At 47.9% G+C, this 55,970-nt stretch overlaps 1 protein-coding gene across 1 annotated transcript; it reads left to right on the forward strand.

The window, feature by feature from the left end:
* Window positions 1-19,943: 19,943 nt before the first annotated feature.
* CRLF2 (cytokine receptor like factor 2) lies at window positions 19,944-42,556 on the forward strand. The gene is made up of 8 exons (XM_081809250.1): window positions 19,944-20,386; window positions 29,787-29,889; window positions 31,449-31,612; window positions 33,053-33,186; window positions 35,521-35,683; window positions 36,901-37,006; window positions 39,295-39,379; window positions 41,448-42,556. The coding sequence occupies exons 1-8, from the start codon at window positions 20,305-20,307 to the stop codon at window positions 41,721-41,723; spliced, it is 1,113 nt and encodes a 370-aa protein (XP_081665376.1). The 5' UTR covers window positions 19,944-20,304; the 3' UTR covers window positions 41,724-42,556.
* Window positions 42,557-55,970: the final 13,414 nt, after the last annotated feature.

Below are 55,970 nucleotides of genomic sequence, written 5' to 3' on the forward strand. Positions count from 1 at the left end.
CATTTTATATATTACATACATATATATTCACATATGTTTATGTAATAGAAAATACACTTCAATATTCATTGTATATAATATATATTTTATATGTCACATATATTATGTATTACATATTATGTGTATATTATATAAATATATACTTTTAAACAATATGCATTTATATATTTATTTAATCAATCATATATACTTTTATATACTATATTTCATGTATTACATATGTGTATATATTTTATGTAATATGTAGTATATTATATTTTATATTTAAAACCCCAAACTTAAGTATAATTAGAGTCAGATCTTAGTGACTTTGGTCAGTTGAATCCTTTAAGGAATCACTGCACATCAAGTCTCTATTTTAGACCCTCCCAAGTACACAAATGGCAGGGTTTTTTTTTAAGATTTTATTTATTTATTTAACAGAGAGAGCGAGCACAAGCAGGGGGAGTGGCAGAGGAAGAAGCACGCTTCCTGCTGAGCAGGGAGCCTGACGCGGGGCTCGATCCCAGGACCCTGGGATCATGACCTGAGCCGAAGGCAGACGCTTAACCGACTGAGCCCCCCAGGTGCCCCACAAACGGCAGTTTTAGCGACCAGTTAATCATGGAGCCCATGATTAATTGATTGATTGAATCTGCTTGGATAAAATGCTTCCACATGTGTTTGTTTGTTTTTTTAACTTTTTTTTTGCCATGAAATTTGTAACTCTAATAAGGGCAGGGCTCGAACGTTTCACAAGAGTTTATCTTGAGCAGCTGTGCCTCAGTTCCTGCCCTGGATGTGATTTTGACACCCTTGTTACTCAGAAGAAGATACTCTGGCTTCTAAGTCATCATCCGTTGCTAATGGGGCTTCTTCTGATGTCCCCCCATGGGCGGAGGAAGATAAGTCCTCGGGCCGATTGCAGTTTGATTTCTCAGCACCTCTCCTTTGGCTGAGCCGGGTCTCAGACTTAGGCGGTGCACACAGAGGGGTCTTGCAGGAAGGCTCCCAAGGCTCTCAGCAGCCATCCGAAACCCTTCCTTGCTTCTGTGGTTTCTAGCCCATCAGCCTGGGAGAGTCTGCACCGACTTTGATGCTTCCAGCAATTTCACCTCCTGCACCTGTGTCCTCGGGCTCTCTCCACCGAGTACCCCTACCCTCTTCAGTGTCTTTGTCTGTTGATCTGGAAAGGACAGTCCTGCAAAGTGTTTTCTGGACCTGAGGAGAGCCACGTCGCCCCTGGTGCATTTAGCACCCAGAGAACCCCATTCTTCCCTTAGACATCCCTTTTCCCACTAGCCTGGGGATCCTGGCAAGCTGGGTCTCCATTGCCTTTGTATCCACAGAGCCCAGCAAGTGTCCCAAGGTGATGGTCCATGCTTCTGGAGAGCCGAGCAAGTGTCCCAAGGTGATGCTCCGTGCTTCTGGAGAGCCCAGCAAGTGTCCCAAGGTGATGCTCCGTGCTTCTGGAGAGCCAGCAAGTGTCCCAAGGTGATGCTGCATGCTTCTGGAGAGCCCAGGAAATGGCCCAAGGTGATACTCCATGCTTCTAGAGAGGAGACAGGGAGAGAACAGACAGAAAACTGTAAAGGGTGCAGCAGGGTAGGGGCCCTTGGGGTCCTCGGGGTCCACTTCCAGGCCACGCCTTTAGCCCACACAAGTGAATCTTTAATAACAAACCACCTGGCACTCTGACATACAGGTGAGGCCAAGCCAGTGTGGTTTCAATGGGTTGGGAGAGTCTTCAGAATCTGGCGTGTACCAGCAGGCACAAGGAAGAACATACGCTCCGGAGCACCTCGAAACAGAGAATCTGGGAGAAGCCCTCTCTCTGTCTACTGAAAACCACCAGATTGTAACATTACCTGTGTCAACTGGTTTTGACACATATCTTCTGCGTAGCCATGGATGTAGGCACTCAGCTCCTGGGCTGTGTCAGCATCAGCTACTGAGCCAATGGAAGGAAGTCGCTGGGGTGTCCTGGTTAAAGACAAAGCAGGTTCCCTGGAGGAGGTTGAAGAGTATCCCCCCCAATTCATGTCCACCTGGGACCTCAGAATGGGGTCTTATTGGGAAATAGGGTCCTTGCAGATGTGATGAAGTGAAGGCTCTGAGATGAGCTCATCCTGGATCAGGGTGGCCCTAAATCCAAGGACAGGGGTCCTTGTGAGAGACAGAACAGGAGTCACGGACACAGAGGAGAAACCACGTGAAGATGGAGGAAGGGATGGGAGGGACGTGGCCACAAGCCCAGGGACGCCTGGAGCCCCAGAAGCTGGAAGAGGCAGGAGGGACCCTCCCCTGGAGCCTCTGGAGGGAGCAAAGCCCTGCCCTGCCTGGATCTCAGCAGTGTTGTGCATCTTGGGCAGATGTCCCAACCTGGGGAGGAAACCCTCTCTTCCATCCGCATCCAGGGAGAGACAGATGAAGCGGCATCCCGGACAAGAGATGAACAGGTGTGGGAGATGCAGGTGAAGTCCTGAGGCTCTGAGACACCAGGCCTTCCTGCGTAGCCTCCTTTGTCCCTGCTGATCCAGGCTGGGGGGCAAAGTGCCTGAATCGCCTTAGTCACCGTCACCAACGCATCCGGCATCCACAAAGCCAAGTAGATAGTGGAGACCACGCTTATCCCTTCACCGGGCATGTCTCCCCAGGGACACATCCTGCCCCTCAATTTCTTCTCCTGTAGTTTCACCTTCCAGGTGGGATCGAGGTTTTGCGGGGAGAGAAGTGACGTCTCCGGCATGTTTCTAAAGCCAGGTTCATGACGAGCACACAGCAGGGAAATCGGTGGCCCGTTCCTTCTCTACATTCTCGGAACTTCAGTGGATTTAATGACTGTTCTCCCATAATAATGGTAAATAATAAAAAATTAGAAAAACCATTAAGATCGGTGGATGTAAGTAGGATCTGTTCTGGAAAAAGCAAGTCCCTTCCTTCTCCTGCCATATTTTAGAGAAGGAACCGAAAAGTCTAAGCGCAAGCGAGAAGAGTAAGGAAATAAATCCACAGATGGGGAAATCCAGTTAAAATGATGTCGAAAGTAGTTTGGAACGAAGAAAGATGGGTGGCAGAGCACGCATTCCCTGCCCAGTGCAGGGATGAGGACGGGTCAGAAAACTGAAACAGAACCAAATTCTGTCATTCACAGTCCATGGCGACACTTAACGGAGAAGGTGATATCATTCCTTCCAGCTGAAGGTTAAAGCAGGACCCAGGTGACGCTGATGCTTCTTGAGGGTTTTCTCCTGCTGTCCATTTCCTGCAAGATGGAAAAGCACATCGCAGCCTGTCCCGTCATCCCATGGGCCCTAAGGGTGGCTCACCGCGGGGTCTCCGGGTTGTAGGGACAGGCCTGCCACACTCACTCTTTCTCCCCCCTCCCCCTCCTCCGATTTAAGCTTTCAATTTTTGTTTTGAATCCCAGCTGAGCTGCCCCAGATTTTCAGAGGCAGCTACTGACCCCTAGTGACCAAAAGTTCCCATCAAAGGCAAAGGCAGGGTGGCGGGTCTTGCTCGGCGGTTTCCTGAGCTCCCTGTCCAGGATGACAAGGGTCTTTTCTGCCCCTGAGGACACAGAATCAGCCGGTGGACGACACTCTAGGGTCCTTCGGTGGCTGGACATGGATAGTAACCCCGCCAAAATTCGTATCGAAATCCTAAGCCCTGGTACCTGGGAAGCGTGACCCTATTTGGAAATAGGGTTTTTGCCGATGTCATTAGGGAAGAGGACATCATCAGGGTGGCCCTTCATCCAGTTGGACGGGGTTCCTTATAAGAAGACAGAATTTCAGGCACACACTGCATCTGTCAGGCTGTGTCTTCAGAATATCACGGAGAACCCAAACATCTCCTGATCCACCAAAAAAACCCACACACACGCAAAAAACCCCGAGGTTCCCTCTGCACCCCTCAAATCAAAGGTGGGCAGCTCAGACCCCAGGGCGACCTCCCTGATTTCTCCCCTCCAAACATTCCTTTTGCTGCCCTCCCAAATTGGAAAGTTTCCCCTCATTTGGGGAGCAGTGTTTTGCATCTTTCGGAATATTTCTGTCTCACTGTTGAGAGCCTCATTCCACATTTAGGGTGTTCTGTGCCCCCGAGAGGCAGTAAACGCTGGAAAGAAACAAATGTGAGAAGGTTGAGATGACTGAATGCTGGATCCCTAAGTTTGTGGGGGAGAAGTTGGACACCACCAAGCCCTCCCCCAAATTTTGGGGGTTCAGGTTCTGGGAGATGAGAACTCTCCCCGGAGTCTTAGGAGATCTTCCTGAGACTCTGTTTGAAGTGCCCGCGGGTGAAAGATGAGCGGGTACTCGTCCGTTTCTTTATTTAACCTAAATAGCTGGATTTAAGGCAAAATGCCGTCAGGACAAGCTTCCCCCCCCCCCCCAGGGAACTCTGCTGCCACCTGATGGCCATACTTTGCGTTCACGGACAAGGGGCGTCAGGAAGCTGAGACGTTGACACGTCAGTTTGGGGATTTTAGTACTTTTCAGGTAATAACAAATGGCCCCAGAATGGGGGCTTAAAGAGGCTGGACCTCATCCTTCTCCAGCTCTGGATCTGAGTATTAGATCCAGGCGGGGCAGGACCACGGAGATCCAGGCGGAGCAGGGTCGTGCTCCTTCCCGAGGCTCCAGGGGAGGGTCCTTCCTGCCTCTTCCAGCTTCTGGGGCTCCAGGCATCCCTGGGCTGGTGGCCACGTCCCTCCTGTTTCTTCCTCCATCCTCACGTGGCTTGTCCTCTGGTCTGTGTCTCCTCTTCTGTCTCTTGTAAAGACACCTGTCATTGGATTTAGGGCCACCCCGATGACCTCATCTTAACTCGATCACATCTCCAAATAAGAGTGCATTCCCAGGTATCCAGGGCTCGAATTTCGGCACTTCATTTTGGGGGACAGGACCTACGTGCTTCTTCTCCCTGCTGCCTGGGCATGTCCTGAGTTCCAGACCCTTTGCCGTCGGGTACTGGACAAGACTCAGGAGGACCTGTCCGTGCAGAGAGCTCGCTAACCTGCCGCCAGGGACAGGGGCCTTCCACCTTGTCTTCAGGGCGTTGCTTCGGTTTGGAACTTTTGGTCACTAGGGGTCAGCAGCTCTCTCTCTCTCTCCTGAAAACCTGGTCAGTCCAGGCGAGCTGGGCTCAACGGACGCGGTCGTGGTGGACGGGGCATCTTGCCCGCAACAGTTGTGACGTCCTGTGACTCAGGGACCCATCCTTGGGAAAGGACACCACAGGTGCCCCATCAGGAGGGCCAGGGATGGAACCAGCCTGCCGGGATTTGGAGATCTGGGATGCCTCCCCCTGCGCCAGCCCGAGCGACCCCTGGGACGGCACATGTCCCACCGGACCGGGAGGGTTTCTGAGGACGCTCGCGGTGCCCAGGGGATGTCCTGTGAGGCGAGCCCACAGAGACACGGTGTGTGGCCCTCCTCTGTCCTCGGGGTCCGACCTTCAGCCCGAGGCCTCCCGGCTCACGAGGCTGGGGTGTTTGTCACCACCCGAGGACCCGAGACCAAATGCACATAAAGCTGTTTTTCTTCCCCACCCCTGGTACTTGCAGAGCTGGTTCTGCAAGCCTTTTTTTTTTTTCTCCTAATAAATCAGAGATTAGCATCCTTATCTCCCTGGGTTATCTCCCAGCGGAAATCGCCCTAAACCCTACGCCTTTGCTGTGCTCCTGTTCCTAAAAAATCTTCACGAGTAGAAATTAGCGGGATGCACCTGAGGTTCCCTTTGAGAAAACAGCCCAGCTTCGAGCCCCGGGGCTGGGTGGGGTCCACGCCCCGCCGTTTGCACGTACCCCAGCCCTGTCTGGGGGGAGTTTCCTCACCCAGGGTTTCGCAGGGCGGGGGCCCTCAGGCCACATTCGCACACCCATTGGCGAGGGCGATCACCCCCGCTTTCCTGCGGTGTGGGCTGTGTTCCCACCCTTTTACTGATTTTCAAATTTGCTACAGCAGAAGGAACCCTGAAAACTACCATTTTTGTCACATCAACCTTTGTATGGAGGACGTTTTGTTTTCCAGGATTCTCGCACGTGGCTGCCCGCCCCACACCCCCGGGTCTCTCACAAAGCTGCTTGCGAGTTACCCCATATGCCTGAGGGTCCCCAGGCGCATCCCAGATTTCCATCATTCACCCTGAGATCCCCCCACCCCAAATGTCCATCACTTTCCCCCAAGAACCCCACTCATTCCGAATTTGCACCATTCACCTGAGACCCCTTAGAATCACCTCAGACTTCCATAACTCACCCCAGAGACCCACAGGTTCACCTCAAATGTCCATCACTCACCCTGAGGCCCCCAAATCATCCCAAATTTCCATCACTCATCCTGAGACCCCCAGAATCACCCTAAAGTTCCATAACTCACCCCAGAGACCCACAGGTTCACCCCAAATGTTCATCACTCACCCTGAGGCCCCCCAAATTTCCATCACTCATCTGGAGACCCCCAGAATCACCCTAAACTTCCATAACTCACCCCAGAGACCCACAGGTTCACCCCAAATGTCCATCACTCACCCTGAGGCCCCCCAAATCACCCCAAATTTCCAGGACTCATCTGGAGACCCCCAGAATCACCCTAAACTTCCATAACTCACCCCAGAGATTCACGGGTTCACCCCAAATGGCCATCACTCACCCTGAGGCCCCCCAAATCATCCCAAATTTCCATCACTCACTCCCAAAGCCTCCCATTCACCCCAAATTTCTTCTGGGGATGAAAAATGTTCTTCTAGCCAATGTTTTTCTAGCTGAAGAATCAAATAGGACACAGATCAGTGGAAAAATTCGAACAGAAGTTTAATAACGTGGGCCTATGGGAGAGACCCCGGAAGACAGACCCGTGTGAGCCCCCCCTCCCCCCCAAGTGGCCACGGCCACCACGCTGGGTGTCACCTCCAGCTGAGGACAAAGGTGGATGGTGGGGGGTGTTGGGGAAGCTTGGAGGTGTGGGGCGAGGTCCTCCTGCAGAGGTGAGTCCTGGCCGCCCTCCAGGAGGAGAGGTTCTTGGGTTTACACCCCTCCCCCACTTCCTCCTCCCCAGAGGGAGACCCCCTCACAAATGCAGATTTCCTTATCAATGCAAATTAAAAATCAGGACTCCGGATCGTTGATGTGACAAAGATACAGATCTCAGGGAGGTAAAACTGGTTCCCCTGCATTTCCATTACTCATTACCCTCAGCCCACTTCAGAAACCTCCAGACTCACCCCGAATTTCCATCACTCTCCCCAGACATCCCGGAGACCCCAGACCCACCCCAAATTTCCATCCCTCACCCCTGAGACTCCCAGGCTCACCTCGAATTTCTATCACTTCCCCCAGAGACCCAGGAGACACCAGACTCACCCCAAATTTCCATCCCCCACCTCAGACAACCCCGAGACCCCAGGCTCATCCTGAATTTCCATCACTCACCTTAGAGACCCGAGACTCACCATGAATTTCCATCCCTCGCCCCAGAGACTCCCAGGCTCACCTCAAATTTTGTCACTCACCCCAGAGACCCCAGACCCATGCTGAATTTCCATCACTCACCCCAGAGACCCCCAGGCTCACCCTAAATCTTTCTCCCTTGCCCCAGAAAGCTCTAACTCACCACAAATTTCCATCACTCACTCCAGAGATCCCAGAGTCACCCAGAATTCCATTACTCACCTCCAGAGATGCCCACACTCACCCCAAATCTCCTTCCCCACAGAGCCCAGAAACCTCTAACTCACCCCAAATTTCTATCATTCACCCCAGAGATCCCAGACCCACCCTGAATTCCACCACTCACCCAAGAGACCCCCAGGCTCACCCCAAATCTGTTTCTCACCCCAGAAAGCTCTAACTCACCCCAAATTTACATCACTCACCCCAGAGACCCTCCAGACTCACCCAAAATTCCCATCTCTCACTGCAGAAAATTCCAAACCTGAATTTCCATCCCTCACCTCAGAGACCCCAGGCTCACCCCAAATTTCTATCACTCACCCCAGAGATGCCCACTCACCCCAAATCTCCTTCCCCACAGAGCCCAGAAACCTCTAAGTCACCCCAAATTTCCATCCCTCACCCCAGAGCTGTCCAGACTCACCCCAGATCGCCTTCTCTCATGCAGACTCCACGTGATATTGCAAAATTCTCCTAAAGCCACAGACATGGAATTAGGGGTGCTGCAGGGGATGACTGCTAGTGGAAAAACAAAACCATATTCTCTGCAAGGTGCTGTTGTCAAAACTGAAGTCAGAGACCACCACCGAAGACCCCGAATATCTGGGAAGAAGGGGACATGTGCTCAGCGGTTTTCCCATCCATCTCAGAACCCTATAGGCCCTCACTTTTCCAAAGGGGGTCCTTGGACCAGCAGCGTCAACATTGCCTGGGCGCAGGTGAAAGGCAGAGCCCACCGGGGTCCGCGTCCCGGAACCCACATTTTACCCAGAGCCTCCCAACCACCTGATTCACATGCACATCAGAGCCCGAGTAGATCTGCGGGATCCGTCTTCACCCCAAATCAGGTTCCAGTGGAGAAGTCCCTTCTTCCCATTCCCTGCTCGGACTTCCTTGGAAAGCATCCTTTTGTTCCTATCTGCTTTGAAACCAGAGCACAGAGCAGATTCCCGAGTCCTACACACGGTTGTTGACATGGGCTGGCGGATTATGAATACGGGGTCGCGTCCGTCCGGGGCTGCTCTGTGGGATTTTGCCATCCTGCCCCGGGGGGCGCAGTGAAATCCCACAGAGTGGCTCTACCAAACCTTGGAGAATGTCCAATACTGCTTTGCCTCGCACATTAAAAATAATAAGAACAGGCGTTGTCCGAGTTAAGGAATCTGGGAATACCTTTGCCCTCCGGTAATTTTTACAACCTTCCTAGATAGTTAACCTCGCCGAATAACGGGAGCTTCGGGATTCCCGGCTCTGCTCGGCGCCTGAGTGCACCTGGGCTGGTGGCTGGGAGGAGATTGCAAGAGGCTTGCGGGGGCCTGGGGTTTGCAAACACGCTCAGGACCAAGTCCAGGAGGGCCGAGCTCAGGAGGAGAAGGGACAACCACCCAGGGATTCCAAGCCAGGAGAGCAAAAACTTAACAAAATCCTTTTCCGAGCCGGTAGATTAAGCTCCGGTGTTGTCCTCAGGGTGAAGAAGCTGGTTCTAATAAGCCAGCCTTGGGGCGGAGTGGGGTGGAGTGGTGGGGGGGGGGCAGTTTTCTTGGGTAAAAAATACAAAAGCAAATATTTACTTGGAATGGGGGGGGGAAAAGCAAGAATGGGACATTTAGAGAAGCTGACAGATGTCACAAAATAACCCAGCATCCAGGAAAGGGGTTTGAGACTTTGGGGGATTTCCTGCTTGGCAGGGCTCCATGATGCCTTTCCATAGACTGGCCTCTGGTTGTGTTGTCCCCGTCTGCACACACACTTCCGGAACCTGTGCGCCAAGACACGTCCACTGTGGGATGTCACCCCTGGACTCTGGCCTTCCCGTCGTGTCCCAGACTCAGGACTGTGACTAATGGGGACACTCATGCCATCCACGTGGCCGGTGACCTTTGAGCTCCATGTAGGCTTGATATGTCCCCAAAAGACCGCACCCAATGCATCCCCAGCCCAGATCCCCCGAAAGCCCACCCCAAAGGGCCCTTGGCCACACCAGACACACAAGGAGAAGTTGGGCAGAGGGCATGTGGCAGTGAAAACACATCATGGCGAAATGGGGTGGAATGTCGTATTTCGGCCAATTTTACTAAAAGTAGGACCATGTGAAGTCACTGCCAGGCCCATCCCAAGAGGCCACGATGCATATGCTTCCCAGCAAATGCACCTACCTCTCTCCTCGGGAGTGACTTTAAGAAGGCGTAGTGGGTCTTCCCATTGCTGGTGGCTCTCCTTCCAATGTTTGGTCCTCCGCCCAAAAGAAAACCCTCTTCCCATTTTGGGGGAAGAACACGTATGTTAGAAATTCATTCATTTTCAGTTGTGATAAAATACATAGCATACAATTTACCATGTTCACCATTTTTAGTTGCACAGCTCAGTGGCATCGGACACATTCACACTTTTGTGCAACTATTCCCACCATCCACCTCCAGAACTTTTCATCTTCCCAAATTGAAGCTCTGTCCCCATGAAACTCTATCTCTCCATCTCCAGCCCCAGCCCCTGGCCCCACCATTTACTCTCTGTCTCTGTGGAAGGAACTCCTCTGGGGATCCCGTGTACATGGAATCACACAGGATTTGTCCTTCTGTGTCTGGCTCATGTCCTCAAGCTCCATCCACGTCAGAGCAGGTGCAGAACATCCTTCCTTTTCAAGGCTGCGTCATATTCCACCGTGTGCTTGGACCACGTTCTGTTTATCCATGAATCCGTGAATGAACATTTATGTTGCTTTGTGGATAGCGCTGCCATGAACACGGGCTGCAAATATCTCTCAGAGTCCCCAGTTTCAATTTTGGGGAGGTCCACAGCTAGACATGGTCTTACTGGATCTTCTCATGAAAGAGAACTCGCCTTTGACTCAATGGGCTATTTTAAACCTCATCGGAGGTCAACTCTCTCCTGTCCACATGCTAAGAGGGGTGTGCAGATCCCAACCCAGGTGGCGCAGCATGGGTCATGTGCACCGCGTCCTGCATGTATTTTGCTGATGGCACCTCCGTGATTCTCCTGCATGAGTGAATCATGTTGGCCAACATCTTCAGTTGGCTAATTTGGGCATCAATCTCTCCATCCCATGAGGGCACGTTGCCCGCTGGTAAGACATCCTTAGGCAGTCAGCCCTGCTTTCCCCAAGCTGCTTGTCACCCCGGCGTGGGTGAGCATCTTTAGATTTTGTGACATTGCTGGATTTGTTGAACCAATCGCTTCCACGTGATGGACGGTTTCGTTCCCCAAAGAGTAGTCATGAAACACCTAAAACTCCCCCAAGGAAGGAAGTCATTGGTTTCTCTCATCTTCCTCTAGAACGTTTCCATGGCAAATCCCATGGTTGAAAATTCATTTGCTAATGAGTATCTCCACTTTAAGGTGAAGATTTATTTATTGTCTGAAAACTCCACCCAAGACGGCTTAACCCGCCATGGCCTTTGAAGTTCTCTAGAAGGAGGAAGGACAAGGAAAACAACAGCTAGGACCCGATAAGACATCTCCATGTGCTTGAAGCTAAGTGCTAACATTCCTGGGATGTCGATACCCTGTCACCTCCACCGTTATGTGAGAGGAAACTGAGGCAGATACAGACAAAGTGGTTTGATCTGTGTCACTCAGACACCATGAGGAAAGCAGGAGTTCAGAGAATCAACTGTGTGTATATGCATACATATATACATGTGTATATACGTGTGTATATATGTGTGTGTGTGTGTGTGTGTATATATATATATATATATTTTTTTTTTTTAAGGAATTGGTTCATGCGGTTGGGGGTCTGGCAAGTCTGAAATCTCTAGGGTAATCTGGCAGGCTGGAAACCCAGGCAGGATTTTTGTTTGGCAGCCTTGAGGCAGCATTAATTTCTGTATCTAGAAACCTCCATTTTTACAATTGAGACCTTCACCTGACTGGATGAGGCCCACCCACTATATAGAAGGTGATCCACCTAAATTCTACTGGTAGTAGATGTCAGCCATACCTATGATCAATATGGTCCTGCAACCACTGGCCCCTGACTGCACTCTGTGTGTCCTGCCCTATGCCCATGTAGGCCAGCATCTGCCCCTCACAGGAGGGGACACTTGGCAAAGTCTGGGACACTTTTAGTTGTCACAACTGTGGGGCACTATTGGCATGTGGTGGGTGAAGACCAGAGACGCTGCTCAGCATCCTACAGTGCACAGAATGCCCCATATCAGAGAGTCATCCAGCCACAGATGTTGGTCGTGCTGAGGCTGAGAAGTCCTGGCTTAGCATGAGAGATTCTGTCTGCCTATCTATCTATCTCTCTATCATCCATCCACCCAACATCAATCGACCCATCCATCCATCCGTCCATCCATCCATCCATGCATGCATCCATCCATCCATGTACCCATCTATTCATCCATCCATCATATCTATCTATCATCCATTATCTATCATCCATCCACCCAGCCATCCATACACCTACCCATGTATCCATCCATTCATCATATCCATCCATTATATCTATTATCTATTTATTTATCCATTCATCCATCCATCCACCTACCCATGTATCCATCCATTCATCATATCCATCCATTATATCTATTATCTATTTATCCATTCATCCATCCATATCTATCCATCATATCTATCTATTATCTATCTATATTTTCTTTTTTTAATATATTTTTTAATGTATTTTCTATCTACAGATGTTTATAGCAGCTTTATTCATAATTGGCAAAACTTGGAAGCAACCACGGTGTCCTTCAGCAGGTGGATGGATAAACAAACTGTGGCCTATCCAAACAATGGAATATTATTCCGCACTAAAGAGAAATGAGCTTTCAAGCCATGAAAAGGCATGGAGGAACTTTAAATGCACATCACTAAGTGAAAGAAGCCAATCTGTAAAGTCTCCATCCTGTATGATTCCAACTCCAGGGCATTCTGGAAAAGATAAAACCATGGAGACAGTAAAAAGATCAGTGGTCACCAGGAGTTTGGTGGGGGGAGAGATGAGCGGGTGGAGCACAGAGGGTTTTTAGGGCAGTGAAGACATACTATATGATACTATAATGAAGGATCCATGTCATTGCACATTTGTCAAAACCCATAGAATGGGCACTGCCAAGAGAGAACCCTAATATAAACTATTAACTGTTTAGTTAATAATAATGAGTCAATGTATTAATCACATCACATTAACAGTTCATTGATAAAAGTCAATGTATTAATGATAATGTATCACTTATTGGCCCATCCACTCTAACAAATGTAGCACACAAATGTAAGATCTTAACAATAGGGGAAATATGTGTGTGAGCATATGGAAACTCCCTGTACTTTCCACTCAAATTTGCCATAAACCTAAAACCACTCTAAAAACAATTTTTTGAAAAGCCACCTCTGCAGGGTCCCTCCCCACGCCTTCCTCTTGTCCTCATGAATCTTCTGGACTTGCGACCACAGTGTCTGCATATGACCCGTGGGAGTTTCTCCTGCGAATTATAGCATAGGGAACAGATTCTATCTGGAGAGCATGAGAGCATGTGACCAGGGAACAAGGAACAACATCGACCTAAGTATTTCCTTATTATGATTCTGTACTATGTCTGTTGAGGGGTTTCACAGTTTTGTCTGGGACTTGACCTTTTGAAAAAGATTGTGGGGTCAGCACCCGCCCAATTGGGTGTTGGGATGAAATAGGGGAGGGGGCCGGGCACTGGGGAGCTGGCCAGAGTGTGGTTCTTGACTTGGGTTCTGCTTGCCATGGTATTCTCCATCTGCAAAGGTCCATCCAGCTGTTCCCTTAGGATATGGGTGTTTTTTTTGTAGGCATGTGATACTTGAGTACAACTTTATCTTTTTCTTTTTTAATGATGGACATGAAATTCTCATCTCAAAAGTGCCATTTTACTTTATTTATTTATTTTTTACATATATATATATATATTTTTTTTTTTTTTTGCAAGAGAGAGAGCACATGAGAGGGAGGAGGGTCAGAGGGAGAAGCAGACTGCCTGCCGAGCAGGGAGCCCAATGCGGGACTCGATCCCGGGACTCCAGGATCATGACCTGAGCCAAAGGCAGTCGCTCTAACCAACTGAGCCACCCAGGTGCCCTATTTTTTACATATATTTTTAAATTTTTATTTTAAATAGGTTCCACATCCAACATGGGGCTTGAACTCATGACCCTGAGATCAACAGTCACATGCTCTATTGACTGAGCCAGCCAGGTGCCCCCAAACATGCACCGTTTTAAGGTGTATGATCCAGTTGATTTTAGTGCATTCCCGATGTCCAACCCTACTTGTCCCTAAACATGTTCATCTTCGGGCTCCAGGGTGGCTCAGTTGGGTAAGTGTCTGTCTTCGGCTCAGGTCATGATCTTGGTGTTCCAGGATCAAGTCCCACATCAGACTCCTTGCTCAGCTGGGAGTTTGCTTCTCCCTCGCCTTTCCCCCTGCTCATGGACTCTCTCTCTCTCTCTCTCAAATAAATAAAATCTTAAAAAAATAAACATGTTCATCTTCCCAAGAGGAGAACCTTTCCCCATCAGCTGTCACTCCCCATCTACCTCCCCACTGGTACACCCACTGGTTACCAACTTCCACTCCATTCATCTATTTTCTGTCTCTGTGGATTTGCCTGTTCTGGGCATTGCATATCAATGGGATCACACACGATGTGACTTTCTGTGTGTGGCTTCTCTCCCTGAGCATGTTTTTAAGGTTCATCCACATGGTACCAGGCGTTAGAGCTTCATTCCTTTCTATGACAAAGTTACCATTTTGTAGAGAACTCCATTCTTGACCAATTGGGGATCTCTTCCCAAGACACCAGACTGGGTCCAGGTCCCCTCAGACTGTCTCATTCATCCTATGTCCCACCATAAACAACCCATTCCTTAGGGAATACACAAAATGTCTTACAAGGAAGGAGTGTGCAGCCAGCCATGCCTGGGATGTTAGATGCTGGTCTAGCCCCGTCTTTGGCATGGTTCTGTCAATGCAGGAATATTTGGTGCCCTGGGAAGAGCATGGACCAAGCAAGTACCATCAGGGACTCTTGAGACCAGGCCTGGCCCTGACGACCCCCTTTGTTGTATGACTGTTCAGCCATATGAATGAAGTCTACAGGAGGTGGGCCGCCATCTTGAATTTGAGGGCACATTGACAAGAGGGAGACCAGGCTGCTGGAGGATCTGGGAGCTCATGAAAGAATGAAACTTCTTTAGCCTGGAAAGCAGTATTGTATTTTCATCCCCAGTTGTCTGAGAATGGGGGAAGCAGGTGCCTTTTCTGTCCATTGCAGCCATTCAGAAATGGAATGAGCTGTTCTGCCCATAACAAGCTTGTCGGCCTGTTGAAGTCTTAGGATGATGCCTGTGTGAGTTTCCTGGGGATGCCATAACAAAGTATGTGCACAGGTGGCTTACAAGAACAGAAATTTACTGCATCGCAGTTTTTTTTTTTTTTAAGATTTTATTCATTTATTTGTCAGAGAGAGAGAAAGAGAGAGAGAGCACAAGCAGGTTGAGTGGCAGGCAGGGGGAGAAGCAGATTCTCTGCTGAGCAGGGAGCCTGATGTGGAACTCGATCCCAGGACCCTGAGATCATGACCTGAGCTGAAGGCAGATACTTAAGCGACCGAGCCACCCAGGTGTCCCTGCATTATAGTTGTTGAGGCCGTAAGTCCAACATCAATGTGTTGGCAGGGTGGGTTCTTTCTGAGGGCTGTGAGGGCAAATCACTTCCGTGCACTCCCTTCTAGTTCTGGGATGCTCAGCTGTTCCATAGCTTGCAGACAGCCGCCTTCACCCTCTGTCTTCTCATGGTCTTCCTCTGGACATGTCTGTCTGTGTTTCCAAGTTCCCCTTTTTATGAGGACACAAGTCATATTGGATTAGAGCCCACTCAAATTCTCTCATCTAACTCAATTAACTGAAAAGACACTACTTCCAGTTAAGGTCATAGTCATAGGTACTTGGGGTTAGGATTTCAACATCTTTTTTGAGGAGGAAAGTCAACCCATTTCAACATCTTTCAGGCATCTTCCAAAACCAGGAGTGGATGATTCTTTCATGATTTCACCCACCCACCCAACCATGCATCCATGGATTTATTCATTCACTTATCCATCATCCATCAATCTATCCATCCATCTATCCACCCATTATCCATGCATCCATTATCCATCCCTCCACCCATTCACCCTTCCATTCATCCTTTTATTCATCCATCCATCCATCTATCCATTTGTCCATCCATCCATCCATCCATCCACTCATCCATCCATTCATCTGTCTACTCATCCATCCATCCATTCATCCACCCATATACTGATTCATGCAGCCATTTATTCCCTCTATCAACTTTTAGGGTCATACACTTTCTGTGTATTGGACACAGGGTAGACACCATGTTCCCGGGAGGTGTAGACCCAGAGTGACAGAGCCCTACCATGTTAAGTCGTCATCACATCCTTTATTTATTTAGGCCTCCACTTAGCTAGTGTCTCACTTGTAATTTTGTTTATGAGACTTTATCACATCACAAATGAAAAAGTTTTCCTTAGTCCAACTGTATTTCCTTCATCTAGGAAAGGTCTGGAGAACTGGTTTAGTTCTCCCACAATTGCCCAGGATGTTGATCGGCAACTTGACCCCGTCCTGGTACTTCTGTGAGAAGCAAGGCTGGGTTGGGTTGGGGGTGAGTGGGGTGGAGCTGGGGAAGACAAGATATTGGGATGGAGGTCAAAAGCAACAGCTCTTGTTCAACTTTTCATTTCGAGGACTCTCTTGTGTTTTTAGAGAATGTTATTCAGCAGAGGCACAATATTGTAATTATGTGGCCCAGTAAAACCATGCAGTTAAGGAGTTTCATTTTCTTTGTCTTGTGATGTCAGCATTGTATGCAGGTCCATGCTCCATGCTGATAGCCTGTGCTGGCCAGTCCTCGGAGAAGAGAGGGGAAAAGACATAACTGTAACATAAGCACATGTGGACAAGAGCTCCGTTCTTCCAGGTCAAGACGTGTGCAGGCCCGTGTCCATGCATGCACCCTCCGAAGCCAACACCCCCTCCACTCTAGAAGGTTCTGGATTGGACCCTGTGCCCATGCTCATCTTCCAATCTCTACCAAAACAAATTCAATAATGAAAGGGGCTTTTCACATCGTCCTGTAGTATAAAAACCCTGCTGTCCTATATGCCTCCCTCCTAGTGCAGTCCCCTCTTGCTGGGGTGGGGAAATGCTTCTCTTATGTAATGTTACATAAACTTGGGTGGGCTTTTGCTCAGATGAATCTGATAGCTTAACCACATTGATCACGACTTTCAGCTGCACCTAGGCCTTTTCATGATTACATCTAGCGTGTTGGGCAGATTTAGAAATAAAGCCAGCCAGAGTCAAGATAAGAGATCATCTCACCATGTACATTCTGACACAGTTAAATACAGCAGGAGCTTGACATGAAAAGCTAGTGGAGGCTTAATCATTTCTAGACCAAATTGTCATTTCCATGAATACTTCTTATCTTGAGTTGATGTAAGAATTAAATGTCTCTTTTAGAAATAACACTAAAGCTTATTAAAAACATGACCATAGAACAATCAAAATGAGTGTGAATTCTTCACAGCAACTCTCAAAGAGAGGCGAAATCCTGTCTCTCTCCTCTTGAATCTGGGCTGGCCCCTCACTTGCTTTGGCCAGTGGAAGGTGGTGGAAATGACAGGTATGCCATCCAGAACATTCCATCCAATCAAGTCTTCTAGTTGGTGAAGGTCAAGCTCTTGGCTGATAGTCAGCTCAGCAGCCAGGGGTATGAATGGGCCATCTAGAACATTCTATCCTGTCTAGAGCTCCAGCCAACACCAAGTAGAGCAGTTGAGTCCTGTCAACCCTCAGAATCAGGAGACATAACAACAGCTTGATGTTCATTTAGGCTACTACATTTTAGCATGATTTGTTCCCTTATAGATAACCAAAATAGATGAGCAAAATAACACCTATAGGCAGGATAAGTAGAAATGAATACATGAAAGAAATAAGAGAAACATTCTTCACAGAGAAGCAGTGACATTTTTAGCTACATTCAAACCAATGGCTTACAACCCCATCTGTTTTTTGTTTTTTTTTTCTTGGTTCCTGACTCATCGCACATGTCTGGCATTGTGAAATACGAACAACACAATATCGGTTTATGGTTTTGAGCAGAGATGATGAACAAAGGTGGTAGAAGGCATGGTTATGTGTCATCTTCGTGAGAGACGATGATAGCTTTCACAACTCACATGGAATGTGCTTCCACATCCAAAAGGGAGTACAGTGCTTGCTGCCCATTTTCTCCTGAATTCCCCTACTTATTTTCTTCCCAAGTGAAAGGGCAGGGCCAGAGAATGTCAGAGATTCAGTGGCAGTTCATCAAGATGGTCCAACTCCAGTGATAATGCTTTTTCCACCCATCAGCCTTCTTGGAGCCGTAATATTCAGTGTGTGCAGCAGTAAGATATGGCAGGGACTGTCTCATGGTTATGAGGAAGTATTGGAGAACATCATGTATTCCACATTTCTCCTAGTGCTTCTAGGTACATCCAAAGGACAAACACTCTTTTTCATGTCATAGACTCCATTAGCTATGATAATCCATTTTTGGGAACTACACGTTTCTCTTTCCATAAAGTTCGAATCTCACCAAATCACCATTCCTAAGTCACAGAAGAGCCAAAGCAACGCTTGGCCGTTTTCTCAAATTGGCCTGCCCCGCGATTTCTTTTCAAGTTATCTGCCTGCATTTCTCCCTTTTATATGTGAACATCCTGAAATGAAGTTTCCAGAGGGCAAGACCCCCTCGGAAAAGAGCTAGAAAGTCCAGCTTCCCTAGGGCAGCAGGGAGGTTGGGTGGATGGGAGTTAAGGAGATGATACTCACCCTCCAAGGGGGCACTTGTCTGGAGACATTTGGGTGTCATGACTTGGGGATGCTATTCTCATCTGGCGGGTGGAGACCAGGGATGCTACTCAACACCCTACATTACCGATTATCTATCTATCTATCTATCTATCTATCTATCATCTATCATCTATCATCATCATCTATGTGTCAATCATCTATATATGTATGTTTGTATGTATTTATCCATCATCCATCATCCATCCATCCATCCATCCATCCATCTTATCTATCTACCTATCTATCAATCATTTATCTATCTATCTATCTATCTATCTATCTATCTCTCTATCATCTATCAGCTATCACACCAAGGTATCCACATCCTAATCCCCATGTGGTAAACAGAACAATGTCCCCCCAAAACGTCCACATTCAAATCCCTCGAATCTATGAATATGCTACCTTACAAGGCAAAAGTGCTTTTGCAGATGTGATTAAGAATCTGGAGATGCAGAGGATCCAACTGGATTACCCAGGTGGGCACAGGGCCCTCATTTATATGAGAGAGGCAGAAGGGTCAGTGTCCGAGAAGGAGCTGTGACCTTGGACACAGAAGTTGGAGGGATGTGGGTCTAGGAGTCAAGGAAGGATGTGGGTCTAGGAGTCAAGGAATGTAGGCAGCTTCTAGCAGCTGGGAGGTCAAGAAATCCGAGTCTTCTCTAGAAATCCCAGCGGGAATGCTGGTCTGTCACCACCATGATTGTAGCCCAGGGAGACCTGTTTGGACTTCTGGTCTTCAGGATGCTCAGGGTAGAAGGATTGCTGGTCAGGGGCCAGGAAGACCTGAGTCAGCCTGCATTTAATAAGTGATTGGAAGCCACTCAGCTCATGCTCAGCTTCCCAGAAACACAGTTTTCATTCTAAAACGAAGTTATTCCTGTTTTTTTTTGTTGTTGTTGCTGTTTTTTTTTTTGCCTATGTCCTTTTGCTCACACATTCTGTGTCTGTAAAAGTGCTTTGTACCTATGGCCTGTTTTTACCAGTACGGTAATCACTGTTCGTATTATTTTAAAAAGATTTTTTTTAATTTAAAAAATTTAAAATTTAAATTAAAAAAATTAAGAAAAAAAATTTTAAGTAATCTCTACTCCCAAACGTGGGACTGGAACTCATGACCCTGAGACCAAGAGTCACATGCTTCATGGACTGAGCCAGCCAAGCGCTCCTCTCTGATTTTTTTTTTTTTTTATTGAGAGCCCTGGGCACCCATTCCCGGGAGTGCATTTGAAGGCAGAAGCAGCAGACAGAAATTGGCCACAGGTGGTCAGTCCGAGCTTTGCACTCTCGAGCAACACGTGCTGACCAGTCTCCTCATTAACATCCTGAAAACAATGATTCTTCGTTTGAATTCTGGAAGTCACCAGTGTGAACCTTATGGACCCCATAAGGGTCCAGATAGGAGAGGGTGTCCAATGTCCTTGCCTCTGGATGACCCGCCACGCTGGCCATCCACAGAGTGCCTGCAGGACCTCACTCTCCCCACAAGCCTCCTGACCAGCCAGAACGCTTTCCAGCCCAGCTCCTCGTTGGCAGCGTGTAGGCAATAGTGATCTTGCTTTTTTGTCGTGGTTTTTTTTTTCCTTCTTTTAAACAAGAGTCATCGTTTTAAGTAAAGATTGACTCTGTTTCCCGTTGTCATTTCCTTGTTTCTGTTCCACTCTTTAAAAACAGGGTAACCTCTGTACATTAGGCATGAAAGCACAGACCTTCTGCTCACTCTATCGTGTCTCTCTGCAAGCATGAGGACAGCATTTCTGCCCTGGGCATCTGCAGCGCTCTTCCTGCTGGCCGTCGTGAGCGTTTCGGGGGACTCGGCACCGGGTAAGTGATGCTTGCAGATGTAGGGACTTGTGTGCATAAAGTGTCCTTTATTTTTTCCTTCCTTCCTTCATCTTCATGTGTTTCTCTTTTTTCTCTTTTGCAACTGTAGTTATTTTTTGTTTCCTTTTGTTTGTTTGTTTGTTTGTTTTTTGTAACAGTAACAAGGAGCGCACACAGATTCCCGAGTCTCTGCAAACCCGAGTTTGCCTGTTTGCAGAAGGCTCGTGATGGATCGCGTTTGAATGCGTTCTGTTCGAATCCACAAAAAATAAATAAGTAAACAAAAGAGCTCAATGTCTGCTGCGTTGAGATTCTGGGTGGCTTCCCCGTCCTTTCTGCCTTCCAAGAGCTCGAAGGCGTTTTGTTTAAGTGAATATGGATCTGTTGGTGATGAGCTCGTGTTACCTCCGGGAAAGGTGAGGGCGTCCCTCCACCCGCGCCATGGGCTTCAGAGCCGTCCATCTGTGGGGTCATCCTCGAAACCCATGGCGGTGCCTCCTGAGAGGGATCTCAGCTCTCACCTTGCTGTGTGTTCTCGGGGCCTGTTCCTGGGCTTTTTTCCAAACACGACCTCCAGGCTGCGTGCTCCTGGGATATGCTTTGCTAACACGGTGCTAGCTGGCGAGAGAAGGCAGATGGGACGGTGGGAGAGATCCAGCTGCAGTGGGCATGGTGGGGCACGTCTTGCATCCGACACGAGGTGCGATTGGATTTTCTGGCATGGGGGTGGCTCAGACAGGAGCAGGGGATGGCAGTTTAGGGACCTGTAGTCTGTGAAGTGTCTCCTTGCATCACTGCATGTTCGTCCTAGTGTTTCTGAGCTGCTTCTTGCCTCCTGGGTTTGCAAGGCTCCGTAGACACCCCACCCCACCCCCCATTGACTAGAGAGCTGTGATGGCACATTGGGGTTCCAGCGGACACCGCAAGGCGTCCGAGGGAGCCTGCGTGGGGGCTTTCCCAGGCTGGGGCTGCACTGGCTCTAACCCGATTCCCAAACTCTGTGCCAACCCATTGGTCCATTGTCACATGCTCAGATCAGACCCTCCACACGCCAGACATCGAAGCAGACCCATGACGCCTTGCACCGGCATTTTACTTCCCGTGGACCCGCAATGGCTCCCAGGTGGCTTCCGGACATCGGGGTCTCCCTCCCTGACACCCCAGACTCGGACTTACATTCAGAAAAGCACAGCGTAGACCAGTTCTGGGTTCTGACCTGCGAGCAGGTGCGTGTAAGCGCCGTCTGTAGACAGAGGTGCCCAACACACTCACAGACCATTTCTCGTCACTTTTATTTTATTTCACTTTATTTATTTAAATTCGATTAGCCAACGTACAGCTTTCTAGTAACTTTTTAGAAAACACCGGCGCTTGTTTGGTTTGTGAACGGTGTTTGTGGTTTGCTTGCTTTTCTTTTCAATCGAGTTGCCTTCCCCCCGCCCGAGTCATTATAGGGCATAAAAGCCTTGGAAACTGAGTAGAGGAAACCGGCTCCCACAGGGGCACAGCCTTAGGAAAGCTCCCCGCACTGGTCCTGTGCTCCCCCGGGCGTCCCCATCGAACCCACCGGGACGTCCCATTCCCATGGGTCACAGCCGCCCATGGCAGGAGTCGGGATCCCACAGACGTGGAGGGAGGTTGCTCTGAAGCTGAACATTTGAGACATATAGACTCACTGCGGCTTTGAGATCGCATTTCTATCAGAGGCAGATTTAGCTTTCCGACCGGGTGTCAGGAGGATGCACGTTCGCCCAGAAGGCACCCATGAACTCACAGAGGGCCCCTTGCAGATTTGGGAACGGTGAGGTGTCTGCAGTTAACTACAGGTGCTCACCCCACATGCAGCAGAGCCTCGGGCGTGGGTTAGGGTGGGAGGCGTGAGAGGAGTGGAAGGCGAACGCTGTCTGACAATCTCTGGTGCCCCTGATGGTGTTGCTGGGGGCACGTCTCCAGGTCTGGGGGGCCGGGGTTGTCTGGACGGTGCAGTGTGAGTAGACAAGGAACCGCCTTGCAGGTGGGCAACGTCGAGGTGGGACACAGACTGGGCATCGGGCTGCCTCTGCACCAAGGAAGTGGGGGGAGCCTGGCTCTCATCCCCTCTCCGTGCTCCTGATGCTGCACGAGCCTTGCAAGGAGTCCCGTGGTCAAGTCTTCCCGTGAATACAAGGGGGAGTCCCGTGGTCAAGTCTTCCCGTGAATACAAGGGGGCCGAGACACTTCAGATACGGCCATTAACACACATCTACCTGCCTTTTCACACCAAGCATGGTGTATTTTAAGAGCATAGATGCTGACGATTACTGTCCTTATATCCATGTATGCAATGTGCCCTCCCGTTGTGGGTTCAGCTGGGACCCCTCCAATCTTCAAGTCCTAACCCCCGGAACCTCCCCACGGGACCTTATTTGGAAATAGGGTCTTGGTGCATGTAGGGGCAGCCAGCTGTTAGCAGCGTCCCCGTCACGGGCAGGAGAGATCTATAAGCGGGGAGATGTGCATGCATAATGCAGACCTGTGTGCCCGGGTCATAGCCAGTGTGGACGACCAGAGGAACAAGGGGAGCCCGAGGCGGGTCGGGTGGATGGGAAGGACGTGGCCGACAGGCATGAGCTGGATTCCCCAGGGGTTCCAGGTGGGGATGGGCCTGGAGGATGGCACCCCCATGTAGCTTGCTTTGCATTTGACTTGATTAACTGGTGCCAGCAGGTCAGCTGCACCGTAAATAAAGAAGGAGGGAGGGAGAAAGAGAGAGAGAGTCCAAAGCAAACAATTAATAATGCTCACCTTACCAGAATTACTGCAGAGTTTAACCGGACGTCACTCTGATATCACAGAGACCTGGCCGGCACCGGGCACGGCTGGGCATGCTGTGTTTTCGGCCAAACTCCTTCCAGCCGACGAACCCTGGGGGGGCGCGGACGTGGGGCTTCCCGTCCCTTCAAGGACCTGCCTGTATTTGGGGATCTTACTTCGCCGCTTCTCGAGCTCTGTGTCCTCGCATTTAGGACAGATAGGAACGATTCAGACCCTCCCACCTGACTAATGCCGTGGGTCCCTGTCGTCTTTGTACTTGTCTTTGTGTTTGGTACCTCGAGGCAGGAAGCAACCCCCAGGGAAAGGGGACGTGACCAAGGATTTTACAGGACGTTGTCTAGCTTGGGCATTCTGTGGTTTCCCTCCCCACACAATCCACTGCTTTGATCGGGCCTCGCATACTAACCCCAGAAATACCCAACACTATTTAGGCGCAGAGTCCCTTGGTGACAGCCAAACACCCCCTAGCAAATTCGTGTGGTTCACGAATCATCTTTTCTGTCTCTCTCTCTCTGTATAGTTAGCTGAGACCCGGGTACTACACCTGGGAGGGAGATTGTCGGTGTTTCAGCGATGCACCTGCAGGAGGCAGACCCACCATTTGCAAATGCACTGGGCTCCTTATCTCCTGCAGCTCTGGGAGCGTTATGGGATCAGAGGCAACTTTGCGAAAGATCTGTTGGGTCCTTGACATGGGGGAGCTGTTGGCGATAGCAGGTTCCAATTGCCAGACCTTTGTGGGGGGGGGGGACCCTGCTCATCAGTGTTGGTGGAAAAGGTCTCCATCAAGGGAAAAATCCACGGGAGCTGGGGTAGGGCGACATGTTTTTTTGTTTTGTTTTTTGTTTTGTAAGCAGCTCTTCTGGGATATAATTCGTCCATTTAAAGCATACAATTCAACGCTTTTTAGTAGATTCATAGATATATGCAATGAGTTTTAGAACATATCCATCATCCCAAAAGGAAATTCTATACCCATGAATCCATCCCTCCCCTGTCCCGATGCCCCCTGACAACCGCTAACCTGCTTTCTGTGTCCGTGGATTTCCCTCTTCTGGACATTCCATATCCATGGTGTCATCACAATATGGAACCATTTTTTTCTGTGGCGTCTGTCACTCAGCTGCGTGTTTTCATACTTCAGCCGTGTTCTAGGGCAAGTGGATTCTTTATTCCTTCTGATGACTGAATGATACCCCGTCCTATGGATGGACCACAGTGTGTTTGTCCAAACACACGACTTTTATAATTTGCCCCAGGGGCACCTGGGTGGCTCATCCCGTTGAGTATCCCACTCTCTGTGACCACTCAGGTCGTGATCTCAGGGTTGTGAGATCGAGCCCTGGGTCGGGCTTTGTGCCCAGCGCAGAGTCTTCTTGAAGACTCTCTCTCCTTCTGCTCCTCCTCTGTGCATGCTCACGCTCTCGCTCTTCAAAATAAATAAATACATCTTAAAAAAAAAAAAAAAGGAAGAAAGAATTTTGCCCAGCGAGCCCCAGACTGGAATGCCTGCGTGATCGGCATCAACACAAAGCAGTGAAATTCATTTGAACCATCCCTTGGGGCAGATGTTCCCAAGTCTAGAGCATAGGCAATGACCTTAAGAAGTATGGTAAAATTATGTGATTTGATATAATTTTTTACAAAATTATGTTGCTTATTCTTTTTAAAAAAGTCATAGTAAACTATATATAGAATGTTCCCTCTTAATCTTTCTTAAATGTACAGGTCAGTGACATTAACTACATTCACAGTGTTGTGTAACCAACTCCACTACCCATTTCTAGAACTTTCTCATCTTCCAAAATTGAAACTCTGTCCCCATGAAACACACTGACTCCCATGCCCTCCCCATCCCTTGGCTCCACCATCTAGTGCGTGTGGGGCTCTCCACAAAAGTGGGGATTTTGAATAGAAGTGAACTATTGATGAAGTCTGGCAATCAGTGTCCTAAGGATCTTTCTCTGCCTCCTTCTCTTTCCGTACAGACAGCTTCTATTACTAGGACTTCCTTTGTTACAGGTTCTCTGGTAAAATTTGCAGTTTTAAACCTTTGCCTCTCAATACAACCAAATAAATTCATCATATCTAGTAAAATCGACATGTGCTTTCAAGCAACAGCTGTAGGAAAAAAGCACAGTTCTGGTGTCCCCGTGTTCCTTTTTGTTGAGGAGCGTATATTCAAGGATGGGGGCCCTGAGATCCCACGAGTAAGATGCCATCACTCAGTGGAAACGGTGCCACCAGGATTGCTAATAACGGATAGACCCGTGGCCCAGGAGCGTGGTTAGTTCCTGGAGAGGTGGGGGTGCTCCTCACTCTGCTGTGGAAATTTAACAAGAAACAAAATTGCTTGCCAACCCAGAAGCCTCATCCACAAAGGTGGCAGAGAGAGAAAAACCACTTTATTATGAAATAAGCATTTAACCAGAATGCCATACACATCACACACAAAGACAAGGGATCTGCAAACACAGAAACCCTTTTTTAGAGCTCGTGGGCACCACCCATGACACACATATTCTGCAGATAAACAGTAACTAGTCTTTGAGTGGGAGACCCCTCAGCACCCTTTGTCACACAAAGTTCTCCCTAATTTCACCTGTAATTGGAGGGACCGTCTGTTAGCTAATTGGTTTTATTGAATGGAAAAATAAACTCCTATCTTTACGATAGGATGTTTGTTATAACTTGGAGCCAGACTTACCGTCACACAGAAATTGGGAGATGGAGCATCACATTCCTTGGTATTTGCATTTCAAAGAGTTGGTTTTTCAGGCCCTTGAGAAAGGTATCCCTGGGTCCTAAATCTGGCAACAAGCGTATTAACTTTTAAAAAGATTTGCATGTATGTCAAAGAGATGGTGGGGCGCCTGGGTGGCTCAGTTGGTTAAGCGACTGCCTTCGGCTCAGGTCATGATCCTGGAGTCCCGGGATCGAGTCCCGCATCGGGCTCCCTGCTCGGCGGGGAGTCTGCTTCTCCCTCTGACCCTCCCCCCTCTCATGGTCTCTCTCTATCTCATTCTCTCTCAAATAAATAAATAAAATCTTTGAAAAAAAAAAAAGATGGAGAAAGACCTTATAAGTTTCCTAAAGTAAATTCTCCAAGAAAGGGAGGGGAAGCATGTCTTTCTTTTTTATTTTATTTTATTTATTTATTTTTTTAAGATTTACTTATTTATTTTAGAGAGAGAGAGCACGAGCTGGAGGGGCAGAGGGGGTGGGAGAGAGAATCTCAAGCAGACTCCATGCTGAGGTGTAGAGCTTCACATGGGGCTCCATCGCATGACCCTGAGATCATGACCTGAGTCAAAATGAAGAGTCAGACACTTAACCGAGCGCACCACCCAGGCGCACCTTATTTTATTCTTTAAAAAGATTATTTATTTTTTTAACTAATCTCAAGACCCAGGGTGGGGTCGAACTCCCAACCCCAAGATCAAGAGTCGCACATCCTACCGACTGAGTCAGCCAGGCGCCCCTTTTATTTTTAATAGGAAGAATTAAGTCTTTTATTTGTTTTATTTTTTAAAAAGATCATTTATTTATTTATTTGAAAAAGAGAAGGGGAGAGAGAGCACGCGTGAGGGGGGGAGGGGCAGAGGGAGAAGCAGACTCCCTGCTGAGCAGGGAGCCCAACACAGGTTTCAATCCCAAGACCCTGAGATCATGACCTGTGCCGAAGGCAAATGCTTAACCTACTAAGCCACCCGGGTGCCCCAAATGTTTTATTTTTAAACTTGATTTGCCCTTATAAGGTACAGGGCAGAGCAGGGGTGAGGACCAAATGTGGAAGCAAAAGTTCCCTTTCTATTTTGCAAACCACACCCAAGCCCTTACAAATGGCTTGTTAATCTTAGACCTGCTTTCATGCCCGACTGAAGAATCCACTTCAAGAGTGACATGGTGCTACATGAAAACGTTTTGTAGGATCAGCGGGACACCTTCCATGCTTTCCTCCTCCTCCTCAGAGAAGTCTTGCCCACGCCCCAGGGGTGAAAACCCCAGTCACGTCCCTCACCTAGACTCGCCGGGGATGTCTGAATCCATTCTGGGCAGTTAGCAAAGAAGCACCAGAGACACGGTGACTTCCCTTTCTCTCCCTTTTTCAAGTCTGACCAATGTTTGCCGAGGACAGAGGTGTACACTCCCCTCCCTTTCAGAGCCTGGAAGGCGTTCACCATAAGAAATGGACACAAGCTCTGCTTCTGAAGGTCAGGGATTTCCAGAAGCTAGGACGTCCTTCCTGACGTCTCTTCTTTCTATTTCTGGAACCAATGGATCAAGGTTGAGATCATCTATTTTGTGATCAGTTACGTTAGGAACAATGGTCAGCATAGAACAGAAGTATTCTGTACACCTTGGGCATTAGAAAGTCTCCCTTAAAAACTCAAAGAACACTTACATCCTTCATTCTACCTTTGATTTTCAGAAGTTGGGATAGACCCAGAGTCTCATAATGTTTTTTTTTTTTTTAAGATTTTATTTATTTATTTGAGAGTGAGAGTGAGGAGAGGAGCAGAGGGAGAGGAAGAAGCAGACTCCACGCTGAGCACAGAGCCTGACTCAGGGCTCAATCTCACGACCCCAAGATCACAACCTGAGCCAAAACCAAGAGCTGGATGCTCAACTGACAGAGCCATCCAGGCGCCCCACCAGAGTCCCATAATGGGATTTTTCACAGAGAGTTCAACTTCTTTATTTGCTGCCAATTCAGCACATCTTTCCTGAACATTTTTCTATGTGTTGAGCACAGGGCTGCGCATGGTAGGTGACATGGGAGTGTCAACCAGATTGGAAAAAGAATATGAGACTAAACATGGTTGAGAACAGCAGCAAGAGGACTCGTTGGGGTCTCAACGAATTGCAGTCAGATTGCCAAAATGCAGGAAACTGAGAGACAAAATATACAGATGGACAATGGCCAAACAATCTAGGAAAACAGAACTCTGATTCACAGCCTATGGTAACATGCCTGGGAAACCTGCCCCTCGAGTTAATATCTGACAATTTCCCTAATTTTTATCCCAGCTTCCAACTTTGAACCAACCACAAAAAAACAATTTTGCTCGTCTAACCAATCCCATCAGACACCCTGCTTCCAGTAAACCACCTGAAGCTCCCCCTGTGCCAACAGCCTCCATCAGGACAAACTTGAGCCTCCACACCCCACCCAAGCCCCCACCCGGCTATGAGGCTCTCCCACTCCTCTGTCGGCCTTTGGTGTCTGCCAAGTGCAAGTGATGGTGCTCAACTCCCTGGTACAGCAAGCTTTGAATAGATGTCTTCTGCTTGTTTTCATTTGGGTGGCCATTGTTCATTTCCACAGTGTAGACAGTCATTGGCCAATTGCACGAGAATATTGGTTGGAGATCTTGAGAAACCACATAAGGGAAATACAAGATTGGGTTTGGATTCCTGAGAGGCCATTATGGGAGAGCATGGTTAATTCTAAACCTTGAAGTGGGATGTGACCCCATGAATGTCCAGCAGGCCAAGCCATCCAGCCCAGAGACCTCACAGGGGATGCTGAGCAAACAGAGCTAGGGCTGGAACCTGTATTTGCCTCCTGCTTGATGGGTAGGGGAACTGAATGCAGCACTGAATGTGAAGTGTGAGTTCCTGACCCGGGGATTTGCAGAGCCTCCTTCTCAGCATTTGTGGACATATATATGTTCACCTTCCTCTCACCCACAACCTGCTAGGTGCTAGAAATATGTCCATTCATCCATCCATCCATCCATCCATCCATCCATTATCTATCTACCTACCTACCTATCCATGCATCCATCATCTATTATTTATCTATCTATCTATCTATCTATCTATCTATCTATCTATCTATCTATCATCTATCTATCTATTATCTATCTATCTATCATCTATTATCTCTCTCTCTCTCATCTATCTACCTATTCTGATACTTCCACTTCTAACTCAACACCACTGAGTTCATTCTAGCCTTCCATATTCCCCAAATTGTTACCCCTTCTCTGACAGTTGGAAACTTGCCTCTTGTTACCAACAGTATCACAGCATATTTGCTCAATCCTAGAATACACCCATTAACTACTTTCACAGTGACTAACCCAGACACCTGTGAAAATCAAAAAAGTACCCAAGCTTAAGCCACTTGAAAAGCAAAGACCAAAGGACTCATTTGTCTGTGAGCTTTTTCTCAAACTGTCATGTGTGGTGTTCTGAGTAAGAAAATGAGTTTGGTGGATGGCGGACAGTGTCTAATGCCCCCCATGTGTGCCCACAAAGATGATGTCATCAGACACACTGTCGATACTCAATAGCTGCTCTTCATACTAATTAATGGTCATTATCTCTTGCAAACATAAGAAGAAAAGCAGCTGTAATCTTGCTGCTGACTTATGCCTCTGTCCTGAGCAACCTTTATATATCATGTGGCTCTTACTGACATAATTAATGTCTGGCTTGTTTGTGAAAATCTTGATGTTCTCTGTCCCTTTAAAGCATTCTATTATTCTTGTGACAGAAGTGCTGATGTCCTTTGACAAATTTCCAACTGCTTTCAGCTTTGCCTCAAAAAATCCTCTATTTGTCTCTTTTTACCCAGAAGGAGCATTGCAGCTTCAGATTATCAACTTTAATTTTGAAGTTGTGCAGGTTACATGGAATGCAAGCAAATTCTCTGGGACAAATTTGACTTTCCTCTACAAGTAAGTGCCCTCAGGAAGGGAACACCATGCCCTGGGCTCAAATATTTCTTCCTCTGAGACACTGGCAATTGGGAGGTCCAGGTAGTGAAAGTGTGAAGAATCAGAACGTGCAAGTGTGAATGTGTGTGTTCTGTTTAGGCCTGAGCCCTCCCCACAACCACAACCACAGATCCCCAAACCTCCTAACCAAGTGATGACTGAGTCACACTCAAAACCACCTAGATTCTCACCAAGACATCCACAGGTGTTTGTTCATCCAGGACCATTTGCAATGTCTTAACAGATACCTTTAACTGGAGCCCTGTTCCCTTGAAACATGCTATGCAGCCATGGCAAAAGTTAACCTTCTGAGACTTTTTTGCCACCTTACCCGTAACCACCTTCCAAAAATATTTCTCTCTATCATGGGCTTTTTTTGTCTTACACACTCAAGGACATGAGTATTAATGTGGGAGGAAAGGATTCTCCAATTAATTTAGTCTCTATTCTGTGAATGGGAGATGTGTGATGTGAGATTGATTCTTTGCAGTTTGATAGCATACGAGACAAATGGAAAGGTGTACACAAGAGGGACACTTTAAGGTGAATTGGCCAGGAAAATAAGCCTCAAATAAAAGTGCTGGATTTTCTAGGTGGTCACACAGGTAAGTCACTTGAGCATTAGTTTCTTCATTAGGAAGGACGTAATTCTTGATCAAGTCACTGCTTGGATTTGAGGACTTAAGGACAGAGCTTAAACTGGTCTCAACTGAGCACCATGTTTTTTCTTAATATTGTAGGAAGTACAATCCTAATTAAAGTGCCCCCTCAAATCAGTGGCATGGTTACTCTGCAAGTCAAACAGTACTTGTATTAGTTTTCTGGGGTGGCCATAACAAAGTACCACAAACTGAGCAGCTTAGAACAACAGAAATTCATCCTCCCCTAGTTCTAGATACCAGAAGTCTGAGATCCATGGGGGGCAGGGCTCCTGAGATCCAGGCAGGGCAGGGTTGCTGAGGTCCAGGCAGGGCAGGATTGTGCTCCTTCCAAAGGCTCGAGGGGAAGGTCCTTCCTGCCTCCTCCAGCTTCTGGGCTCCAGGCATCCCTGGACTTGTGGCCATGTCACTGCTGTCTCTACCTCCATCTTCCCATGGCTTCTCCTCTGTGTCTGTGTCTTGTCTTGTGTCTCTTATAGGGATGTTATCATTGGATTTAGGACCCACTATAATGCAAGATGATCTTATCTTGATATCTTTCTTTTAATCTGTCAAGACTGTATTTCCAATAAGGTCCCATTCACAGATTCCAGTGATTAATACATGAACATGCCTTTTGGAAAACCACAATTCAACCCACTATGGGGGACATTCAAGGAGCTTAACCTTTTGAAAGAAGGGATACTTTTCTGTTTGGACAGTTCTTGCTGTACTTGTAAGAAACGGTCCTTGAAACAAGTGAAGGGGATCCAGTCTGAGTCTGTGGCAGAGATGTGGAGCAAAGGGAGTGGCCAGTAGATTTGTGAAGATGTTATTTTCAAAGACTCTCTATGGCTGAATGGTTCTCTTGTTTAACCACAGATTAAGCAGTGATAAGACCAGTAGCCAATGCTCCAACTATATTCTTCAACAAAGTCACACTGCTGGATGCCTCCTGGAGGCAAAAAAAGATGAAATTCTGTGCTTTTCCATCAAGAATGAAACACATCTCCTTCTCACCAAATGCCAGTGGATCAGCGCTTACTGTAAGTATCAAAAATGAACTCATTGCCAAGTGCGTCTTTCCTACTCCTACTTAGAAAAGACTGGTCTTCTAGAAACTCCATCTTGATACACACACTGGGCAAAGATGTGGCATGGCACTCTGCCTTCCAATAGAGAGAGAGAGAGAGAAGCACTGTCTTGCTCTCAATACGGCCCCATTGGTTTTTCTTAGATGTATTCAGTGTTGGCTGTCTATCTGGGATTACAAAACAGTGTACAAATGAAATGACCACAAACCAGATGGTTTGAAACAGCATAAATTAATCATCTCCCAGCTCTGGAGACCAGAGTCTGAGATCCAGGCGGGGCAGGGCTGCTGAGATCCAGACGGGGCAGGGCCGTGCTCCCTCCAGAGTTCCAGGGGAAGGCCTTCCTGCCTCTTCCAGCTTCTGGAGCTCCAGGCATCCTTGGGCTTGTGGCCATGTCCCTCTTGTCTCTGCATCCATCTTCACGTGGCTTCTCCCCTGTGTCTGTGTCTCTCCTCTTCTGTCTAAGGACACTTGTTCTTGGATTTAGGGCAACCCTAATCCAGGATGACCTCATTCTATTTTGATTATATCTGCAAAGACCTTATTTCCTGATAAGGCCACATTCACAGTACCAGAGGTGAGAACTTGAACATACTTGTTGGTATGTAACTCACAAAAGTGTTCATTTTCTAGAAAGGAGTCCCATATGGCATTTTCCATGTTCTGTCTTCATTTCAGTTTGCTGGGGCTACTGCAATGAATTACTACAAAATGGGTAGCTTAAAACAAGATAAATTTGTCCTCCCACAGCTAAGAAGACCCCAGGCATCTGAAATCAAGGTGTGGGCAGGGCTGGTTCCTCCTGGAAGCTCTGGGGGATAATCTGTTCCATGCCTCTCTCTTCACTTCTGGTGACTGCTGGCAACTCTTGGTGTTCCTTAGCTTGTAGACCCATCAGCCCTATCTATACTTCTATCTTCACACGTCCTTCTCCGTCTCTGTGTCTGTGTTTCCTTTTATGAGGACACCAATTATATAGGATCAGAACACACCCTACTCTGGTAAAACCCATCTTTTCTTTAATAATTATACCCTTAATGATCTAAAATGCAATTATATTCTGAGATATGGGGGCTAGGACTTCAACATTCATCCCATAGGGGTGGGGGTGCACTATTCATCCCATAACAGATACATAGGAATCTTTCACACAATTTCAAAGAGTTCATTCCATGACACACATACAGGTCTTTGGAGTTCTGGTTAAAACCTCTCTTATAGATGTGACAAGGACAAATAAACCCCCCAAACCCCAATCTAATAAAGTATTAAAGGAAGGATTCATGCAGGCAGAAGAACACGAGTCTAAGCAAACTTACCACCATACTTTTAGAGATGTGGGATCTTTATCTTTCTAGAGGTGATGATCATTTTGTTGCCTCTCCTTCTTAGTGAAACCCAGCTCCCCGAAAGACTTGAACTTCCAGTGGCATCAGGAAGCCATTACGGTGACCTGTTCTGATCTGCCCTACAAGCGTCTCCTCTATGAAATCCAGTACAAGAGTATGTTCGACACTGAGTGGCAAGTGAGTGGGGTGGCATCTTCTCAGGACAAGTGTGAGTGAGAATCCCCAAGTGGTAACTGAAAGAAACATAGAGAGACACAGAGACAGATGTTGATACTTATTTTAAGGGATTGCTTATGGGATTATAGGGACAGGCAGGTCTCAGGCCAGCAGGCTGGAAACCCAGACAGGTTTCCATTATGGTCTTGAGACTTCTCTGGGAAACTTCAGTCTGTCCTTTCAAGGCCTTTGCATTGAATAAATCTCACTAACCCACATTATAGAGTGACCTAAAGTTGGCTGATTAAAAACATTAATCATTTCTAGAAAATACCTTTACAGTAACACCTAGGCTGGCACATGATTTAAAAACTGGGCACCACCCCTGGCCAAGTTGACAAATAAAATTCACCGTCATCACACCCTGCACCATCCATCCCTCTTTGTATGCCTTTTGAACACATGAGAACCCTTTCTGGTTCTGAGTTTATGGGCACAATCTATGGAATAAATTAAAATTATGTGAATATCAGTGACCCAGGGACTCACAGCTGTCTCCCAATAATCAAATGACCACCATATAAACAAGGGACTAACTTCCTTGCAAAAGCAGAACTGGAACCAATGGGCAAAATCTACAGAGAGCAGACGGAATCACTGGAATCATGTACAGTGAGGTGCCCATTCCTGGAGGTGCCCAAAGTCTGAAGTTGGTATGAAGGGGCTCTCCTAAAGATTAGAGTCTAGCATGGCAAAAGTGGTTAAGCTACCTGGACTATGAGCTCCCTGACAATCCCAGGAGCCAATGATTCCACAATTCTGCAAGTACACCTGTGTCCATCAAGCTCTTCAGACTTGAATAATGAAGTCAACCAGAAGCACCATATCTCAGCACCATCCAGGGAGTAGCGGGGAGCTAAGGCAGGGTGAGTAACTGATAACTGAACATCTCAGCCCAGGACAGTCAATATCTGCCATGTGTACAGGTGTTGGGAGGGGCTTCCTTCAACATTCATTCAACATATACTTATTGAGTATCTACTATGTCCCAAGCACTGAGGACATAATAATAACACCTAGCTAGGGCGACTTGGGGTTGGAAGTGATAACACATGAAAAGCATTAAGTAAGTTCATTCTTACTATGGGTAGTCTTACTACTCTCACCACTAGGCTCACAGCTACTACTCACTTACTACCCTTACTCATTATTATTATGGTCACTGGTGTCTGCACCAGGTACATCTGCGGAGACAGCAAGGAGATCTGTCATCAGATGGTAATCCCTTCTCTCATGAAGTGTACATTCTGTAGGAGGAGACAAACCCTAAGTGGATGCATTGCTTGTGTAACACACCCCAAACTCTGGAAATGGTGCAATAAAGATAAAAATGAGAATACCATTGTAAGGCAGTTGTATGTAACTGAAGCAGGAGGGGACAGGTCAGAAATAGAAAAAAACTGACCTATTGCTGGGTCTAGTAGAATGTAATCACTGAAACGAAATTTGATGAAACTCATCAAAGAAATACAAATTAAAGCAATAGGTGGGTACTTGAGTTCACCTAAAAAGCATGCTAATAATAAAACGTGTTACTGGTCAAGGATGTTGCACATTAGCAAACTTTAAGAGCTTATGAGTTGTCCTAGTTCTGGTGTATTCAGTCCCTTTTTAGAAATTGATGCTAAGGAAAGAATTGAAAATGTGGATGAGGTTTTATACATAGAGACATCGATTGAAGCATTATCCAAAATAAATACAAAACATTGGAGGCCACCTGTATGCCATGCACTAGGAAGATAGTCAAATAAATTATTGTACATCGGTATGATAAAATATGTAAGAGTCACCAAAGGCGCTTTAATGATAACACATATTTAGTGATAAAAGCAATGTGTACAGTAAAATATTGTATTATATGACCACTCCTGGAAGGAAAGAAAGAATATCAATTTGTTAATGGTGATTATATCATGGGGCTAGAATAAAGAAGTTTTTATGGTTTTTTTTGTTGTTGTTGTGTTGGTATGTGTGTATGTTTTCTAAAGTTTCCAAAGTAAGCATGAGTTACTTTTGTATTCATACAAAAAATTACTTTTTTTTAAAGGAGTACGTTTTCACCAAGTAATTTTTAAAAGCATCTGTGGTAGTATCTGTTACAAAGGATTGTTTGTTCATGGAGGGGCATTTAGAGATTGTTGCTGCATTTGTTTTTGCTGTTGTTTTTGCTAGGCAGACAGAGGAAGTGGAACGAGAGCGTGAATGCTGAAAAGTAAGAATCTTATGTGACTCCCTAGTACGAAGATAGAGTTTAGGTCAAATCACTAATCACCGTGTTTGCTTTTTTTTCTTCAGTCCAAGGAGGGAGAAACCTGCAATGTTACGACAGATGGCTTGGATGCTGAGAAATGTTATTTCTTCCGGGCCAGAGTGAAAACAATGGAGTCCAGCTATGGGCCTGACACATACCCGAGTGACTGGTCAGAGGTGACACACCAGCAGAGGGGGGAGCTGAGAGGTGATGCTTGTTACACAGCAGTGCTACACCTGTGCGTGGGCTAGCACCCTGTCTTTTGGGGGAGAGAGGCTTAGGGGCACCTAAAAATGAATGACCTCACCTCCCACTTCAGAGATCAGTTTCAAAGCAATTGTTTCTCTCTCCAGGCTGCCTTCCTCATTGGGCTAATTTTCATTTTTATTTTTATCAACAGCAGCAATAATAATAAGTACTATTTATGAATGTTGTTACAGTGATATAGGCATAGATTATAGATGTATAAATAGGTGATAGATGACATAGATAAATAGATAATGATAGGTAAATAAATGATAGTTGATAGATTACATAAACATAAATGGATGGATAGATACATAGATGATACATAGATAGATAGATATGATAGATGGGTTAATGAATGGATAGATGGCTAGATGATAGAAAGAAAGATGGATAGCTAAAATGTTGGATGGATGAATGGATGGATGGATGAATAGATAGATATGGATGGATGGATAGATAGATATAGAATGATGGATGGATGGATAGATAGAAGGATGGATAGATGGATGATGGATGGATGGATGGATAAATGGATAGATGGATAGATGGATGGATAGATATGATAGATGGATGGATGTACAGATGTTAGATAGATAGATGGATGGATAGATAGATATGATGGATAGATGGATGTATAGATATTAGACAGATGGATGGATAGATAGATATGGATGGATAGATGTTAGATAGATAGATAGATGAGAGATGATAGATAGATAGATAGATAGATAGATAGATAGAAGGATGGATAGATGGATGATGGATGGATGGATGGATAAATGGATAGATGGATAGATGGATGGATAGATAGATATGATGGATGGATGGATAGATGTTAGATAGATAGATAGAGAGATGATAGATAGATAGATAGATAGATAGATAGATAGATAGATAGACACACAGAAGACAAATGATAGCCAAAAGCAAGCCTCAGTATCCTCAAACACCCCTGGCAACTCAGGTATCTGGGAGCAGTGTGTTGACTCTATCCACCTCCTGCAGTGGCTGCCTGATGTGTGCCTGTCCAGAGACACCATCTCTCTTTCCAGGATACTTCCCACTGAAATCAAGATTTGCTGACATTGCCATTTATAAAGGAAGAAAAATGGGGAGTTGGAGCCTGATTTACTATCATCTTGAAAACTGAAAGCACTCATTCTTTTTTGCTTTAGATTCGTGCCAGGAGAAAAAGCTTTTCCCAAAATTTATTTTAATTTCTGGCACGGTTGCCTTGCTGACCGTGTTCCTTCTTCTTCTGTCTTTATGGAAAGTACAGAGGTAAGGATGACTCTCACCAGTCTTGTCATACACACGGGAGAGAGGGCTTTGGTTGCCATATGTCCACGAAGTAGAAAAGAGGAGAATCATCTGATAGGGTTATTGAGGTGAGCATCAAGTCCCCCCCAATGCACACTTCGCCAACAGTGTCTTACAAGAAAATTGAGGAAAATAATGCCCCAAATGCAGAGATACCTGGGGTATTCATTGAGAAATATTCTCATAGAGACAGTAGAATATATGAGTGTTAACTCCTACCAGAGGATTAGCTTGCTTCAAACACAGACCCTGCTGAGGTGTGTCCACCTACCATGTTAGAGTGACAGGTGCTTAAAACACCTTTCAATGGTCATTGAGACTTATCAAACTGATTTGTTGGGGAAGTGAGAAGAATTGTACCTGGAAGCTCATCTGCTTTTTAAATCCAGTGACAGATATACCAACACAATATTCTCGAACCCGCAGACAGCTTCTCAAAAATATCATATTAAATAGTTTTCGTTGCTAACCTTCCCTACAACAACTTAACCACCGCTATTTCCATCCCTACGTAAACCGACTTGCGTTGCCCAGGCGTCTGGCTGTCAATGATGTGTGAGGGTACCGATGCCCAGGGTAGTGGGCACCATCTTTGTTTCTTAGGATGAGGTTTCCATAGCGACAGCAGGGGTCATGTGTAGAGAAAGATGAAGCACCATCCTGGAGGACTGAGGCTGGGTCTGCGCTAGGGTGAGTTGGACAACTCCAAGGGTCCCCTTGGAGCCTGATACAGCACAGAGGTGCTTTGCGTAATTCTTGCAGATTGTCCGTGACTTTTCCAGCCTCATCTCCTCTCTTTTACCAGCTCAAATAGATGCCACCAAAATGGTGTTCTGCTAGGGAGGAGATAAAGCAATCAGATAAGGGTGTCTACCGGTGACAGGCGTGGTGTTTTAAATATAGAGCTGAAATCACCCCCAAGGGAAACTGAGGGGCACGATTCTTGGAAAACACTAACGCTTGCCCTGTCTTCAAGGGAAGCCCCTATTCACAATAAGAGGTGAAAAGTCAACTATATTGGGTATTGGTGTCCTAGGGTGGCCATAACAAAGGACCAAAGATGGGGAGGCTCAAGTCACAAGCATTTATTCTCTCCCAGTTCTAGAGTCTGCGAGGCTGAGATCCAGGCATGGGCAGGGTTGATTTCCCCTGAGGCCTCTCTCCTTGACATGTAGACGCTGTCTTCTCCCCATGTCCCCTCTCTCTGTGAGCACACGCATCACTGTAATCGCTCTCTCTTTTCATAAAGACACCAGTCATATCGGATTAGGAGCATAGTAGATTAGAACCTCTTAAATTCAGTACTTGGGGGCCTGTGAATTAAAGTGACCAAAGACAGATTAACAGGACAAAAGGCATATATTTCTTTATTGATGTTATAGTTTTACGTTCAGGGAGGAGTCCCAGACAGGAAGTGAAAACCCAAAGAGGCCGTTAGTCTGCGGAGCTTTTATGCCACTTTAACAAAGGGTAATGATTGTGGAGAAGTGGCTAGGCAGAGGAAAAGGGGTTCTGAAGCTCTAGGGGGGTAAATTCTGGGAAGGTGACTAGGAAATGTATAGACAAAACTAATAGTAGAGAAAGTTGTCTGTGGAAAGATCTCGGTGATAAAATTTGTTCTCCTCTTCCTGGTAATTGAGAGGGGGCACCTTTAAAATGGAAATTTCCATTGCAAAATGGGAAACTGATGCCTTGTTCTTAGGGAGGTGGGGAAGAACAGAGAGCTCCTTCTATGTGTCCTCCACCTTAAAAGCCATCAACCCCAAATAATCAATCGTCCAGGGGGCATATTTTGGGGCAGCGTATCCTGATCACCGCCAGGCGCCTCCCTTAAGACTCATGTAACCTTCATTATTACCACTCGAAAAGCCCAATCTCCAAACACAAATCACAGGGAGGGTTAGGGCTTCAACCTATGAATTTTGTGGGGACACCATTCAGTCCACTGGATTCAGGAAAGAGAAGTAACAGTCCCTGTTACTTACTTACTACAATAGGTATTGTGCAGAAAGATGCTCTGTCCCTGTAACCCCACACTTTCTCAGTGGGACATGTCAGGTGGATGCTGGGAGCAAGGTGCCTGGGGAGTTGAGCGGGGGGAGGGCATGCCTTGAGAATGAAGGAACAGTTCTATCCAGGTGCCACATCCCCGAGGGGGGGACTGTGTCCCCATCCTCGGCCCCTTGAAAGTCCACAGCCTTGCTGCGTGACTCCAGCCTGCCTGACCAGACTCTCCATGTCCATTTCAGAGTTAAGAAGGTCCTAATGCCCATCGTGCCTGATCCCAAATTCACCTTCCCTGGACTCTTCGAATCCCACCAGGGTAACTTCCAGGTAAATGCCATCCTCTTGTGCATGTTCTACAGGATTTCTTTGTCACGCTCTAATACCTCCCTGCTTACTGTGTTTAAAATCAATATTCATTCCAGCTACCTCCTCACGTGCCCGTGAGCCTTTTAGGAACTGAGAGCGGCACCTTCGTTGTTTTCTCTCAGGGCAGAGAGTGAAGGTCCAGAAAGGGTTTCAAAGGGCGGCTTCTCTTTAAGTCAGCCCCAGAGAGCTGTGCCCTCACGGGATTTTCCAGCCCAATCACCTTTTCATCTCACCAGGAAGTTGTGTTCTTAATGTGTTCCTCCCTGCAGAGCTGAAAACAGACCAGAAACTTCCGCTTTTAAACAGTTTATAGTCATTATTTCATTCACTTGATAAATGCCTGTGGAGGGCTGCCTATGAGTTGCTGGGAATTGGGGAGAGGGGAGTAGCCCCCACCCCCAGGAGCTCACCAGATGGTGGTGTGGATTTTAGCGGACAATGCATCAGAAGTTTCCTGGTGCTGCCACCAACCAGAGGCTTGAAACAACAGAAATTAATCATCTCCTAGTTCTGGAGACCGGCAGTCTGAGATCCAGGCAGGGCAGGGCTGCTGAGATCCAGGCTGGGCAAGACCACTGAGATCCGGGTGGGGCAGGACCGTGCTCCCTCCCGAGGCTGCACAGGAGGGTCCTTCCTGCCTCTTCCAGCTTCTGGGGCTCCAGGCATCCCCGGGCTGGTGGTCGCGTCCCCACCCCTTCTCTGTCTGTCTTCACGTGGCTTCTCCTCTGTGTGTGTGTCTTCTCTTCTGTCTCTTACAAGGACACCTGTCATTGGATTTAGAGCCAGGATGAGCTCATCTCAGATCCTTCCATCTGCAAAGTTGCTATTTCCAAATAAGTATACATTTATAGGTTCTGGGGGTTAGGATGGACATATCTTTATTTTGGGACGGGTGTGTACCATTCTACCTCCTACAGAGCAAGTTTAATTTCAAAACTACTTAGACATAGAGGAAGGAAAAAAAAGGGGGGGAAATTTTTTTCCTCTACCCTTTTATGTTCTGTATTCAGGGCCTGCAAATTAAACAGATGAAAAAGACAGATTAACAGAAGAAAAAGGTTTATTTCCTATGCACATGAGGGTGGAGGAAGGTTCGCAGAAAAGAAGTGAAAACCCCAAAGTGGTGGTTAGACCTGGGGGCTCCTGTGCCGTTTGAACAAAGCATGATAAAGCTTGGAGAAGTGACAGGGCAGAGGAAAAGGAAGGGTTGGGCCTCTGGGTGGCAGGTGTGATGTGGGAAGGGGACTAGGATGATACTGTAAAGGTTGTCAAGTAAGGTTTGTTATGCAGACTGAAGCCCTCTGGGGTGACCAGGGCTGTCTCTGCAGTTGTAGGGACACCTTAGCAAGTGGAAATCTTTACTAAAGGGAAACCTACGCCCAGGCTTTTGTGCAGAAAGGTGGAAGGCAGAGAGCTCCTCCCATGGTTGTCCTTTTTTAATCACCTTCAGCTCAAAATAATCTTTTGGTCAAAGTGCCTTATGGTGGTGTCCTGATCCTTTTCTAGGAGAAGGGAGAGAATTAGAACAGAGTTTTCAGGGCAGAAAAAATGAAGAAAGAGATGGGGGAGGCTGGGCAGATGCCCCCTCTTGGCACAGAGTCCCGTAGAGCCCCCCGTCCCAGGTGCACCCCCCTGCCAGCGTCGAGGACATCCCCGAGGGGCTTGTTAGAATTGCAGCTTCCGGAGCCCACCTGGACCCGCTGAGTGATCATCCGCTCACAAGACCCCGGGCGACTTGCAAACACAACCGAGTTTCAGAAGCGCCACGGCAGAAGGCGTGTTCCTTGTCCTAACACGTTTACGGGGCCACAGAGGTTTTGCAAATAGCCTTCGAGGCTGATGATAAAAGGCAGGTCAAGAAAGCACCATGGGGTTAGCTCAGAGGTGTCAGACAAGAACACGAGCGTTTTCCCCTGGGATTGGCGTTCCCACCTGAGGGAGGCTGTCTGGGTCCCAGAGATGCTCGGTCAGGGGGCACCAGCCACGAGGCATTTCCTTGGTTTCAGGATGCAATGTTTCATCCCCGCAGGAGTGGATCAAGGACACCCAGAACGTGGCCCACTTGAATAAGATGGACGGTGCAGAGCAGGAGTGTGTCCCGGAAGAGACCCTAGTTGTCCACCTGGTCAAGAATGAGGCTGAGACGCCCCTCATGACGACCACCCCGTTGTGCCCACAGACAGAGGAGAAAGAGGCCTCCGGGGACCCCAGCCAGCTCCCTCGCCGGCCCCTGCAAGGTGGCAAGGTGGTCTCTCTTGGAGGCTTTACGTTTGTGATGAGTGACAACTCATACATCATGTTGTGAGGGGGTGCAAACTCAAAAGCCAACGTTGGGGTCTATGTTGACGTTATGGGATCAAGGAGGAGCATCTCGGGGACTCAACACCATGGTAAAGGCAGCATGAACAATGCCCGTGTCTGGAGGGGCTTGTCACTGAAGACCCCAAACCCGTGCACCCCCTGGGTCAGCTTTCATCCCATGGACATTGCTACTCAAGGGCTCGAAGGCAGATTCACCTTAGATGGGACCCAGTGCATCGGAGTGTTTCTTGCTTTCAGCTCACATCTCCTTGTGGCTGATGTTTTCCCATAAATCGTGAGGCAGAAGGACCAGGGTGCCCTGAAACCATCCTCCTCTGTGCACATCACCTGTGCCCCGCCCAACATTTCCATTTCCAAGCAGTTTCCCTGCTTTTTCGTACCCAGCAAGCAGAACTTGCTGCTCCTGGGTGGGAAAGGAATCCTGCTTGGCGGATGCCAACCAGCCACCCAGCTTTTGCTCTGAGACAGAAAAACACCCACTTTTCAAGCACAGAGGGGGGGTGGCGGTGGCGGGTGTTTTCTTCAGGAGACTCCGTTTTCTTGGCGTCCACACTCATGGCATTTGCTCCAGAGACCGCGAACGTCACAGTGCTGTGCGCGGTCACTCTAAGCATCTTGCCTTTGAGTGCGGCTCACATTTTATTTTGTGGATGGAAATAAAAGAGACAAAAGAAAGTTGGCTTACGAGTTTTACTAAGAGTTAAGTAGGTTGTTGGTGTTTGTGTAGACAGCGGAGAACACTACCAGTTTTATCCCCTTGGGCTTCAAGTACAGGATGTTCTTAGATTCTTGAGATTGTGGTTCTTCGGGCTGGCACCGGGTGAACCCTCTCCCTCTCCCCTGCCGGCTGCAATAAATAAGTTTGGAGTCCATGTGTGTGTGTGTGTGTGTGTGTGTGTTGGGGAAATAGAACCTCAAAAAACCTCTCCCCTGCCCAGAAAGCCCCTCCACGAAGGTAGAACGGAAAGAAAAGAGTTTTATCACTGAACGTGCAGGAAACCAGAACATAACCTGTCTCACAGGCAACCCGCTAAGAGATTGCAAAGATAGAATCTCGCCGTTTTCATAACCTCAAAGCATACAACCCATTCATGTTCTCCAAGGCAATTGCTAGTTTTCTCTGTTCTTTAGGATGGAGGTGCATTTGCAGTTTGGAGCCAGGTGCAGTGAAGCCTTCCCCTCATGTATTAGGGCCACCATAAGAAATATCCCATATGGGGAGACTTAAACAATAGGTATTCATCTCTCAGCCTGGGGGCTGGGAGTCGGAGATCCAGGCGGGGCTGAGGCTGGATGTGTGAGATCCAGGAGGGGCTGGTTCCCCCTGAGGATTCTCTCCTGGGCTTGTAGACCCCGGGTTCTCCCTCTATCATCACGTGGTCGTCCCTCTGTGCTTATCTCTGTTCTCATCCCCTTTTCTTATGAGGACCCCAGTTCTATGGGATCAGGGCCCACCCTACTGACCTCATTTTACCTTAATTACCTCTTTAAAGACCCAATCTCCAAATGAAGCCTCATTCTGAAGTCCTGGGTTACAGTGTCAACATATGGATTTAGGGGGATGCAATTCGACCCATAACAGCTACCATTTAATCAAAAGAAGAGGTGAAGTTAAGAAACATAAACCCTGCACCATGAGGGCGACCCAGAGGTGACATGCCAGGGAATCCATGGTTATTCACCCACATGCACCCTCTGTTTCCTGTTCCTGTAATTATCACCATTTTGCACTGGAGAGACTCTCCCAATACCTGCACCAGCAAAGGAAGAAACCCGAGAGATGTGTCTCTGTCACTTGCAGGACGGTCTTCGAGAAGCGGGCACGTCACTTGCTTATTCGTTAAAAGCATTGTGTTCGTCCTCACCGGGTTGGCTTCCCGGGACGCCACATTTAGCACGTGCTCACATGGATTTAGCACCTGCTCACGTGGGAAGGGAGGTACGCGGACACACGGACCAGAGGCGGGGGACCGCGCGTTTTCCAGTGATGCTGAGCAGCCTGTGTTTATGACACAGAAAGCAGGTTTTACGGCTGCCTGTGTTTCGATGCCCTGGCGCACGTTGGCCTGGCATTCGGGGGCTCACGGCCTCCCGCGTTCAAGCGTCACTCCGGCGTGCGGGTGGAGCTGGGTGCAAACAGGACTGTTAAGCGGGTGTGAATCCAGCACTCGTGGCGCTTATTCTATTAGGGAAAATGAGCTTTACGCAAGTCACTATGAACCGTGCGACGCTGGGCAAGGGGGTGCGGGTGGTGGCGTCCGCTGTGGAGGACAAGCCTGGCTTCTGGGTTGGGAGGGCCCCCCTTTCAAAGGAACGTGAGTGCAGAAGAGAGTATGGGCTTTCTGCACGTGAGTGCTGGGTCTGCACATACATGTACACATACACAGTCACGTCCTCGCCAAGATGCGTGGTCAAGCACTCACTGCTTGGTCGATATGAGGAAGACCCCAGCTCAGCTCTGCTCGCCACCAACCCCTCTATGTGACAGTAAAGCCCGGGTTCAGTTCTCGGACCCAATTCTGCCCGTTCACAGATGTGCATGGTGCTAAGCACCCCCTTATGGTGAGTTGCGTGGTTTCAGTGTTACGTGTTAAAAAAAAGAGGAGAGAGAGAGAGAGAATGGGACAGTAGTTAAAGTGGTAAAAGCAGATTTCGTTCAGGGATGTTGCAACAGAGGATGCGTGGGCAAGTGGGGTTCACAGCCAAGGGGCAGATGGGTTCGTGGACGGATAATTATCAGGATCAGCATCAGGGATCGGGGGGATGCTGGCTAAACTGAGCTCTCAGGACTCCTGCTGAAGGCAGAGCAGGGTGATCAGGTGTTACCTGGGGGTGGCGGGCAATGAGGAACCCATTCAGATATCCAGGCGACCAGGTATCCAGATGACCACATATTGACATGACCAGATATCCAGGTGAGCAAATATCCAGGTAGGCATATATCCAGACCAGGTATGCAGGTGACCAGGTATCCAGGTGACCAGATATTGAGGGTGGTGGAAGATGAAGAACCCAATCAGACATTCAGGTGAGCAGATATCCAGCTGAGCAGATATTGGAGGTGACCAGATGTAGGGGGAGATAATCTGTAGAGTGCTATCCCCGTCTTTGTCAATGCTCTGCATGGGTTCCCTGTGGCTACAGTAACAAGTTACCCCAAATAGGTGACTCAGACGGTGGCTGCAACAGAGGCCCGGGGAGCTGAGGAAGGGTCCTCTGGGGGCATCAGTTTCTGCTGTCCAAGCCCTGGTTTCAGGTGGTACACCCTGGTTTCAGGAAGTTCAGGTGGTACCCCTGGGACATGTCTACACACAGGTCGATGGATAAAGGTGAGTCCGCGGTTGGGGGGCGCTCATGAGGCCCCGCTCAGGACTGGCGCTGAGGCCCAAATATTAACTCTCCTAGTGCTGACATCCCTCTGGGCACTGGGCTTAGTCCTGCAGGTGCAGGGGACCCTGCCCCAGGGGACCCTGTGTCCTGCCCTTTGGTGGGCTCTGGTTTTGGGGCGACATGGCCCTTTTCCACCAGGAGGTATGCACGGGGCCCGCGGAGCCTGGCGTCATGGAGAGATCCAGGGTTCGGGCGTTGGGACCTTCACTGGGAGTGTTGCAGCTTCATCCACATGCCACCCTACTAACTCATCAGACTAGCTCTGCTGCTGGGGGTCCCAGGGACAGACCCTGGGCTCCCCCTCCATCCCGTAGAATGCCTCCACAAACCCAGAATTTTTAAACCGTCACTGGGTCCCGAAGACATGCGTTCGGAACAGGGAACCCCCACCTGCACCCCAAGCCCTCGGGTTTGCACACGTCATGCAGTCTTGTTCACCCCCGCGGCTCTCCGCACCTCTACTTTGGCATGTGTGGGGCGGGCCTGACACTGGGTCTCACATGAGGCCTGAGAACCCGTAGCCCAAACGGGCGGATGTTCTCGAGAACGGTCATGAGTCACAGATGCTATCTGTCCCCTTGGTCTGCATCCCGTTCCTAACTCTGGGGGCCCACCCCCTCCCTGAGCTGTCCCCGCCCCCACACGGTGGTTATTGTGATCCATGGCAGGGATGACAGGTTGAAAGCTGAGGATGGCCCCCCACCCCAGCTGCAACTGAGCACCCTGTGTCCCCCCCGGAGTACTTGAAAAGGAAGAGGGGACATTTCCATGGGCAAGTTGAAGGTGGAAGGAGAGACTCTACTCTGTGGACAGGGCTACCCCTCTGTCCACCTGCCTTCAGAATGGCCAGACCTTCAAGGAACGTGAGCAGCCCTGTGGTTTGCTGTCCAGCCCCTGGGCTGTGCTCTGTGACCTCAGGCAGTGTCTGAACCACTCTGAGCCTTGGTCTCTGGTGTGAAAACCCACAGCCCCTCCTGGAGCGGCCATAGGGACGAAATGTGAGATGTCCACACAGGGTCGTGGTAGAATTTATTGGTGAAAATCTGTGTTCAGACCAACACATTTGGGCTTAGAAAAGAGAATATTTCCTCTATGTCCCAGGGATGCCGCGGAGTTACTCGTAAACCCGACTGGTTGATGCTACGAGGGACGTGGAAACCATTCCATAGAGCACTTACCGCACATCGTCCCGATGGTCTTACATATTGTGCGTTTTGTATCCTGTGCACGTTACTATGTATCACGCACACTCCGGAATGGGCGCACAATACAATGTGGGACGTTTTCCTGCAACACAGTCTCTGCTGGAGCTCAGCATGCAAGCAAAACCATCCAGAGTCGTAGCTCATCTGCCAAAATTTGCGAGACACACAAAGCTCCGGATTTTCTTACTGACTTTAGAACTGTCGACACAGATCCTCCCGGCAGAACGTGGAATCACCGCGAAGCCTCAGAAAGAGCATAAAAAACTAGTCTTTCTCTTCTCCTCAAGCATGATGTTGTAAAGATGGGGGGGTCCTCACGCTCCGGGGGCTATGACGGGGCTCCGGCAGCCTGGGGCGTATCGTCCACACTTTGGTGACAATAATGGACAGAGCCTGCAAGGTGATGTTGTCTTGTGAAATAATGAGAAAATACAGTGCACCGTCCCATGATGTCTGTGCTGGGTGTCTGTCCGAAGGACACAAAATCCCTAAATCGAAAAGACACCTGCACCCCCGTGCTCACGGACCCCCCGATTCGCAGCACCCGAGACAAGGAAGCAATGTAAGTACCCGCGGATGGATGAATGGACAAAGCGGTCCATGCACATAGAGCATCTTGACTGCACCTGTTTCGCTTGAGGACACAGATACAAGATGACAGAGTTATCATATCCCGTGCTGACTAGGTGCGGGGCGGTTTTTGTTTTGTTTTGTTTGTTTGTTTTTTTGAGCTCCTTTGGGCACATCCTGTGGGTCCTCCGGGAGGACGTGACAAAGCTGGCTGGCTGGGGTTTTGGAGCATCCCGGCCTGGTGGGCAGGAATCTGGGTCTTCTGCACCTGTCCACACTGGCTTCCACAGACATGACTGTGTTTCCTCCTGGTTCTACCTGTGGCCCCTTTTCTACGGGAGCCCTTATCCCCGTGGCCGCCCTCCCGTCTCCTGCTTGCAGCCTCAGGGCTCACCTGCTGCTGATGCAGAGTCGCTTGCTGCATCACGCACAGGGCATCGGTGGACCTCTGGCCCCTGTCCCTCGGCTGGGTTCTATGCCCGCGCCGCCCAGGGGATGAGGAAACACTGCCCACTATCCACTGTGCTTCTGCGCTTCCTGGGGAGGCTGCTTCTGGCTCCTTGTGCCCCCATTTCTGTCCACCACACTGCACGGAAAGACAGGAGAAAGGCGGGACTGCGGACTCTACCAGCTCACAGCCGGGAAGCCAGCAAAGGTCCCCAATGTCAGCTGCCCCAAAGATGACGCCGGCTGGCCAGTGGCCACTGCCAACCCCAAGGACACGAATCCCTACAGTCACAGGAGGAAGCCGTGAAGCACCCCCTACATCCGCTTTTCTATGGGGAAGGCACATACTCTTCACTAGTATGTCCATCAGTTAGGGACCCCAAAAATACTTCTTAAAAACCCTGGTGGTGAGAGATCGGAGTTTGACAAAGACACATGAATTAACTGTTGTCATCAGATTTTGGAAGAAGTTCACCACTTATCTGCTGAGCGGTTATTTATAGGGTTCTTACTTAATGGGAGCGTGTCGTGGGTTGGATGGTGTCCCCCCAATTCATGTGTTCTCGTCCCTGAGAATGGGACCTTATTTGCAAATGGGGTCTTTGCAAATATAAGGGAAGGATCTGAGATGAGCTCATCCTGGATGACAGTGACCCTAAATCCAACGACAGGTGTCCTTGGAAGAGACACAAGAGGAGACACAGACACAGAGGAGAAGCCACATGAGGACGGAGGCAGAGACAGGAGGGACGTGGCCACCAGCCCAGGGACGCCTGGAGCCCCAGAAGCTGGAAGAGGCAGAAAGGACCCTCCCCTGGAATCTCCATAAGGAGCACGGTCCTGCCCCTGGTAGATCTCAGTGGCCCTGCCCCTCCTGGATCTCAGACTCTGCTCTCCAAAGCTCGGGGTGGCCGGATACATTTCTGTGGTCTTGGGCCACCTGGTTTATGTTGCTTTGCTTCAGTCGCCCCCGGGATGACTCACACACTGATAATACCCCAACCCCATCTTTCCATCTGCACAAATCTTTCTCCGACCGTGAGAAGTACGACTCCCATTACCCCCATTAAACCCGTTCATTAGCTTAAGCCCACAATCCACAGAAAGCAGTTTCAGAAGATGCACGCCTTGCCAGAATTATACTTGTTCAGCATTTCTGTGTATTCAGAATTCAGCCATAAAAACGTATACTCAGAAATCCCTCTGGACAAACCGGCCCTCATTTTAATGAAAGTCTCTGTCCACGCTTGGAAGCAGGGATTGGTGTATCCTATTACCCTTGAGATCAGGACTGGTGGATGCTTTTGATAGGCGCTTAAGTTACACAGGAGAAGCAATTAGGATTCTAATAGGGAAAAAAAAAAAAAAAGTCCAGACATTTGCCAGGCATCGTGAGGTGCTTCTGGTTATTTTGGAAAAAGACATCGTAAAAATGTCTATGTTTCATTCGCATCTCGCTGCTTTCTACATTCCCACATTTTCTTCAATTAAAAAAAAAAATCCCCTAAGATGAGTATCTAACGGCTACACATTGTATCTCCGTATGCCTACCAAGAAAACATGAATTTAAGAGGTGCTGAGCCTCATGGCCTGAGACCCTCCAAGTCTTAGGTCAAACCACTTTCTTTACGAAGTTCTTAGAACCAAAATCCAGTTCAACACGCACGCTTCCACATTCACGTTCGAAAAACCCCAGACCGTGGCGCGCACACTCTTGCAAACTGTTAAATTTTCTAACAAGCGAGCCGGCGAGTTCCTATTCTGTGATTTGCCGAGCAGCCCGGTTTTTCTCCGCTCGGTGTCTGGCACACCACAGGCTGGCGAGATCCAGGCGTCCATAAAGAGGGAATTTTCAACTTTCCTTTGGCTCCCCGCCCGGAGTTCACATCTGGGTGGTCACCGCCTGCCACGCGGGAAATAGGGGATTTGGGAAACGCGTCTTAGCAAACGTTGAGGACTTTTTAAGGTCGGCATCGTTTGCGTGCACGCCTTTGCATCGGAAACCCTTTGGAGGGAAAGGGTCATAAACAGAGGCTCGGAAGATTGCATGTCTCTTGCGGAGGTGGCCACATGATCGCCCGTGGCTGAGGAATTCTGGTCAGTCACACACCTCTCTGGGTTCCTTCAAACATAAAACCCGAATGGCGTTGACCAACAACCTACACTGATCTCCCTCCCTCCCCCTGTTCACGTCTAAGAGGATATTTTTTATGAACTCACTCACCCTCTCTACAGGGTTCTTGAGGATCTCAATTCCCCAAATCTGGGGAGACAACGTGGATTCCTTCCCTTTGCAGAATACACTTGTTGTGTCTTGTTGAAGCAAAGGTTCCCCATCCCATAAGCCATAAGGACACCTTCCTATTCTCTCCCCCCACCCCCTTGCTGGAAGTTATAGTAATTCCCCATTTGTCTGGATGTGCTTAATCTGCCTAGACCGTTGTGTCTCTCAATGGTGGGTTAGAGATTGCCTTAGTTAGCTATGATGTGTAACAAAGGAGCACAAACTTAGCAGCCTCACACGACATCCGTTTCGTGGTTCACATTTCTGGGCACAGGTTGCATGGTGCCGAGCTGGGTTTTCAGCGCACGATCTCTTTGCACACCTGGAATCAAGGTGTCCGCAGGGCTACGTTTCTTCCCAGAATCCACTCCCGAGCTCATTCGCAATGCTCGCAGAATTCACCCCCTTCTCATGCTTTGACTGTCTCTCCCACTCCCCTTTTTTCCGCCCCCCCGCACTTTGAAGGGCTCGTGTGATGGATTACATCGGGTAAATTCATCTCCGGATCTTGCATGCAGGTAAGTAGGCGCCTTAATTATATCCACAATTTGCTTGATGAACATCACAACATATACATGGGTGTGGCACTGGGCAAGACGGTCCTAGGGGCCAAAATCATGCTCATCACGAAGATTTAGCCTAATTTGTATTTTTTCTTGATGGATAGCCGATTGTTCACCATCTACCAAAATATCCATCCTTCCCCGCCACCCCGATGTGTGGTGATGCCGTTTCTGCCATGAACAGAGTCCCCACTTACGTACGGACATTGTGTGTCTTCGGTCAATTCTTGCCCCCAACCCTTCATGCTTGAAATCACTCTTTTTTTTAAAGTCAATTTACCTTTTTTTTTTTTTTAAGTAACCTCTACGCCCAACGTGGGGCTCAAACTCACAACCCTGAGATCAAGAGTTGCACTCTCCTCGGACTGAGCCAGCCACACGCCCCTCACTTGAGCTTTATATATTGATATTCAGTAGGGCAAATGCCATCCCCCTTTTTTCTTTTTCTTCTTCAAAAATCTTTGCATCCCTTTTTTCTTTTTCTTCTTCAAAAATCTCTGGGTCCCTTTTTTCTTTTATCTGAGTTCACGCATCATCTCTTCATGTCCCCGAGAGACGCCATTTGGCTTTGACTAGAAACTCATTCAGTGCATCCATCAGTCTCTGCATCTATACACAGCTCACCTTCCTGTTTTTTGTAGATTCCCTTTTCTGTCCTTCTGCAAAAACGTATATTTTCTCAGCAAAGGATCGACATGCCCTTTGTGAACCTTCTCCCTGGCCCTCACTGCTTGTGTTACCAGGACAGAGAGGATGTCCCAGCATCCAGCTACCAGTTGTCCCCGAGGAGCCCTGCTCCTGGCCGGCCCCTGGACCCACCCGTGCCGCAGGGCCTGGGCCGCTGTGATTGGCCGGCATGGGTCACATGGCCAGCCCTGCATCCCGGAGGATGCTCTGTGGATGCAGGAGCTCCCTGACAGGTGCAAAGAGGGATACCCACACTACAGATGTCCCCTGGATTGATCGCTGTGTCTTTATGGAGAAGGCTCAGAGCTTCCCCGGTGCGGGGCACATCCAGAAGCCAGATCCAACAGTTCTTATTGACATTATGCACCTTAGTCCTCTTCTCGACAAAGTACAAATCAGCCTCTGAAGACCTCCCGTGTTTCAGAGCTGGTTCAGCTTTATTTTACCCACAAGATCCTGTTTTCTGTGACAGCTATGAAAATGAAGGAAACCCCCTTTTCCTTGGGACATACTTGGGGATTTCTTACCACCCCATCCTGTAATTGTTGGACCCTACAATGGTTTGCAACGTGTCTTTGATCAACAGTAGCTTCAAGGGGTGCCAGGCTGGCTCCATGGGGGGAGCACTTGATTCTTGATGTCAGGGTCGTGAGTTTGAGCCCCATGTTGGGTGTAGAGCTTATATCAATCAATCATCAATCAATCAATCAATACAAACAGTCGCCTCCATAAGTAGTGTATATTACGTTTGCGAGGCAGTTCATATTTATTTTTCAAATATTTATTAGCTATAGATAGATATGTATGTATATCTACATATATGTATTTGTTTAATATACGGGTTGTGCAGATGTTTGAAATGACGACATTTATATAATATGATTAACTGATTTGGGCAAAGTAACTCTATTTATGCCGATCCTTGGCCTTGCAGGAATACTCGGTGTCAACGCACACACGTGGGGCTCAGTTTTCCACCTTGGTTTTCTCTTCCACGGGGCGCAAATCTAGAAAGAACGAGCTGTCTAGAGCTTTCCGAAACATTCAGTGCTTTCTCGCAGTTACTTACGTAGCTATGCTTCAATCAAGCATTTACATCTTGAATGTATCTGTGATTTCCTTCCTGGGTGTGGGGTAAAGTGAAAATGGATTTTTTCCTAAATGCCTGATTCCTCGGGCAGAACGGTCTATCAGATAGCATCTCCCCCCCCCGACAACGGACTTTTGACGCATTCTCTATTATGCAAAATACAATTATGCAAACATACAGAGAGCCCACAGCTGCAGTGAGGGCTGTTCCACAAGGAGAGCTGGGACGCAGCGGGGTAAATCACACCCAAATTCTGGGAAGCTATTTGGCAACATAAATTGGAGAGAGTCCGAAATTAAAAAAAAAAAAATTAACAGGCATACTTATCTCAGCGGTCCCGCCCTGCCTGGATCTCAGGGGTCTGGTCTCCAGAGCTGGGGGAGAATGTTGTTACAAGCCCCCCAATTTAGGGTCCGTTGTTATGATCGCCCCAGGAAATCCTGCACAGCTGCTCTAAATGACAATGGTGTCCCCAGGGTCCCCCCCCCCATTTCTTATCCCTCACATGCAGGAAAACAAGAGCCCCTGTCTGAGCCCCGACCCAGCCTGCCCCTTTGAGGTGGGACCCTGACTTTCAAAGGGAAATAGAAGAAGAACACCCACACCTTATGACAGTGTGAGGCCAGCACCACCCCAAGCCATATGGAGAAATCTTTCGGGTCAACAGGCAGAGCCCTACCCAGGCTTGGCAGCCACTGGTCCGTGGTGAGGGAAGAAGTGACAAAGATGGGCCACGTAAGCCACACCACTGCCCACACCGAATCCAGGCTCCCCATTGCTAATGTTTATAGGCTCTCATGAGCGGTTCTGATTCCAATGAAGTCCCATCAGAGAGCATCCTTCTGCCTCAGGGACATTCTTAACATGTTAGTCACACCCCAAGACAGGTGGGTGCATGGAGCAGAGGAAGTGTTTGGGACAATGCTCCAAAATCTAGTCTCCAGGAGCAGTCGATGTTCCAAGTGGTTCTCAAGAGGAATCTCTACATGCAATAGTTCTATAGTGAGGTTTGAACTGCACCATAGGAAAAACATGTCCCACACACTTTTAAGTTCTGTGCCTGAGGGCTGTCAATTAAACCGAGAACATGCATTTCCAAGAGGAAAAATAAAAAGAGTTGATTTATGCATTTGGTGTGCATACACACAGGAGAGTTCAGTGATGAGTATAGGGGGTGAAAAAAAATTCTCTTCCCATTCTGGCTTCTCTGGGTAGGGTCCTGAAAATGACATTGGCTACAGAGAGATCAACAAGAGAAACACAAGCAGAAGTTTATTAACATCGCATCACACTTACACACGAGAGTACCGAGAGATGAGTAACTCCGAGGGGTGGTTAGAAGGGGCTTATATACTTTTTCAGGCTAAACAAAGGCAAAGGGACTTTGGGTTCCTGTTCTATGGAAGCAAGTTATGGGAAAGTGACCAGGATAGTATGGTGAACAAGGGTGTTTTCGTGGCTTTTGTTATGCGGATATAAGTCAGCACCTCCTCCATTGATAAGAGTTGTTATGAGGGGGTCCTCTTCCAGCTGTGGGACAGAGAGACATCTCTACAAGGGGACATTTCACTTATAAATGTGAATTTTCTTTACAGAAACAGGTGCCCCATTCCTAGAGTGTCTCCTGCTTCTGCTGGTTCTCAGTGACCTTTAGTTTAAAATAATCCACATTTTGGGAGTGCGGTGTTGGGGTCCCCGTCATGAGTAGCTGAAGGGATGGTTAGAATCAAGGGCATCTATACCCTCCTAACAGGTGGGGACAGTCTGGGGGTGGGGAGAAAAAGCCCTTACAGGAGCACAAATGACTTTTTGGAACCATCAACGAGTTTTCTGAGAACAAACAGCAGATAAGAAAGTTTGCAATGATGTTGGTCTAGACAGATATGAATGGTCTTTGCATCTCCTGCAGGGCCATAAACTGCCCTGGACAAGGGGTTTGGGTGGGTTTTACTGCTTTCTGCCTTCCGGGGCAGAGAGCAGGCCAGAAGAGGAATTTATGGAGCTCTGCTTCCCAGGAGTTGCGGGTTTGTGTCAGATGAGGGAAGCTCCCTGGAGAAGGCTTCTTTCTGCCTCTGGTTGACACTCAAACACCTTCAGCTCAAAATAACCTCAACACCAGCTCCAGGTCCCCACGGGGCACAAAGACACAGGAAGGGGGACAAGAGGGAAGCCAGCCAGTAGGGTGCGAAATGTGTGAATTCTGCATGGGTCGGGGGAAACGTATTCAGGGGTTTCTTTTGAAAAGCCACCAGCACAAACCTTTCTGTGGAATGCTGTTTTCTTTCGTCTGCAGGAAAGCAGGGTCACGTGACCCTTGGCGCCAGGGGAGGGGGAGGGGCGGCCTGACTTCCCGCCTGGCGGGGCTTCAGTGAGCGCCAGCCTGAAGCCTGGAGGGGAACAGAGGGGACATAGGATCCCAAACCAAAAAGGCTCGTTTCTCTCCAGGGTACATGAGACAGGTGTACCAAAACTATGGTGAACCATTCCCCGAATAAAGAAACACAAGTCCTCCCATAACAAAATGATCCAGTAGCATTAAGAAATATATATGGCAGAGTTATGCTAAAACCATGCCAAATCATCCCCCAAATACAAAAAAAGCCAATTCTGCCAATAACAAAGTGATCGGATAACATTAAAAAAATATATGGGACAATTGCGCTAAAATTTTGCCAATTGTCCCCCAAATAAAAATAAAGATAATTCTGCCCATAACAAAATGAATGGATAACATAAAAAAAAATATATATATATATATATATCCGATATATATACAGGACAGTTGCACTAAAGGTGAACACATTTATGCGTGGTCACTATTACAAAACAGGGGAAAATGGGATCCCTAAAAAAAACCCAAAGTTTTGAAAATTTAAACAGCCTCTTAATAGGGGAAGGGGAGGGCATGTGGGGGTTTTTTGGGGGAGAACAGGGGATTTTAGGGACCATGACCTGTCTCCTTGGAAGAACAGACGGGAGGTGTGACGGTTTGTGACTGAGTCTGTCTGGCTGTGGGGTCCACGTCCATGTCCTCTGCTTTGACCAGCGTCCATCTTCCTGGGTGAGGACACCCCACGAGGACATTGATGACAATTGGTTCCCTTTTGGGGGAAACGGGAGGCAGGTAAGTTCAGAGAGAAAGTCTGTCTTGCACCTGCTGGTTTCAAGTACCTGCAGCTCAAAATAATCAATCCCTGCAGACACCAAGCTACGTGCAAACAACCACAGGAAAAATCTCCATGAGAGTAAACGCAGCATCCTCAGCTTCTGCTCGGAAGATCAACTGCCCGGGTGCAGCCCTGGGAAGACCCAGTTTTAGGACAGGTCAGGGCACAGCCCTGGGGTCCCTCATGGATGTCAAGCTGGGAAGGGTGTTTCTGATTTCTGATGCCCCAGGGGAACAAGCAAGAGTGGAATGTCCCCGTGCAGAGACCCTCGGGCTCAGATCAGGGAATGATGCTACTCTGCACGTCACTGTGCTCATTTTAAAATGTCATTGTGGGGTACCTCATTGGCTCAATTTGGAGAGCATCTGACTCTTGATCTTGGGGTCATGAGGTCGAGCCCCACTTTGGGCATATATATATTACTTAAATAAAACTTAAAAAAAGTTAAAAGATGATTGTGGACCGCCCACCCACCCCCCTCACCCCATATCATTAGAGGTGATTTGGGATTGTTGAAAAAGTCAACTTTGGGGGGATCCTCTGTCTACAGTTAGAGACAAGGTCTGAAAGATAAAGTGATGTGCTTAAAAAATACCTTTTATTTTGAGATAATGTCTAACTTTCAGAAAAGTTCCAAGAATAATATAAGAACTCACACACATTACTCAAATTTACGAATTGGTGTGCATTTTGTCATATTATAGTGTGTGTGTGTGTAATGCCTTTCAGCCCTCAAAGGAGGAAATCACTGAGAAAAGAAAGCATTTTACCCTTTTTAACTATATGCCACAGTTCTATATATATTATATAAACATATACTATACACA

The sequence above is a fragment of the Leptonychotes weddellii genome, chromosome X (assembly GCF_054177405.1).
Source record: "Leptonychotes weddellii isolate Sample4059 chromosome X, ASM5417740v2, whole genome shotgun sequence".
Lineage (NCBI taxonomy): Eukaryota > Metazoa > Chordata > Mammalia > Carnivora > Phocidae > Leptonychotes > Leptonychotes weddellii.

Excerpts from the sequence above, each read along its gene's own strand:
- CRLF2 (XM_081809250.1), top strand. The coding sequence starts at position 20,305 with ATGAGGACAGCATTTCTGCCCTGGGCATCTGCAGCGCTCTTCCTGCTG. Across the intron at positions 31,613-33,052 it reads CCAGTGGATCAGCGCTTACT|TGAAACCCAGCTCCCCGAAA; the intron begins GTAAGTATCAAA and ends TCTCCTTCTTAG. Across the intron at positions 39,380-41,447 it reads CCCACCAGGGTAACTTCCAG|GAGTGGATCAAGGACACCCA; the intron begins GTAAATGCCATC and ends TCATCCCCGCAG.